The sequence below is a fragment of the Martes martes genome (genome assembly GCF_963455335.1).
Source record: "Martes martes genome assembly, chromosome: X".
Classification (NCBI taxonomy): domain Eukaryota; kingdom Metazoa; phylum Chordata; class Mammalia; order Carnivora; family Mustelidae; genus Martes; species Martes martes.
Genome location: NC_137897.1, coordinates 4,212,908 through 4,284,996, shown reverse-complemented (window position 1 = coordinate 4,284,996; position 72,089 = coordinate 4,212,908).

Genomic DNA, 72,089 nt, shown 5'->3' with positions numbered 1-72,089 from the left:
ATTTATCTGTTGTATTGCTTTTCTCATTTCTATTTCATTTACTTCTGCTCTAATCTTTATTATCTTCTTCCTTCTAATGTTTTGGGGGTTTGTTTATTCTCCTTTTTCGAGGTCCTTTGAGTATAAGGTCAGGTTGTTAGGTTGTTTAGTTGAGTTTTGGGGGGAGTTGGGGTTTTTCGTTTTTGTTTTGTTTCTTGTGGTAGGCTTGTATTGCTATAATCTTTCCTCTTAGAATAGCTTTTGCTGCACCCCAAAGATTTTGGGCCATTTCTTTTTCCTTTTCATTTATATACGTGTATTTTTTATTTCCTCTTTTATTACTTGGATGACTGATTCATTGTTTAGTAACATGTTATTTATCTCCCATGTATTTGCGTTCTTTACAGACTTTTCTTGTGGTTGACTTCTGGTTTCCTAGCTTTGTTTCAAAAAGATACAGGATAAGACTTCAACCTTTTTGATTTTTTTGAGACTTGCTTTATGGCTTATTATGTGATCTGTTTCAAAGAATGTTCCATGTACACTTGAAAAGAATGTGTATTGCACAGTTTTGGGATGGAATGTTCTGAATATATTTGTTAGGTCCATCATATCCAGTATGTCATTCAAAACCGTTGTTTCCTTGTTCATTTTCTGCTTGAATGATCTATTCATTGATGTCAGTGGGGCGGTAAAGTGCCCTCCTGTTATTATATTACTATTGATTTCTTCCTTTATGTTTGTTAATAGCCGCTTTATGTGTTTGGGTGCTCCCATGGTGGGCACATAGATCTTTACAATTGTTATATCTTACTGTTGGATTGTTTCCTTTAGGATTATGTAGTGCTAATAGACTTTATAACATTTTTAGAAGTTTCAGGTTTATAGAAAAATTGCTGAAAGTACTGAAAGCCTCATATATGTCCGCCCTCACAGTTTCCCCTCTTATTAACATCTTGTGTTACTTTGGTGCATATGATGTGGCAGTATTTTCATGTCATTATTAACCAAGCCCATAGTCTTTATTAGGGCTCAATGTTGGTGTTGTACCTTCTATGGATTTTGACAAATGGGTAGTGAATGTGTCTACCATTGTAGTATCAGATAGAATAGTTCTACTGTCCTAAAAACTCAGTGTCCAGTGTCTTGTCTGTTCATCCAGCCCTCCAACTTAACCTCTAGTAAGTGTAGTTCTTTGTTGGTTGTTTAGTTTTGTTTTTTACTGTCTTTATAGTTTTGCCTTTTTCAAAATGTCATAGAGTTGGGATGTACAGCTTGTAGCCTTTTCAGATTGGCTTCTTTCACTTAGCAGTATGCTTTTAAGGTTTTGAGGATTTTAAGAACAAAATAAACATGAGGGTTAAAGACTGAGAACAATCAGGAATTATATGTTACCTTAAATTGGGGTCACTTGATTCTTCCTAATATTTAACACTAAAGCACTTGCTTTGAAGCAATATCGATGAATGTCAATTCATTTACACTTAATGCCAGCCTCATTGGAAACATGCATTATATGTATGTTCAAATGTATTTTTCATGCACTCATGCAGGAGTTATGTGTTCATAAAGCCCTTGCCTGAAAGGAACTTACCACTTTTTTTTTTCAATTTTTATTACAAATAGTAGGTCATGTATTCATAAGTTTTTATTTAAAGAAGAAGGAAACTATATATGCCAAATATTTTTGATGGCAATGAAAACATGATGGTGGTGTATTGAACGGTTTCATACACTATATTTTATGTGCATTAATACTCAGTCTTTTATTTTCAATATATTTAATTGGGACATTTATCTGAATGGCTTCCAATTGTGAGTTTACATTATCTTAAGGAAGTCTGCATCCCTTAATTGAAACTATCAAATGCACAAGGAACAAAAATATTACCTTCCTTGAGTTGAAAATACTTGTGCCCATAAACATCACCTATTCAAATCCATCAAGAAATCATTAAACTTTGATATCTAACAGCTCCCTAATCAGGAAACAAGATTTCATAATGAAATTAAAATACTCTCTCTGATGGCAAGAGAATTAGAGCTGGTATTGGAAAGAAAGGAAGTAAGGAAGGGAGGAGGGAGGAAGAAAGAAAAACCCAGCTGGACATCGCAGGTTTCATGAGCTGCAGAGTGTCAGCATTGGACATGAGCTGTTTCTTTTTGTTTGAGCTGTTCTGGAGCTTTTGAATATCAAAAATAAGGGCATGGAGATCATGGACCAGTGCTATAATTTTTACAGTTTTGCATAGGAGTGTGTATATGTATCTACATCTGTTTATTTGGATAAACAAATGAAACTAGAGGAAATAGCCACCTAACTGTCCAACAGTAATTGGACCCAGATCTCTAAGAAATGTATATCTACATAGTCTGGGCTAGAAATGACATTCTTTTCTCTTTCGAATACATTTTCTAGAAACAGTTGCATGACAATGATCCCTTTAGGGTACTACTGAAAAATCTCCCAAGTAGAAATTCAAACTTCTCATGCAAAAAAATGTGACACAGGTGAATCTGGAAAATGTTTTCATGCTGCTAAGTGGCTTGATAACACCACTCATTATTGGTGGGGTAGGTTCAATTTCACGTAACATGTTACTTGACTCCACGTGGCTAAAACACTGCTCATGTGTACTATGGGAGGAAGACAGAGATCAGAAGTGGGGCTGGCTTCCTGCTTGGTTGTTTAGTTGCTCGGTACTGTCCAAGGGATGCAGGATCTTCCTTTTTCCACTGTGCCCTCACAGACTTGGCTTCCCCTAAAGGTTAGGATGGCTGAGGCAGCAGCAGTACACACTGTGTCCTTATTCCCTACAGGAGGAGAAAAGGGAAACTTCAGCCTGATTGATTCAAGTGAAGACACGTGGCCCTCTGTGTCAGGAGTACAGCTGTGGGTCCGGGGATCTGAACAGATTAGCCTTCAGTCACTAGAATACTGGTCAGGAGTTGAAGATGTGTCCAGTCACTGAGTCTCAAGGGCTACTTGTGGGAACGAGGACGGTTTGAACAACTGGGGTTCTGATCAGAGGCAGGAAGGGGAGATGAGGCAGTGGATATTGACTAGGCCATTTCCATCTCCTGCTCTCCCCTACAAGGATGCACAGCAGACTGATCTGATGTCATGGTCGCTCTAGTCCTTGTCCTCAGTGGGCAGCCCAGGGCCATATTGTCTGTTTAGAGTGGTGTGTGGAACGTGAGATGTGTACGTGATTGCATTGGCTTGACCACCATACCCTTCATGAATGGTGAAAAGTGCAGCTGGCGAGGTTATAGCAGTAGTGGTACATATCAGAACCCAAAGATGGCCAGATGCCTCCCTCCTCTGGTGCTGCTAACCGCGGCTGGTCTGTGCTTCCCTGTAGGGGATTTAGGAGACAATCAGATGTAGGAACTCAACTTACTGTGACCCCAGGAAGCAACAGGGAGACTAATGAGAACAGAGGAGAGAGTTCAGAGGTCACAGGTAAATGAGAGACGTGAATTCCAACATTTGTCCGTGTTCATCTGCAGCCTCCAACTCCACAAGTCAGATCACTTTACAGATGTTGAACAGCACCTCCTGTCTACCCATATGCTATGTTGGAAAGGATCAGTGTGGTTTCCACCCTGCTCACAACTCACAACCCATGGCTTCTTATCCTAGTCCCCCATCTCTTACTCACAGAATGCCAACTTCTCAGCACCCCCAAAAGAGGTATAAAGGTTACATGTAAGTGCACAGCCATCCCAGTTCTGGTATCTGCAAGCCATTGCAGCACACCAGCTTAAATGCATGCAGACTTTGATCCTTTCAAGCTCATTTTATTAAAACCTTTTTTAAAGATTTTATTTCTTTGAGAGACAGAGAGTGAGAGAGAGCACGAGCAGGAGGCAGGGAGAGGGAGAAGGAGACTCTGCTGTGCAGGGAGCCCGATGCAGGGCTCGATCCCAGGACCCTGAGATCATGACCCGAGCCGAAGGCAGATGCTTCACCGACTGAGCCACCCAGGCACCCCAAGCTCATTTAGAACAAGAACAATTACTTCATTTAACGTAGTGTAAGATGTTTTGTTGTTTGCCATTTGGAAGGCTGGTAACTCCCCACCTGACTCAAACATACTCAATTGACAGTAACAACTATATAAAAAGTTCTTGTTCTCTTTCTAACATCGATAGAGAAAAGAACAAATTTCCCTGGGAAATTCCAACATGGTTTGTCTAGATCCAAACTGCAAATAAAAAAGAACTGGAAACATTTTCTGCTGTGTAAAAATTGCATGTGTTCAGCCTCCGCTCAATGCCCGCATGCTTCTCCCTACCACCCCCATAGCCAATGCTCCCATCCAATCTCCCTCTTCTAGTCCCACTCCCACAAACCTGACCTTTGTTTGCTCTTATCCTTACTCACAAGCCTTGCATGGCAGCACCATGTTTCATGCTTGCCGTAGGGTAGGGAATATCTCAGTGGGGTCACATCGCTAATTCTCTAAGAGTGAGGAGAAGACAAGTGGAAGGGTGGTTGACAGCTTCATATATTTTGGGTAACTCCTCTCCTTAGTAATGGGCAAAAGAAGGTTGAGATCTGAGCTCTAGCTGCCATACATTCACAGACATTCACAGGCACTAATAGATTCTGTTCCCCACACCATTATTTTGTGCCTGGGAGGCACCCACTATCCTGGGAGCTTCCCATTACTTTATATCGTGTCTTTTCCATTTGTCATTATTCAGGTGTCCCCTTACCTCAAAACAACATTATGGAACTGCCACTAAAAATATGTTGAAATGGGCCAAATTGTGCCCCCCTACAAAGTTCATATGTTGAAGTTCTATGCCCTAAGACATCAGAATGGGACTGTATTTGGAGACAGGTTCTTTATACTGGTGACTAAGGTTAAGTCAGTTCATTAGTGTGGACTCTAATCCAATCCCTATAGGAAGAGATTAGGATGCAGACGCACATCCAGAGGGATGACCCCTTGAGGACACGGAGAGAGCACAGCATCTACACTCTGAGGAAAGAGGCCTTTGGAGAAGTCAACCCTACCCACACCTGGATCTTGGACTTCCAGCCTCCAGGACTACAGCAAATAAATCTCTGTTGTTGAAGCCCCCCAGCATGTGGTACTTTGTTATGACAGCTTGAGCAGCCTCTTACAGATAGTTACAGAGTTGTTTCAGTCATGGCCAATCTGTAAGTTGAAGGGTCTGTTCTTGCCCATTCCATTTGGTGGCTGGTAGAATCTGAGTGCCATTCGGTCCTGTGACCACAGAGATAAGCACTATTAACTACCTTGCTGCCAGTTGCCTCCAGCAAACTGTATTTCTCTACTACCATTCTTCCTGTCCTCCCGTCCTGACCCATACTTTTCTCCTCGCATCTCTGCATAGACTAGCTATTCCGGTGTCCTCTGTCCTGAATTCATTGTCTTGCTCCTGGGTAGTTTGAAATCTCTCATCGTTGTGACTAGTCCGAGCAATTTGACAAGAGGGTAAAAAAGCCAGCTTAAAAAAAAAAAATTACGTGTAGTACCTTGTCAATAATTTGAATCTTCTTGTGCCCGTCAGGTGTCATTCCTCAGTAACACATGTTTATGGATTTCACCTTGGATAAAGAGTGAGCTATAGATCCTCCTCCTTCAAAAGATGTATATAGTCCCCCCACTTTGCAAATGAGGTGTGAAAAAGTTCTCTTAGGATAGGTAGACTGAGAAATCAGCAAAAATATTAGACGACGACACCTGCATATATGGTTCTTTCTACAGCAGTGGTCTACTCAATCGATGGGAGGCAGCATTTGAGAGAACTTTTGGAACGGGCATTGTTAGATGTTGGCTCATGGCCATAGTTGCGTCCCATTGAAGCAAGGAGACCCGCTGGGAACCGAGGATGCGGGTGCAGGGCTGGCATGGGAAGATGAGCTGAGGCGAGTCTGCTGGGACGGTTCTGGCATGAGAATCTTTGCAAGCTAAACACAGCGTGTCACTCTGAATGCGTGGTTGGGGCAACGTGGATACCTGAGGGAATGCAGGAAGGGGTTTCCAGAAAAACCAATGAAAACACAAAGTCAGTCTCCAGCTGGTAGACACTGGCAAGTTAATCAGGTTTTCTAAGGAAAGGCTGGAAAGGTTTAGGTATCAAAATCCCCATTGTGTAAGTAGAGTCTAGATCACAGCTCAATCCTAGAGGAGAGAGATTCTCAGGTTCCCATGTCAGGCACACAAGGAGTTCCCAAACTGGGCATTAGTGACACTTGGACAAGATCATTCTTTGTTGCATGGTGGCAGTGGGGGGCTGTCTTGTGCATGCTAGGATGTTGGGCAATATCCTTGGCCTCTACCCACTACCCACTACCAACATGCCAGTTGCACTCATCCCTAGGTGTGGAGACCAAAAGTGTCTCCAGACATTCCCCCAAAGTGGGCATGGAGGACTCCATCATCCACAATGAAGAAACACTGAGATATCATGGAAGGAATGGGTGCCATACAGAATCTCAGGACCGTGGGCAAGGCTAAGGAACGTGTATCTGTACTGTGTCCAAGTCCCAAAATGTCATGATGGAGCTGGTTTCTGACGCTCTGTATTACAAGGGTTTGGGGCCAGGCTTTGTGGGAAAGAACTGAATGACCAATTAATGATGTGCCAGTGAAACAAAGGGTAAGAGATGGTAGTATTTCTGCCCTCTGTTTGTCACTCCAGAACCCTGACAGCTCAGGGAAGGCATGCTGTGACTCTCTGGGTCCCGGGTCATGGGTCCACTTTCTGATAGGACTTACCACCTTTTCCTGTAAATAGGAGACACTGAGCCTATGGATGTTTCCCTTTCCTTGTACTGTCATGATCGATGCAGGGGCTAGTATGGCTTGGGCAGGCTGGGGCCATTGGGAGGTCTAGCTGGACAGAAAAAAATACAGACTTATGGTCCAGGGAGGTTATGTAGTATAGATCCCCAATTCAGTACAAAAAAAAACCCAGTCTGTTCTCTAACACCCTTAAGACTTAAGGGGGACACTGACACATACTAGTTTAGAACGTCCCAGAAACTTCTGCTCAGTGAGTTGTGCCTGGTCTACTCTGCCTTTCACATTCGACTAAATGATATGCACCCCCGCATCATGCACACTGACATCTGATGATATAAAACAATTAAGCAAAAGCATCTATTGGCTTACCTAAAAAATCTAAAGTTTTTATGATCAAAAATGCTAAATCAATTCTGGAAGTTGACATAGTATATTTATCACTTGATGCCTAATGGTCTTTCTATGATGAATTGGTGTAAGTGCTATGCACTGGAGAATTAGCACAAATTACCTTTCTAAATAAGGGATAGGGTGAAAAGACAAGCTTGTGTCCCCTGGGGTTTAAAGAAGCAGTTCGCTCTTAGAAGAGCACATTTTAAGGTTGGAAGACCTCTGAAAGCTCGGGGTTTATCCCAACCGCCGGACACCCATTCACCAAGGAGTGAAGGATCAGGACAGTCAGACCCAGATGGATAAAGTGATGTGTCCAGGGAGTTGTCACTCCATCCCTGGAATGGTACCCCTTGGCCACCTCCCACAATCACTTTTCATACCTCTGAATTTCATACATCAAACTCAGAGTCTGGCAGAACCTTGGCATACCTTTACAATCACTGAACAGTGCATGAAAAATGTAGAGAGAAGCCTTGCTTAGAAAAGACTTCAGCTGTAAATGGAATTTTGGAAAAAGGAAGTTCCAGTGAATGGCATTAATGTATAGAGCAGATGAAGGGAAGCCTTACAGCTAGCAGAGTGTATGGACCAGTGTGTAAGTGAGCCCTGAGTACAACCCCAAAGAAGAGGACAAGCTCCCATGGGCTAATCATGGCTGATAAGGAAAAACAAAAACAAAAACAAAACAAAAAAAACCTCCAAGAGGGACAGTTATAATAGTCAGCTGAGCACTGACCAGCCTTCCTCCTTGGAGCAGGATCTGAAGAAGCCATCCTAGTGAATAACACCCCAGCATACAAACTGGGATCACACAGCCATGGAAGGAACCCGTTATACGTGGGCAAATTCACTCCGTTCTATTCAACTGCTTCTGAGGGCTCGGCTTAGATTTCAGGGCTACCCAGTACTGAGGGACTATAATACAATCACGGGAGTCACAGTAGAGCAGAACAGAATGTTGTCATTGTTTAATAATTCACACACAGCTGGAGCACGCTAGTTTATGTTGCAAAAGCAGGCTACAATATAATATTGTTTGGAAACATTGGGAAAGCAATCAGTATAATCCACAATATTATCAAACGACCAAAAAAAAAAAAAGAAAAAAAGACCTTCTCAGTAGATGTAGAAATGAATTTGAATTTTTTAAAACCCTACATCCAGTACAGATTAAAACCCTGCAGCAAACTAGAAATTGAAAGGAACTTTCTTAGTCTGATAAAGGGCATCTTCTAAAAAACCTAAAGTTAACATCACGGTAAATGGCAGAACCGAACACTTCTCCCTTAAGTTTTGGGACAAAATAGGAGTGTCTGCTTTTTTATCTCTTCTATTCAGTGTCGTGCTATAGATTTGAACCAGTGCAATAAAAAATAAAAAGAAATAAAAGGCACCTACTCAGAAAGGAAGACATAAAACTGTCTCTATGCATAGAGACATGAGCAAACACCCAATGGAATATGCAAATAGTTACTAGAACTATTAAATGAGGTTAGCAGAGGTCTCTATGTAAAAAAATCAACTACATATATTAGTAATGAACAATTAAAAATTTAAATAAAAAATCAGTGCATTTTACAGTAGCATCAAAAATATGAAATATTCAGAGAAAAGATGCGTAAAAGCTATACACTGAAACCATAAAACATTCTTGAGAGAAATAAAAGAACTAAATAAATGAAGAGATTACATCGTTCTTAAGTTAGAAGACTCGATATTGTTAGAATGCCAATCCTCCCCAATGGATCTATAGATTCAACACAATCCCAGTCAAAATTATTAAGAACCAAAGAATTTTGGCTTTTTTTTCCGTAAAAACTATCCAGCTGATCCTAAACTCATAGGGAAATTCAAAAGATCCAGAATAGCCAAACCACTTGGAAAAAAAAAAAAAGTTGGAAAAGTGACACTACCAGACTTCAAGATGTATTAAAAAGTTGTAATAATCAAGCGAGGGTCATACTGGCATTAAGAAAGATGAGTAGAACAGAACAAAAAGGACCGACATATGTATATGGACAACTGCTTTTGGCAAAGATACAAAACCAATTCAGAGAAAAAAACAGTCATTTCAACAGATGACACCCTATTTTAAAAATATCCCTATTAAAAAATAGAGAAGGGAGTTGAGGGAAATTGGAAGGGGAGGTGAACCATGAGAGACTATGGACTCTGAAAAACGACCTGAGGGTTTTGAAGGGGCGGGGGGGGGAGGTTGGGGGAGCCAGGTGGTGGGTATTAGGGAGGGCACGGATTGCATGGAGCACTGGGTGTGGTGCAAAAACAATGAATACTGTTACGCTGAAAAGAAATAAAAAAATGAATAAAAAAATACATATCCCTATTAAAATATCCCTATTAAAAATCTCTATTGAAAAATATCCCTATTAAAAAATACATATCCCTATTAAAAAATGGAGGGAAGTGGTGTTAGGGGTGATGGGTGAACCCGGTGATGGGTATTAAAGATGGCATGGATTGCATGGAGCACTGGGTGTTGTACACAAACAGTGAATCATGGAACGCTACATCAGAAGTAATGACGTACTGTATGGTGACTAACATGACATAATTTTTAAAAAATGAGCTTTGATCCATGCCTGCAAACAACACATACAGACAAAATGCTTGCTACTATTAACTCAAAATGGATCGTAGACCTATTTGTGAAACATAATACCAAAGCACTTTGGTCATTGTCAGTTTCAAATTATTATTTTTTAAATCATGTGTCGTTTTTCCTTCATCTTTACATGCCTAGAAATTCATGATTGGATGCTAGACATTATAATTTTAACCTTTTAGATACTAGATATTTTTATAGTCCTGTCCATATTCTTGAGTTCTATTATTTCCCGTTAAGTTCCGTAGAAACAATTTGCAACTTTAGGGTCTTGCTTTTAGGTTTGGTAGGAAGCTCCAGACCGATGCTCAGTCTAGGTTTAATGATTCCCTGTGGCTAAGTAGGACCTTTCTGCACGCAATGCCTTACGAATTATAAGTCTTCTTGTGGCTGGTGCAAACAGGCGGTCTTCCCAGTCGTGAGTGAGCACCAAACTCTTCCTTTAATCATGTCCGATGATTCTTCCCTTGCCTTCACATACTGTTCTACCGTGTATGCACGGATCAGAACTGCTGAATCCTCAAGGGGACCCTCTGAAAATTTCTGGGGTGCTCCCTTTTCATACAGCTCCCTCCTCTCTGCACAGACTGTGACCACCTTGGTCTCCTGGACTTTCAGGTCCCTGTCTTCCACCCAGAGATTTGCTCAAGCCCCTTGCCTCAGTTTCCCTCTCTGCTCTGCATCCTGGAAACTCTCCCAAGATCAAGGCACCGAGCTTCAGCACTCATACCACGCATCTTGTTTGTTTCTGTCCCTTAGGATTCACTATCCGTCCCTATCTGATACCCAGGGTCAGGAAAGTCACTGTTTCATATGCTTTGTTTTTCTGGAGCTTTTAGGTGGGACAGTTAATCCAGTACTTGTTCCTGTTTTTCGGGTGGACGTGGAAGTTCTTGCATTGCTCCTATTTAAGTCCTATTTAATTCCCCAGAAACAGTAGTACCCACTGAACACCCTCACTTAAAAGAGGGAGAAATCAGACAGCAGACATCTCCAGTGTCTCAGGAATGTTTTGTAAAGGAATGACTTGTAAAATAATCATACCCTGTGTCACCTGTGCACTCAGGACTTCCCTGGGTATGGATAAAACATCTGTAGACTTTGAGGTGTCTCAGAGTCTCTACCTTCTAGATAGAATTCAGCTTATATTCATAACACAGTAGGGGGAACGTGTCCTTCATCACAGAACCAACAGAAGGAAGGTAGAAGAACGTACCAGAGTGGATGAGACTGTGCCCCCGGTTTAATTTGTTCATGATGTGGATGACGTGGATTTTGAGTGATGAGGATACAGCCAAGGATGCTGGAAACGCAGGGGAGAATCTGATGTTACGGATGCATGGCAAAACCCTTGGGCAGAGAATCCTGCAATCCTTAATTCTGCAATTACGTTTGCATAAGATGAGCCACATTACAGTGCCCTGAAAATGAGGGCGCAGACTATCGTTCACTGCCTTTCAGGACTTTGCAAGTATCCAAATGCAAGTGTTACAGGCATTTTCGTGCATGTAGCATTGCGGTGAATGTCTCCGAAACCCTACCCAGCTACAGCTGCTTCTGCCCTCAACACTGGTACGCACGTCTTCCTCTCTAGCTGGATTTCTGGCAATCCGAGCGTAAAACCGATGTCCATAGTAATAAATCACAGAGACATTGTTAAACACGTAGCTGAGAGCCGCACCCATGAGAGATTGGGTGTGTCTAAGTTTAAGCAAATTTGCAGCCCACGTTTACCTTAGGCATTCCCGGCACAAAGGGTTCACCTGTGGTTCATGACACAGAATACACCTTTCCTGGCAGTGTTAAGTCAGTGGGATGGGAGTATGATAAGAAATAAGGAAGTACAGGGGCTTAAAGATATTTGGAGGTGGAGGAGGGACACTAAATTTGTCTTTTGTCCTTGAGGATTCCTTTCCTTCCCTTCCCTTGCCTCTTTTCTTTTTTTCCCTTTCCTCTTTTCAGATTTATTTATTAGACACAGACACACACAGAGACCCGGAGACCACAGATGGGGGAAACAGCAGCAGGAGAGGGAGAAGCAGGCTCCCCACTGAGGAGGGAGCCTGACGTGGGGCTCCATCCCAGGACCCTAGGATCATGACCTCAGCCGAACGCAGATGTTTAACCGACGGAGCCCCCCAGGCGCCCCATCCTTGGTGGTTTCTAGTCCATAACACAAACCCTTCTACCTAATTATATTTCTAGTTTTCTAAACAGTGAGATGCCAGTCCAGGTGGCCCGTTGTGCTCACTGTGCTGCCTCATGACTTTGCGCCAGTAACAGCAAACTCGCATTTTCATACAGCTGCCTTTGAATAAAAGGCAGGGCATTACTTTTATAATACAAGAGCACTTATCAGCGCAGAATACCATTGGCACCCAGAAGAGACGTACTCCTGGCAGCGGCAGAAGCAGGAGGCCCTCAGACCGTCGTCGAGCACCCCCGTGTACTCGAGAATTTTCTTGATGTGTAACAGGTCAGGAGAGGAGCCAGGAAGGCTGAGCCTTGGCCACCTCACTGCCACATCATGTAGGATGGTGTGTGCTTTCCCAGAACCCATCAGGCTCCTGCTCCGACTGGCTCTGGGCCACTTTGCGCTGGCCGGTCCTACCTGGTGGTGTGATTGCACGATCAGCCGCTACTCCACAGGGATGTGTGAGCTCTGCAGCTCTGCACGGGGGTTTAGGTACTTGGGGTTACCCACTGGCGTGGGTGCATCGGCTGGTACCTGGGGACCGATGAAGGTGATACGACACGTTCTCATCAGCGGAAGGGCCCAGAGGAGCCACAGCACGTCTCCATTTTACCCTTCCTCAGAGCACGGCCTGAACATCACTGTGGTGAAGCAATGGTTCCTGGTGAACGAAGATGGCACCTTAGGTCTTCCTAAAGGTAGTGATACCTGAGTATGCGTCAGATGGTCGCTGTTAACGTTTGAACGGGCCTTGTGGGCTGCTACCGTGAGGCTGAAGCTGTAGGAGACATTCTTTCCCTCCCAGGATCCATGACAATGGGAGCGTCTCAAGTGGGAGACAAGGGAGAAGGGAGGTCAGAGCGTTAGGACTCACAAGTCAGTGCATCTCCAGGGAGAATACCCAAAGGCTCTCGCTGAAGGCGGACCCTGTGGGCATCAGCTCATGGGCACTTAGTGTGAAAAGGCAGACGCGCCATCAGGCTACTCTCCTGTAAAGCCGGGCAAGCTTCTTTCCCACCTCCGCTAGGCATCCCGTGGCGATGGAGACCATCCGTGATGCCCAGAGAAGTCTCAGAAATTGATTTCTTTTTCTCCAGAGTTTATCGAGCGGGTGCACGTCATAACCGGTGAACCCCGTGTTCCTCCAAAATGTCTCTTGAGTATCTCTCCAGCACATCACACGATCAAATGAGCTCACACCCATCTACCTCTTTCCCAAAGCATAGTGGTTTCTCTCCCTCTGTCCATCTCTCTCTCTCTCTCTCTGGCTTTCTTCTTGCCAACCCACTTTTGGGTATACCTTTTTCCCTCTAAGGGTAATTCCCGTGTCTCTAAATATTTAAACCAACCCCATCATTAAAGAGCCTTTCATATTACGTCTGAAGTCCTCATCCTGGTAAGCGTAACAGCCCTCCCCCAGGAGAGTGACCAGATGGACCCATCATCCTTCTTCTAAAGGGCGGGAGGGATGAGAGATGTGCTGTCTTGTACGTTAGCATTAATTTTCTTTTTTGTCTTTTTAAAAAAAAAACACTTTACTTATTTGTTTATTTCTTTGAGAGGGAGAGCATTTATTTCTTTGAGTAGGGAGCGGTGAAGGAGTGGGAGAGGGACAGGCAGGCTCGAGGCCGAGCGTGGACCCCAAAGCAGGGCTCTGTCTCGCTGCCCTGAGATCATGACCCTAACCCAGAATCGACTTGGACGCTTAACTGACTGGGCCACCCAGGTGCTATGTGTTTGTCTTTTTCCAAAAAATACCATCTCAAGGTGGAAAATGACCACACTCCTGTTGTGCTCTGCCATTAATCGACCCCATCACCAGGGCGGAAACAGAGACACACGGCCTAGTCTGTGAACGATGCGTTTTTGTTTGTTTTCTTCTGTTATTCTGCAGCGTTTGGTGTACTCCGAAGTCCTCAGATACCAAAAGTGCGTCCGTTCCGTGTCCCAACATTATCTTTGATTCATAATACCTGGGAAGAGCTTTAGGCTCAATCCGCCAAACATGAGCTTTTCATGAGACATTTGGGATTATGACCAAAAGATCACGGTAGAGTTCTTATCGATCACGAGCGACATTGGCAAAGTGATGATCAGAAGGTAGAAATGAATGTTGCACATTGACTCCTGGGACTTTTCCTTTGAGGGAAAAACTGGGTGGGTTCATACCCCGAGGGTTCATAGGGCCTCGGTGTGTGCGAGGCAGGGCTGGGATCAAACAGAGCATCCCTTAACATCAAATTTTAGGAAGAACTCCAAGATCTCTCAGCTGCCAAGCTTGGTCTTCATGCATTTGCACTGTCGGTAAAATGCAGCCTGTTTTTACGTCCGAGGGTCCCATCAAAAAAGGCTCTTTTGTGTTTTGAAAGATTTTATTTATGTATTTGAGAGACAGAGAAAGAGAAAGAGAGCATGGAGGGGGCGAGCAGAGGGAGAGGGAGAAGCAGGCTCCCCACTAAGCAGGGAGTCCCATGTGGGGCTCAATCCCAGGACCCCAGGATCATGACCTGAGCCAAAGCCCAGACCCTTACCTGGCTGAGCCCCCCAGGCGCCCCAGCAAAGCTGTTTTAATGGCGGGCAGCACAGACCTGCCAGACAGTCTGACCAGCCCCATTGTCCCCACTGCACTGGGGTGTGCGGGCCTGAGTAGAGGGTTTGGCCAGAATATCCCAGGGAGCCTGAGCAGGGGGTTGTATAATGCACCCATGTTGTACTTGAAATAGCCTTCAGAACAGGCACCTTGGGTTACTGATTGTCCCTTGGCCCTTCCTGAAGCTGAGTGGACACGACTCTTTAATGCACCTCAAGAGCTCGGTGGGTTCTGCTACTCTGCAGCCCAGGTACAGTGCTCTCCTGGATCGTCCAAAAACAACAGTGCATCCCAAATAGTAGAAAATGAAAACGTCTGATACCGCCATCTTCCAGGCGGGAGATGACGGAAGCTTTGGGGCCTGAGAGCAAAGCCACGTGACTTGCATTCAAGAACAGGGGTGTCCGTAGCACCAGCACAGAAACTAGCTTACCAAGGAGAGGATTTTCTAGTTAAGAGAGAGAGGAGCACCGGGAACCAGAGCTGCACATGTCAGGTGTTGGGAAGACCCCAGAGAACCGTTCCATCCGTACTCACGGACACCTTGTACCAGGAGCAGTGGGTTAGCAGACCAGGTGTGGGATCCAGTGCGGGATCAGGGCATGGGGGAGGCTTTGGAACCCGCGTCTGAAATACTGTACTGACTGTGGGCTTTGGGAAGGCTCCTGTGTTAGGATCCATCCCGTATCGATCTGATGACTGAAATGGGGGAGGGACGACGGGAGAGAGCTTGTAAGTTGTGCTGTTCTGTTTATGTTTTATTGAGATATAATCGATGTTCGCTGAAATCTGAGTTGACGGTGCACGAGTTGATGGTTTGCTGTCTATTACCAAACGGGGACCACGTCATCCAGTCCCAATCACTACCTTGTGTGTGTGTGCGATGCGAGTATTTAAGATCTACTCTCCTAGCAACGTTCACGAACACCGTAGTGTTGTTAGCCAGAGTCACCATACTGTACGGGACGTCCCTGGAACCATTCGTCTTATCATTGAAAGTTTGTACCCTTTGCCCAACATCTCCCCCTTTCCCCTCTCCCGCCCGCCCAGCCCCTGGCAACCACCGTGCTATTCTCTTTTTCTGCGAGTTTGGCTTTTTTTAGATTCCAGGTATGAGTGAGTTCTTACAGGATTTGTCTTCTTCTGTCTGACTTATTTCGCTTAGCACAATGCCCTTAGGTCCACCCATGTTGTCCCAAAAGGCGGGATTTCCTTCTTCCTTGTGGTTGAGTAATAGCCACACGTGTTCTTGTGCATATCACGTCTTTATCCATTCATGGGTACGCATTTAGGTCATTTCCCTAGGTTGACGACTGTGAGTAATGCTACAGAGGACATCAGAGGGCACCACTCTGCCCAATAGCCTGTTTTCATTTCCTGTAGAAATATACCCTGCAGGGCAACTTCTGGGTCATACGGTAGTTCTGTCACTTTTGGAGAAATCCCCTCACGGTTTCCCAGAGCGGCCCCATCAGTCTGCCTTCCCACCCACCGTGCAAGAGGGTTCCTTTGTCTCCACATCCTCTCCAACACTTAGGTCTTGGTTTTGATGACGGCTGTCCTGACAGGTGTGACGTGGTATCTCCTTACGGTTTTGATTTGCATTTCCCTGATGGGCAGTGACACGGAGCATCTGCTCGTGGGCCTGCCGTCCGTGTGTGTGTCCTTGGAATCCCGTGTCTTTTCCTGTCCCCACCCTCCAAAGGTCTATGACAGGCTGATGAGTGAGAATGCCTACTGGCGGCAGGCTTGGCAATTACGCGGGCATCTTCATAGGCAGGACGTTCTAGATCCTGAAATGCACGTCCCTTCAGATTCATTACGGTACAGCAATGAGCTTGATGTGGATTCCAGTTCCTAATATGGAACACTTCACTGAATTTTTCCCTTCTGAGTACAAAGGAGGGGAAGATGTGCGTTAGATGTATCCTGTGCTGACCCAGAAGGCAGAAGGGAGAGCAGTTGATAAAGGCCATATGGAGGCAGAGTCTAACTTGATTAGAAAACACATTTAAAAATGGATATCAGTTATCTCTGGAATGTTACAATGTGTTGAATCTTGACTGCCCTTTTCTGGACGTCTTCTCACCCTCCTGGTCCCCCAGATTGGGGTAATTGCCTCCGTGTTGCTTTAAATGCTTCTCCTGTGTGCTCCGTGCCATTTCTAGAGTGTTCTAGATAACATATCTCTATGGGGGCTGTTTTCCATACTAGGTTGTCAGATTTTTAAGGGCAGATGTCTTCATTTTGTATTTCTAGCATCGAACATAAGTTTTGGGTACACCAGAGTTACTGAAAATTAAAAAAAAAAAAATCCCTTAACTTTAAATAGGAGTTGCACCTAGGTAGCATTGGATGAATTTAAAAATCCTTCTAAATTCGAAGACTCTGGGAGTCTGCTCCCCACCAAAGATTGTAATGCAAACCCGTCATTACCAAATGAGACGGTTTGAACTAACAACCAGCAGATTTGAATGGAATCAGTCCAGCTTTCCAATTTCCAAAGGTTCATGTTGTGGCCAGACGTTCATGAAATGGGTAGTTGTGGGTACAGATGAGAGCTTAAATATCCTGGAAAAGACCGCAGCCAGCACGGCGTTCTAAGCCGCTTAGCTTGCTGGCAACGCATCACAAAACTCAGGAAACGAGTCATTCCCATGGAAAAAAAAAAAAAAATCCCCAGATCACTATGACCAAATTACCGCCTTGTGATAAAACCAACACATGCTTGTTACCGTAATTATTTTCCTCTGATTTCGTTTCTGGTTCTTGTCCGAGTCTCTTGAAATTTATATTGGATGGACTGGATCCCACATGCCAAGACTAGAATTTTTATTTTTTCCTTTTTTTTTATTTTAAGATTTTTAATTTTTTATTTATTTGAGAGAGTGCATGAGTGAGCAGAGGGGTAGAGGGAGAAGCAGACAGCACCCCCCAACCACCGAGCGGAGAGCCCGATGCAAGGCTCCATCCCAGGACCCCGGGATCATGACCCGAGTGGAAGACAGACGCCCAACAGACTGAGCCACCCAGGCACGCCTCCAGGAGTAGAATTTTTTTTCTTTTTTAGATTTATTTGTTCATTTATCTGACAGAGAGAGGGAGAGGGCTAGAAAGGGAACACAAGCAGGGGGAGTGGGAGAGGGAGAAGCAGGCTTCCTGCCCAGCAGAGAGCCCGATGCAGGGCTTGATCCCAGGACCCTGAGACCATGACCTGAGCCGAAGGCAGAGGCTTAACAGCCAAGCCACCCAGGTGCCCCAGGAGTAGAATTTTTAAAAAATAATCATTCTACAGTTTGGAGAATCACCCCTAATGTCAGCCGTCGCGCTACAGGACTGCTGAGTGAGTACCCGGGTAACTCGCTACGCCAGTTCCCAGGAAGCGAAGGAAGTGTTTGGTATCACGGGCTCAGATCCCTTATTGTCGCATTTTTCCTTCCCTGTGCCTGCAAACACCTTGAAAACGAATCAAGAATATGTCTTATGAATTCAGCTTTCCTTTTAATCTTTAAGGACTTCCTGGCATGAATCATTTAATTTATGCCTTCTTGAGAATTCAGTCCCGATTTACAAAAATGAGGAGAGAAATCAAGAGTGAACGCTGTTCACACGGCGGCAAGGATGTCTCTCTCTCTCTCTCTCTCTCTCTCTCTGTCTCTCTCTCTCTCCTTCCCCTCCTCCTCCTCCGTCTTCTTTTTTGTCTTTTGCTTTTCTGTGAGGCTTTTCTGTGTTCACACGTGACCTTTCCCCATGTTGCTGAATGGCGACATGCAAGAAATTGCAGGAAAGCTCCCTCGTGTGCTCAGGGCTGAGCGGCTGCCATCTGTCTCCTTCAACGAGGAGCCTTTGCTGCAACAACTTTGTACACTTCCTCTATACCCAGCCCTCGGTCTGCCTCTCCACGTTGATGGTCACCTCCCAAGGAGGATCTCCTTGCTTTCGAACTCCTTCCCACCACCGAGGTCCTCCCGCTGGGCTCAGCAGCCCGTCTGGCTCAGGCTCCACGAGGCGTCGTGGCTGTCCCGGGACGCGCGGAACCCCGTCTGCGCCAAGAGCCCCGGCGGTTCTCGTGGCATAGAGTGGGTCTCTGTACCGACAGAGCTATCAGGAACATGTGTCCAGGGGCTACAGATACGAGGTTTTAGAAGAGAAATGCTTGTCAGTTTCCAAAGATAAAATCTCCAGAGCTCGCTAATAATATTTATGGAGCCGCGAACTGCCAGGAGCTCAAAGCTTTTTTCTCATATAATCACATAACGGCTGGCATCAAAACATTACTCTGAAATGGCCAAGGGGTGTCTATTATCCAGTTTTCCCACAAAGGAAACCAAGATAAAAGGTTTAAGTGGTTTTGCCCAGAGGGACAGAGAAGAATTAGAGGTAGCATCAGAAATAGAGGAGAATCGCTCAATTTATACTCTAGACTGTGTCGTGTCGTATAACGTTGTGAAATAAATAAATGCTTTGATAGGTGATTTTATTGCATAAATCACACACATAGACTTCTCTTCTCCAATTGGTAGAGAGCACGCTTGATATTTCAATCTTCCTTTGTAAACCCCAAATCACCTGAATGAAAACGCCTGCATTGTAGTCCCAGCGTTAACATCCCCATAAGCCGTCGATTCTTATGGGCGACCATAGCAGTCGGGTCTCTCCTGTGGGTATCCTTCCCAGAAGGTAGGTCCCTACGCCCTTTCCTTTAAGACCTTGAGTTTCCGAGCCCTTGGAGGATCAGAAACACCACTCTGGACAGGATTAGAGAGAGCCTGCTCTGTAGGGAAGCCACCGACAGCGAGGGGGGACATCAATGAGCAAATGCAGCAGGACAGTTAGGGGGACTGGCCTGCCCCCTGCCCCGTGACCCCCACAGCTCCCCTCCCGCACGCATTCCCAAGTCTTGATGTGACAGAAAGTCCCGTCGACGGAGGGAGCCTGATGATGTCCACGAGTGAGAGCGTTCGTTCCTGGAGGAGAGAATGGTGAGACACTGTGTTCTCAGTTGTGATAGTTAAAGGAAGGAAGGAAGGAAGAGGAGAGGGAGGGACGGGGGAAAGGAGGGAGGAACAGACGGAGCTTTTGAGGATTCCCCGTGCCAGACGCAACGATCAAAAAGCTCTTTCTCAGAAGGGACCGCCCGCCATCAACATTGTGAATCCCTGAAACAAACTCCAAAAACCAGCCAGTTTACTCCCGAACTGATGCTTTCATCAAGAGAAGATTCTGTCGTTCCACAGCCAGTAAAACTGGAGGGAAGTATAGATTTTGGAAGAAAACCAGGCAGCATGTCTCACTACCGTGAGGCTGTCCCCACCGTCTACCTACACTTGGCGTGGTCTCCAGAGGGCTTCTTGCGAACAAGACGGAGAAATACTCTCGGTGCCTGTACAACCGTGTTCATTAATAACCGTGTTAACTACCAAACCCAAAGGGCTTTTTCTGATGAGGCCGTGATCAACCTCGTGAGAAGTTTCTAATGAAGTCTTCCAAGCCAGGCTTGGAAGAACCGAAAATGGTTCAGTTGCTAAGGTTTGGCACTGCCTTTGTAGAAAACGTGCCGTCAGATTTGATTCTGGATCCTCTGTCATGATAGCACTCACCCTCTTGGAGTAGAGCTTGCTTTATTGAGTGAAACAGAGGGTTGGCCGGCAGTCCGTCATCCTGTGACCATGAGAGGGTGCCCGGGAAGAGTGGGGTCACGTGGCTGGACGATGGCAGGCTTCCTGTTCGGCTGCATACCACTCCGTCATGCAGAAACTCAGAACGCCCCTCATGTCAAGGTCCCAGCACAGAGCATTAGGTCAGAGTCTTGATTTATGGGATCCAGCCTCCGTAGCATTAAGGAAGGAAGGTGGTTTTCAGTGTAGGGTTTCTAGGTTTGAGATACGGATGCAAAGTCTCCGCTTTTAGTTTCTATCAGCTTGTGGATGAAGACCGACGGCCGTTCACATCAAATTGCATGAGATAACAGCGATGTTTTTTTACACAGTCACTTGCTAGAATAATTCATCTTTTTTTTTGTCCCCTGGGGACGGTCCTTCCGTCTGTGTGTCTGGCCACAGAATTAACGGGTCTGTTCTACACACTGAAAATAATCCTGTCCATACTGGACTTCCCTTTAACTGGTGGATGAGGCACGTCTTCTTCAAACTCACTTTGCTTTGTTTTTTTACAGAGACAATAAAAACATTCCTTCCGCCTCCTAAGTACCTTCCCATCCTGGATTACGCTCCCTCCCTGCTTTCCTCAAATTCTCAGAATCATCTCTCGTCCCACGTGACTTAGGATCATGACTCTGTATCCTTCTGAGTCGTAGCAAGAATGTCAGATGCCCTCCCACTAACAAAAGCCCTTCCCCGGCCAACTCCACAGACACCTGATGCCCCACGTTTACAAAATATATTATTTTCATTTCCGCCTGTGTCAGGTATTGGTTGACTAGTCTAAGTGTTATCCTTGGCTTTGAGTTTTTCTGAATTTATTTCACAGGTGATACAGGCTCCTAGTGTTCTTTATTAGCGCAGATATGATTTTATAAAAATCTGTATCCTTGTTTTCAAAAACTCCTTTTTCTTCTTCTACCTCTCAACAACTTCATGGTCCCAAAATTTTTTAAAAATGTAAATAGTTAAATAGTGATTTTCTTTTTCTTGACCTGGCTGGTGTTGGTCTACATTGCAAACCCTCCCCGCCCAACAAATTTCAAATACTTGTATTCCTTCTTAATTATTCATGCTCACTGCCCTACGTGTTACCCTCACGATTTCCTGACTGCAATGCCGCATTTTTTGGCCAAAAGCCTTTGAATGCGGGACTTTCCCTTAGACGTCATTTTAAAAATTCATTTCGAGCATGGGTTTCTTTTATTTCATTTCAAAGCATGGCTTATAGTGAAGACAGAACCACATCTCAATGATGCTTATGTTTATGTCCCTTTTACTTACCTTGAGCACAGAATTTGCAAGAACGGCATGACAAATAAAGCAGTTAAGTAAGCATTTTTCTACCTCCAGTGAAAAATTAGAGCCTGGAAACTGCTTTGCATGCCAGCAGCCTGAGGTGTAGACAAAGGATGTTCTGTGCCTCTCAGGTAGCCACCTGGTAGTGATCAGAGGCGAGTGACCGCCGAATCCTGAGGGTTTCCAGTCTTGCAAGGATGGTGCGAGTGTGTGAGTGGCACCTGCACTGAATGTATCTCATTCCGGCATCAGATAAGACAGGATGTACCTGGTCTAGACGTGGTTACTCCCTCCACGTTATATTCAAAACAGCGTGATTTTATTCTTCCTTCTTTCCTGGGTTAGCATCGAAACTTCATCATATGTCATACAGCTCTTTGTACCTATTACACTTTGGCATTTGGATGGTCTTTTTGGGGCTTCCAAGATCATCATTAATTAATGCGAAAAATCCCCCAAATCCTTGTACGTCGGATAGCTCCATAATGACCTTCACTTGATCCAGGAGGGAGATTAACGGACTAATCCTGAAGCCTGTGTCAAAGTCAGTCGCAGAGCTGGCATCAGACGTGGGACCTCCGTGTCCGCTTCCGTGCCGAGAGATTTCCCTGCGAGGAAAGCGGGAGGTACAACGTCGGCGAAGCCACCGCTTGCCGTGGTCCCGCGGGTGCATCTGTTGCAACTCCTGGCGGTGGGGCAGCACACGGAGGATCTCCAGAGATGCCTCATCGTGGCAAAGATAAGGAAGGAAGGAAATGGTGACCACGTCGGTGTTCACCTTCCCAGCCCTGGGTGTTGGCCCCAGCGCCTGGCTTGAGTCAGAAATGCTGAGCCAGCTTAGTCACGTGCATCTGCTCTGTTGCGTTTCCTAGGCGCTAACTCCTTTAACCCGGAAACCGAGGGAGACTGTGGGGAAACTGTGGCACGCCGTTACGTAACAGAGCTAGGATCTGAGCCTTGGGTTCTGGAGTCTTCTGTCTCGATGCTTTCTCTACTTGTCCGCCGGCCTATTCCTTCAAGGTGACCCGTGGCATGGTTAGCATCACCTTGCCGCAACTGAAGGCTTCCCCTCTCCTCGCAGTGTGCTCCCGTGTCTCACACCCGTAGAGCCTTCTCACGGGCATGAGACGGAAGTTCCCGAGTCAGAGAGCCCTTAGGACGTCCCCTTGCCCTCAGACCCTCCCTGGCTTCGGATGAAACCCACCCTGCCTCTTGGACAAGGCATTCAGACCCCTCCGGCCCATGATCAGAATTCGACTCCCGTTCTCAGATTTAATGCCTGATATGGCTTTGTGAGATCAATGACCCAGCCTTCCAGAAGCATCACTAGTATTCCAAGATTGCCTAACTTAACAGCAAAAAAAGGGAACAATTGAATTAAGAAAAAAACAAAAAACAACAAAAACAGGCAAAGGCCTTGAATAGACGTCTATCTGCAGAAAATGTACAGATGGGCAGGAAACCCATGAAAATGGGCTTCATGTCTTTTAGGAGGCTGCTACGAAAATCCGATGAAACTACAAACAAACAAAACCAGAAAGTAATGAGTTTTTGAGACGATGGGGAGAAATGAATCCTTGTGCACTGTTGGAGGGAATGTCCAGTGCTGCATGGTCCATGAAAAATAATCCGGGCATTCCTCAAATTACGGAGATAGAAGTACCATACGGTGTAGCAATTGTACTCCTGGCTTTGCCCCCCCCCCAAAATTGAAAGCACAGTTTCAAAAAGAACGTCCCTTGGTCCTGTTCATCGCAGAATTATTCACGATAACCCAAAGGGGGAAGCAACCCAAGTGTCCCATCCGTGGCTGAACGGGTCAGCCAAATGAGACGTATACACACCGTAGAATCCTTTCAGCCTCAGAAAGCAGCAGGGTGGTTTCAGCGGCTGGACGGAACGGGGACAGGGAGTTGTTGTTTCGTGGGTACAGAGTTTCAGTTTTGTAGGATGATAAAAGTTCTGGAAATGGATGGTGGTGAGGGTTGCACGACAGCGTGAAATACTTAATACTTCCGCTCTACAATGAAAAAAGAACAGAAAACGGCCTCCCTTCTGTGCCTCCACCCATTCTGACCCACTTTCTTCCTTTGGTGCTTTTCCTTTGAAAATCCTACCAACTCCTAAAGGTCCAGTTCAGATGTTGCCGTCCCTGTGAAATCTCCCTTTTTTGCAACCGGTGGAATTGAACATTGCCTCCTCTCAGTGGCCATCACGCTTTACTTAGCTTTTGATCACGCGATGCGAGAGCTTGTGTATGATGACTTAGCGCTGGTTTCCGTGCGGGTCGCCCCGACTCCCCCCTACCGCCCCAGCAAGACCGTAAGGTTCACGGGGATTACAGTCTCGACGCTCCCCACTTTGCAGCTAGCACAGTGACATCCATAATAAGCACTCACGCTGAATCCTTTGACAGCTCTTCTACCTTTTTTGGTCTTTTTACCAGAACTTCAGGGAAGATACTGGAATTGTCTGCACCGCTTATGCGATTTTGCATTCCTTCGGCGCTTGGCCGCGGACGGTCTTCCGTGGGGCAATTTAAATTTTGCAGAAGGACCTCAGAGTGGCACGAAGCTCTTTGAATGAATCGAGATAAGTTCCTTTCTGCAGGAGGAACTTAATGACCTCTTAATGCTGCTTCCGTGCCCTAATCTTTAAATACCATTTCTAGCAATAATTCCATTTTCCACATACATGGCAGAAGATCTGCATATCACCCAAATATAAAATCACTGCCTTTCAAACACTATTAGGTCTCTGTTTAATGTGCAGTAATGGCTCTGTCAGGGGGACGGATGTCAATGTATGGTCTATTAAAGGAAATAAACGATAAATCTTTACTTAGGATCTTTCTGTGATGCTCAGTCATCCAGGTTTTATAGGCCGTTGTGAAGAACGAGTTAAATGTTAGGGATGGACAAAGAATTTCATATTGGTTATTATTAATAAACAATTAATAATTGTTTGTCAATTGTTCTGATGTCAAAAGCAGTCTTCTCACTCATGCTGCCTAAATCCAACTTGATACGTCGGCTCAGAGTAAATATTTATCGTGCTACTGTTTTGCTATTGGAAAAAGTGGTTTTCGAGATTATTGAACAATCTCCCTTTTTCCTACTTTTTTCCCCCACCGCTCTATGATTTTTTTGAAGCAAACTGGCTCATTTCTTCCGATAGATGAGCATGAATCTCCCGCATCGCCCTCCTGCTGTCTCCTGATGTTTTAAGCCGCACTTCCTCATTTTCAAGTGGATCCGAGGAGGATCCTTGTGCGCACACCCGCCGTACCCAAGCTCATCTCCGAACGCCGTCGTCCGATTCCGTTTCTCTCCATTCATGCCCTAGCGTTGAGTCGTGTCGTCCTGGTTTCCAGGCCAGATGTGAGTGGCCGATTTGGCTCGTGTGCAGACGTGTTCTCTTTGTGAACGCCACGACTGTCTGTCCTCCATGCTTGCCTCTCCTTGCAGCACGTGGTGAATTTGCTTTCAGCTCAGCTCAGGGGGAGTATGAGAAGCTCAGTCCTTCAACACAAAATACCTCAGTGGAAATACCAGTATTTCAGGTTGTCACTTAAAATTGGTGGTAATTTTTTTCTTGTTCATCGATTTCTCTGGAATCGTGGTGCTTGTTCTCAGCTCAAGGTAATACACGTGTGTGAAGGTCATTTCAGATACTCGACTGGATGACATGTGTTGCCTTTGCCCCCCGCCAAAAATGGATGTACTTGATGTTGAAAATATTAATATGTATAGAGTGACTCTAATTTATCATCAAAATCAGGACAAGAGTGAAAGGCGTCCTTCATAATTAGCAGGACAGCAGGGATCAGCCAGGATGCTTCCTGGCAAACCCGTCCAGAGAGTCTCCCTAGCTGTGAATGCCCTAACTCAGCTCCCTGGAAACCAATTTCTAGCTAGTCTGACTGAAGGAGTGGAAAAAGTCGTAACACGTTCTATGGAGAAAAGAAACCATGAATCTTGACTGTAACGACGATATCTCTGTGGGCATGCCAAAAGTCTGCTTGCAAATAAAATGTTTGATTAGCTGTCCCCATCCTAAAAAGTGAGTTGAGTCCCATTTCAACCAGGAGAAAAATGCAAGAATCAACCCAAGAATAAGGAGAGCATCCATGCACTCGTTCATTCCTCCTTGTGCAAACATGGCACCCCATCCTTACCTTCTACGGGTTCCCAGTCCAGACGGCCGGCAAGATCAGGCAGCAGTCACAGCATGCTGTGACGGGATTCACGGTGGGGGTCCGCCCAGTGGACTGCACCTTGCTCTATGCCCGTGTCTGTTGGAATTTGTCACAGCAGCACTAGGACGCTGGTACAGGGTTGGCGGAAACTTCCCAGGAGATCTGTGCTTTGCTGAACACAGATAAAAACAGGCAGGAGCTCCAGGAGGGCCCAGCAGGGGCGTCTTCCCAAACAGAGTGGAGAACACAGAGACTGCGATGGCAAAGCAAGCAGGTGGCCCTCAGACAACCAAAGTCAGAAACCTACAGCCTTTCACGAAGCCTTTCCTAAGCGATGAGGATAGACAGCACAGGATTAAAAAACCACTTGCTGTAACACAACGGCTTCCCTGTGGGCAAACTCCCCCAGGGTGCATAAATAATTGTGACGAGTTATGCTTTCAAGGAGCCTCTAGAAATCTGAGATCTATATATATATATACATACACACACATGCATACATATATAATATTCAGATAGAGTTAAAATAGTGGACAATCTAGTAATAAACCCCATCACGTATTTTGCCGTCTCTTCACATTTTCCTCATCAGGAAAGGGGTACAATCTCCCCCCCTCCATTATATCTGCATCCCAAGCTTTGTTGGGCACATACGCATCTACAAACAAGGCCTGGTTCCTTATTACTCATGCTGAACAAAGACGATAACCATGTACGTAGGGGAAATACAAGAAAGGGTCGTTCAGTCGTCTTCGCTCTTGGAATTGTCGTTAAGAGGCCGTGCCCCACAGCACAGCCACAGAGCGGGATTATGGACCATCATCTGGTTTCCCGCTCTTGAATGGGCGAAAGTGCAGGACAGAACATGGGCTCGTCCCGTGGACCCCAACCACTGTTTTTAGGGCGTCTTCAGTGCACGGCACACCGGCCTGAGACACACATGGGGACCTGAGTTCCTGTAGTCTGCAGAGTCTCGGTCTATGTGAGAAGAGACACATGCAAAGAAAATAATGTCTATTCATTTATTTTCCATTAGTCCAGTCACTCACTGTCATTATGAGAGCGAGGACGTCATGCAAGACAGAAAACCACCCAAACCTGGACCATCTGGACATAATCACTGTTAACAGTGTGGATATTTCTGAAATCTTCCTGAAGATCTTCAGCCTCCCGGTAAATCCTCTCATCCCTGCCTACCTCCCTTCTCCCCCTTTTAAAAAATCCTACAGACCTGTGCCCATTGCCTGGGGCAGAGGAATATAAAAGAATGGCATGTAGAGAAAAAAAAAAATCCTTCCTTTGCTTTTCAGAATCCTGAAAGCATCAGGAACCTGGACCGCTAAAAGCATAAAAAGTATTTCAGATCAGGGGATGTGAAAATAGAAAAAATAAAAATAAGAGAATTTCTTGGGTAAATAAAGAGCCATTTAATGTTGTCTTCTAGGTTTTTTTTTTTAAAACCATTTCCCTTTTTTTTTTTTTTGACAGAGGAAGACAATTATATTTTTCTGACTTTTTGTTTGAAGTATTGTTGGTTTTTTTTTAAATTAAATTTTTTATTTATTTTCAGCGTAACAGTATTCATTGTTTTTTCATCACACCCAGTGCTCCATGCATTCTGTGCCCTCCCTAATACCCACCACCTGGTTCCCCCAACCTCCCACCCCCTGCCCCTTCAAAACCCTCAGGTTGTTTTTCAGAGTCCGTAGTCTCTCATGGTTATTTATTTGACAGCGAGAGATCACAAGTAGGTCTAGAGGCAGGCAGAGAGAGAGGGGGAAGCAGGTTTCCCACTGAGCAGAGAGCCCAATGCAGGGCTCGATCCCAGGACCCTGAGATCATGACCTGAGCTGAAGGCAGAGGCTTTAACCCACGGAGCCACCCAAGTGCCCCTCCCTTTAAATTTTTTTATATTAAATATTGAATCCTTGCAAAAGCACATATAACAGATAATTAGGGAATGGGGAAAAAGAACACATCGGCCAGTTGCACCCACCACCTCAGACTACAGAAGGTTGCCAGCACCTCCATTGCCTTGATGCAACCACTCCTAAATTCCACCCTGCTCTCTCTACTACCTACTATTAACAGTCTACCCAAATTTTGTTTTTTTTATTCATTCCCTGGCCTTTCTTTACAATTTTACCAACTATGAAAAGGATATAGCACCGAAATATTGAACACATATCATACCTATAGTTTGGTCTCCAAATACCCTCTTTAAACACTCGAAGACACTCACGATATTCAAAAAATGAAATAACCTCCCATGACTTTTGTTGAATGGGATTAAAGGTGAGGTTCCACATAAACTCAATTCTAATCTTCACCCGAATCCCACATGTTGCTCAAATATTGGTGGATAGAGTGAAAGGATGTGTGGGAATTGCTTCAACATAACCCAAGAGTGAGGGAGGGAAGGATATGGAGAGGTGGGGTGAAGTGAGATGGGCCAGTCGTTGAGAACGGTTGAGCTCAGGGATCACTAGTACATGGTCATCATAGCTATTATTTCCCTACACTCTATGTAAGGAAAAAAAAAAAACCCTCGTTTTTAAAATTGGCATGTGAGGTGCCTACGGGTCCAACTCTTGCTTTCAGCTCAGGTCATGGTCTCAGGGTCATGAGACCGAGCCCCGTTCAGGCTCAGCCTGGGGTGTGGAGCGTGCTTGAGATTCTCTCTCTCTCTCTCTCAAAATTAATAAAATAAAATAACAAAATGGGCATGTGTGTAATGAAACTTTATACACTTATTATCATGGCTTACCTGCTAGTATCTGCTCATTACTGTGGTTATTCCCATATGCCTACATGACCAGCAGAAATAGCATTTTGAGTGCAATTGTTCCTATAGAAAAATAGACACGCTTTCACCACAGGGTCTTCCCTGAAAATACCTCCTGTTCGGAGAGTGAGAAATCATTATACAGCCTCTCCATTAACTCGTGAATGCTAAATTCTATTCTGTAGAGAGTTCATTGTTCCCTGTATTCTAAGGAAAAACTATCTCAAAAATCCATTCCTTCATGTATGGTATTTCCTTAAGCCGCCTTAGGAAGTGTCTGTTCCAGCCCAACATTTTATAGACGCGAAGACCATGGTCAAGAAACATTTTTGCCTTTTCTCCAATCATAGAGTTAGTAAAAGGGGGAGGAAAAAACCAAGGTTAAGACCCAAGTGTTCAGGCTACATTTTTCCATTCATTTATTCCTTCCCCAAGGATTTGTTGAGTGTGCCAGGAGGAATAAATGATGGAGACTTCATTTACTCATTCCCCAAGGACTTGTTGAGTGTGCCAGGAGGAATAAATGATGTAGACTTCATTTATTCATTCTCCAAGGATTTGTTGAGTGTGCCAGGAGGAACAAATGATGCAAACTGAAGTCCAGGCCCTCATGGGGGACTGTCCACTGTCATGGGGGGGGGGGGACAGACAAGGGGCAGCATGGTGGCCAAGCACACAAGTCAGCAGTCCCACTCCCAATTGTATGCTGAAGAGAAATGAACCACGTATCCAAAAGAAATGTGTGCGTGGTGCTCACGGCAGCACGATTCGCAATGGCGGAAAGGCGGAAACCACCCGGATGTCTGTCAGTCCATGAATAGTTAAGCAGACCGGGATCTTTCCATAGAACGGAACGTTATTCAGCCCTAAAAAGAAAGGAAATACTGACACCTGCTACAACATGGATGAAGTTTGAAAACGTCCTACTGAGGACCTGAACCCAGTCACCAAGGAACACAGACCGCATACCTGTATTTATTTCAAATGTCCATAGGGGACAGGTGCGCAGAGAGAGAAATTACATCCATGACTTTCTAGGGCTGCAGGTGTAGACGTATTGGGGGGTGGGGTGTGATGGCCACCGGATGCACGCTTCCTTTGGGCGATGATGGAAACGTTCTGAAATTGTAGTGATGCTTGCACAACTCTATGAATACACAAAAAGCCATTAAATTGTGTGCTGTGTGAATTACATCTCAACAAAGCTGTTAATTTAAAAAAAAGAAAAGAAGAAGAAAAAATATACGGGCCATGAGTGCGCCATGCAGAAAATTTAATGGGAAGGGTGTTGAAGGAGTGCCAGTGGGGTTAAATTTTAGTACGGGGCCTACCCAACATTCTCTGAATTCCTATAAATAAGTAAATCTTAAAAGATTTTTTGAATCAGAGTCAACTAATGACATGCCCAGAGGTACCCACTGCCCTCCTGCTACATTAATTAAATTGTATCACCATGGGCTTAAAAAACATCCAAATGATTTCTGGCCCCGGGAAACTCAGGGTTGGACCAAGAGAACGCTGCTCTAAACCCACGGGAGGATCCCGCCTCGGGGATCAGAATTCTATCTGAACACTAATTGGGTTTCACAGAATGTGCTCACCCAGGGGCTCTGCTTTGCAGGCATAATCTTGAACAAAAGTTGGGTGCTTTAATAGCAACAGGCCCGCTGAATCTACCGACTCAAGAAATCAGTGCCTTTCTGGCCATTCTGTCATCTCTATGTATCATCACTTCTGGCTATAATAGGGCCAGAGTTCTTAAACATGACTGCACTCGGTATTTTCCGAGTTCTATTGCTAAAGAGTGCCGTTAGGTCTGTCCAAAGCCTTCAGCAAGTGTTCCCCAGGATGGCCGATCCGGAGGCAACCTCTTGCCCCATAAAGACTCTCGGAGTGCCCACCTTCCTTAAGCCATGAGGCAGCCCCCCTGGACAAGCTGGCCTCGGCGTGTCTGCCCATTTGCACCGGGGTCTTGACTCCAGAGTGCACCTGCCGCCTTCCTCCTTGGGCAGCCCGGGTGTCCCACGCCCCCTCTCACCAGGCCCGGATCCATGACAGCAAAAAACCCTAGGGGATTACAACGGCCCTACAGGACAGACAGACTTGGCCCTGTACATCTGTAAGATCTAATAAATTGTACCCTGAAGAAGAGACGCCCTTGAAAGCGTTTTAAAGGCCTAACTTGACCACGAACTCTGAAAGTCAGGGAGTTGCCGAGGGCTGTGGTCTGACCTTTCCTTGCACTATTTGCTATTTCTGTGGTTACACTTGGCTCTGAATTTAGAGTCCTCTCTTGAGCTTCCAAGGAAACGTGCATCCTGGAGAGCCGCCAGCCCTAGTGGGTGATAAAGACTAGGAAATACGAAATATAGATTTAGAGGTGTCAGAAGAAAATAAATTGGGTTCACAGCATACTTTCTTCTGAATCTGAATGTCCCGAAAGCGGAATTTCATTTCCAGTCTCAGACCCGAGGCAGCGATGGCCTGTTGAGCCCCTGTGAATCAGAAAAGTTTGCACACAACCTTCTCCTCCAGCGGCAAAGACGCCCATCTCATCTCTTCTCCAACCAAAATGAAATGAAAGGTTGGGAAGCCTGCTCTGGGGCAGTCAGGATGTATGTGGGAAACTTAGAAAACTGGAAATTACCAACAAAGAGCATAAAACGTGTGACTGTCTTGTGGGTAAGATGTGATGGATTCGGACAAAACAGAATAGAGAGGGCCCAGGAGGCATGCGTTGAAAGAGTCTGCAAAGAAAAATGCAAAATCCGACATGCTTGGAGGCAGCAGAGGAAGGAGAGTAGACTAGAAATATCACAGCCACAAGAAGAATGGACGCCTGTCTTCCTAAAGAACATTGGCATCATCAAGGAGCATTAACCATCAAATTAGGAAGGAGACCGCCATAAGGAAACCAGCTACAGGTGATGGAAATGAAAGATGCCGGGTCTCAATTTCTAACTAGTGTTGATCAAGTGCATTTCTCAACATCCCTGGGCTCTCCTTGCAAAAGGAACGACGGTGAACACCTGCTTCGGGGTATGTGACAGAAACAAAGAGAAAGCACTTAATGACATAAATTGGGTATCACGACCCATGGGAAATGTTCTAGATGGGGCGCGGCACACTATGCCCCTCGCCGGCCAAATGTCGTGCACCGTGTGTATCCGTAAAGAAAGTCCCACTGGCGCACTGTTATGCCCGTTCCGTATGCCCTGGTGTGCTCCTGCTATAGCTACAGAATCGATTAGCTGAAACAGCGACCATGTGGCCCCCCAAGCTGAATATATTTGGTATCTGACCCCTTACAGCAAAAGCCTGCTGACCCCTGGTCTAGAACATCAGTTTATCATTCACTTGGTAATAGAAATAAGCGATAAGGCTAGCCATTCTTCTCTCCAGTCCATGTATGGGAAAAGCGGCGTCCTTGGGTGTCATTTCCCCAACGTCACCTAATGAAAACCAGCAGAGCCAACATTCTGGTCTCCGAGTCAAGTGTACGTTGTTTCTCAGTGGCATTTTTATTTTATGTTATTCTTTTGTTCTTAGAGAGAGCCTGTGCAAGCAGGGTGGGGAGGAAGAAAGGGAGAGGACAGAGAGACCATCTTAAGCAGGCTCTGGGCTCAGCGCAGAGCCCGACACGGCGCTCGATCCCGCAACCGAAGATTGTGACCTGAGCTGAAATCAAGAGTTGGACGCTTAACCGACTGACCCACCCAGGCACCCCAGTGGCATTTTTATTTAAAAATAAACAAATAAAGATACAATGCAGGAGGAGAAAAATAAAAGTCATCAATTAAATAGAGACCGTTCAGGCACTTGAAGGAAGATGACATTCCAAGGAAGACAAGCATCCAGCCTTTGTTGGTGGTTTCATTCAGAGTTGCAGAAATCCCTGTCAAGTCTCCCCATTTCTTCTAGGATTCAGGGCAGGCAGGCAAAGGAGGGCTTTGATGTGTTCGTCTCTGCTCATCTTTTCAACTACACTTCCTACCTTACCCAACCTTGCACCTTAAAATTTGCTAACTCCCAATGAAAGGGAGCTCTCCTCCCAACTCACACCCTAAACTCATAGACATATGTGGTGTGTGCTTTCCTCCTCCTGAGAAATGCAGAGGCACATGTGGTGTGTGCTTTCCTCCTCCTGAGAAATGCAGAGGCAGAGGTCTACCTCCTGAATGCTTCAAGGAGTCACTTCTTCAAGAGCCACTCTCCAGCCCTGGACTGAACCCAACACTCTCCTCCGGGCTCTCAGTGCATTCCATCTGGTATCCCTACATTGAACACATCTGTCTGTTGGCCCATCTATCCCAGAGCTCTGGGGGCACTTTGAGAATGACGACCATGTCTTTTCTGAGCATGCGGTGCCCAGCTCAGTCTCTAGTTAAGCAAAAAATTACTTATTGGGACCAACCTTTGCCAGTGTCACATCAACGAACAGAAAAGAGGAATCAGTAGAAGGTTAAGTTGCAATTGCCAATGTATCTGGCCCATCCAAAGTGCAGTCTTTCTGGTTCAACCCTGCCCCCCAGTCTTCTGTTAAGTGTCACTCACATCTGCATCGGAACAAGAGGACAGCTTTCCAAGTTCCAGAGGGGCGCAGGGGGTCCTCTTAGCGGTTGAGGGGATAGTGAGGAGGAGGCCGAGGGAGAGCCACCTCGTTGGAAATGCCACTGCCTCTGAGGCAAGGGATTGCAGGGAGAGCTCGTCCTACTGAAGTCGTGAGGTGAGAAAAATCAGAATTGGTATCCGTCCAAAAACGGTTGATCAGTCATGTGGTAGAGATGGCGTGTCTCGGGCTGTCTCAGGCTCTTGAGCGCCAACGATATAGAATAGAAGAGTAGGCACAAAAGTAGAAATCTTTGCTCGTTAGTAAATCCTGGTTTAGGGAGACTTCAGAGGGAAAGCCTTGACTTATCATGGCCATGCTGATGGTTCCTTATCCACGTCGGAGCAAGCCTCCACTTCCCGCATTTGGCTTTTCCCTATTCTGCTTTATGGCCATAGTTGTCAGCCTTGGGTTTGTGGCATTGCCTAAAATTTCATGAGTCCCTCACCTTTTTGAGATGATGCTTCCTTAGCTCACAGCTTGGCGGTGTACTCTTCTCCCCAAGGAAAATCTTCTCTCTGACTCCCACACATGGTGCTGGTTACATTTTGGCCCTTAACTATAGTTGACCACACAAAACCCAATCACTTGAACTCAAGTTTTGGTCTGTCTTTAAGAATTTTTTCTTGCCTGTGTTGCAGGCAAGTATCATATCCGTGACTGCCAAAATTGGCTGCTTAGATGAGCTGCCATGACCCATTATTTTCACCATGTATTTGATACATTTAAAAAAATCATTTGAAATGGAAAAAGCGTGTGACAAAAATATTCTGTTGATCCCGTCTTCTGGGAGGAGAGGAATTTGAGACTGTGGTAAATAAACGTAACGGAAGGTCATCGATGTGAAAACAAAAAGATGTTCATCACTGAGGAACATCACTGAGGAACTCTCCGTGCATTGGATTTAACCTAAACGTCACATTTATGCTAATGACATACATTATATTTTATTCTTCCTTGGAGGTAAAAATGGAAGTTTGACTAGCTGCCAAGTTGTTGAGCTTGAGGACGATGCTATATGTTTCTCAGGACATAATTGGTATTGTGTCGTGTGTACTTGTCTGCTCGCCTGGTCTTCAAGTTGAAAATAAAGGCGGTGGAAAGAACATGAGACTTGATCTCGGGAAAACGAGATCTACCTCTGCGAACGTGTGCATATCTCTCAGCATCCTGGTCTCAGTTCCTCAATCTAGAAAGTAAGGGAGTTACAGTTAGAGTCTAAGAGTACTTCCCGTTCTAAAATTCCCTGGCATTATTGGTCCACAAGAAGACATAAAAGAATGCCGAAAATCGGCAGCAAGATACAACCAGGCTAAGTCTATTCATTGCCAAGCAGCTATTTCCAAGTTTCTGAACATATGGAAGAGGACAGTGAAGAAATTGTTCTAGAAGAATTGAAACAAAGGAAATCCAGAGTCCTTCCAAGAACTTGGGAAAGATGCTTCATTATGACATATGCACCCTTATTTTTTTTTACATTCATAGTCACTCTGAAGTAGATTTGATACATGGATTTAACAGCACATTGAATGATGTCAACCATCTGAAAATTCTCAGTCTTATACATGCAAATAAATGTAATCAAATTTGTATTGTTCCCTCTGCCCCCAAGGACAGTAATTATATCTTTGTATGAAATGAGCAGACCATAAGATCATTTCTCTAATTGGGCCAGTTTGACTCAACAGCCAACCAACATGTGCTAGATGAGTCGATACTCCTGGAATTGGCAGTTTTGCACGCAATATGGACCAAAAAGTAAAATATTAAAAACGTATAAGGGACCTATATGTAATTGTATGGCAATTACAGTGGAGATAATTAGCATATTATATCGGTTTTTTATTTCCCAATTTTAGAAATAACAAATTTTCTCACTGATGATGTTAGTCATAGATATCTCTGCTTTGCTGACCAAAGCAATGGAAAACAACAAAGAGAAGGAAAGGGTTAAATTTCATCTTTGGTGATGTGAAGAACCGCGCTTGGAGACAACAAAAACAGGCATAGAGTGTCAAAGGCACATGTCATTGCTCCTCTCATAGACAGAAGGTGAAAATATAACAGGAAAAAATGGAAATACAGAAGGGAAGATGTGACAAGCAACGGCACGGAGGGTCCCATAACCAGGAAGGAATCTAAAACCTTTCCATGGGCTTTTTAAGAGTATTATGGGAAGTTCTCAGAAAGAGATGTGGCTTTCTTTAAAAAAAAAAAATGCTTAATATGATAATCAAAAAGAAGTCATCCATTTCCATGTGGCACAAAGAACAGAGAATGCACAGGCAGTTTTCAGAAACAAAAGCATGACAGTGCAATGGCAAATAATCCTAATGGGTACAAGAAGGCTGACGTTTTAACAGAAATTGGGATGGTCGCAAAGAAGCCCTCTAAATGAACTCAGAAATTACAAGAACAGGGGCCAAATATGAGAGGACGGACACAGAACCAATAAAGCGCTATAAAATCTTTGCAGAAATTTATAAGAAAAATATTAAAAAGTCTTAAGCCTGGGGACAGCTGGCTGGCTTAGTAAAGCATGGGACTCTTGATATTGGGGTCATGATTTCCAGCCTCATGTTGGGTATAGAGTTTACTTTCAAAAAAGGAAGAAGAAGGTGAAGTCTTGTACAGAATGAGGTAAGGCATCGAAAACGGAAATATCACAGGAGCTTTTGAGTTCACACTGTAACTAAAACATAGAGAGAAGATCTCTCTTTGTGTTCTGTAGGGTCAGTGAGCGAGACAAAACATGCGCGGCCTTCACAGGTACTCCTCTGGATTGACTGAAAATTATCCTCTACATCTTTCTCTCACAGGGCCCAGGTAGTTAAAATTTTATCTCTTTTTTTTTTAAGTAGGCTCCATGCCCAGCATGGAGCCCAGTGCAGGGCTCAGACTCATGACCCCGAGATCAAGACCTGAGCTGAGATCAAGAGTCTGACCTCTTAACTGCCTCAGCCACCCAGGTGCCCCTCTCATTAATTCTTGATGGCGGCCACTGTGCATTCCGTGTGCAGATGTGTCTCTCACTGTCTTTTCCACACTATGGTTTAAACAGTCATTTCTGTTGGCCAATTTATGATAGTCCTGGAGAGAAGGATACATATTCTTTTGTTGTTTAAGGGTTTTACTCATCATCGGTAAGGGGAAATATATAGGCTATAGCAAACTTGGGGAATTTAAAAAAAAAAAAAAAGGTCTCTATCCCGCGGCATCTAACTACATCTCCTTTACTTTGGAGCACGTCACATCTGTCCACCTTCTGCAGACCTTTGTCTCTTGAGGCAAAGTTCACACTGTCTTTAATCCTTTTTGACATACCGATGGAAGGGTTTGAGAAACAAATATCAGTTTCTCACTGATTTCTTCCCTCAGCAAGGCCACTAATTCCCAAAAGGAGAACAAGATAGGTGACATTTAGCTCAGCTCAGGTAACTGCTTGTACTCAAGTAATGGACATTTTGGGGGAACCCTCACAGCTTCCTGACAACAAGCTTGGGACTTACCCTGTGCAATACCAAATTTTCCTTGGATCCTTGCTTCTAAAATTATGTAATGGCTGTGGTCTTTCCACAACTCACCACAATTAACTGCAATAACAAAATACTCTTAACTTTAAAGGTTTCCTCCCATAATTCTTTTTCATTTTTCTTTTTTCCTATTTTCCATAATTCTTTTTCGTAATTGCTTCACATCCTCTCTGTTCTCTGATTTTTGACTACTACTCTTCTTAGAGCAAACAAAATCAAGCAAGCAGTTATTAGCAGAAAACCCCAGAATGGGATGATTTTTGGATGGTGAAATTGGCCAGAAGATGAAAAGAACTACCAGTAATTATGGTCTCTCACAATATGAAGGGGTTCCACAGAAATAACTTTAAATTCTAGGTGTTCCATCACCAAAGTAATGATAAAAACCATTGACCAGTTCTTTCATAGCAAGACAGAATTCTCTTAGACTTTTATTTTGCTTCCTCCGTTCTGTCATTGAAGGAATAACTTGCGAATGGGTAATTGTTTAGAAGGACATGAAAATCCCAAGACCATGAAGAGGTTAGAAGGGGAAACCAGTCATGGAAGAAATATTTTCTAGCTCGATAAGCTGCTTTTCAAGTCCGTGAAAGAGCTTACAAGTTGTCTAGACTAAGGATCATTGGCAATGTTGAGAAGTCGTTGATAAGACAGCAGAGGTTTCCGTCCAGAAAACTGAAAGTGAGCCAATGTTCTGATTTTTTTAAAGACCACGAAGATGAATTGCACACACGTGTGAGCAAGAAAGATGGGATGTTTGACCATGTCAGATGCCATGAAGAGGTCAAGCAGGGAGAGCTGAGAAGAGGACCCTAGGTTTGGTGATTAGAACTCACTCGAGATCACCAAGAAAGCAGTTTAGCTCTGAGAGAACATGAGCTTAATGTTATCCCTCAGGGTAATTTAGAAATGGATGATTTTAAAGGCTGGTTGGTGAACACTTAATGAGAAAGTGGAGGTCACTATGAGTCAGGGTGGGCTCATTATGAACAAATCATGCCTGACTAAAATCATTTCACTGGACTGATAAATACGAGAAATGTAGTAGACCTGAAGGATAGTATCTTCATGTGAGGAAAATTTTGACAGTTTTTTAACCATGGCTTTGAGGACTGGGGGAATGATACAATTAAGATTAGGTTAAAATTATTGAAATTAATGATCAAAGGACGGATGTCCACGCGGAGGGTTGTCTCATGGTCTCTCTCTCGCTTGCTCGTTGATTCTCTCCTGTGGACCATTTTAGTTAATGACTTGGATGAAGAAAAGGATAACCTGCTGACCAGGGTTACAACGTAGTGGAAGCTAGGATGATTAGCTAATGGGTTGAGTGACACCCTTGAGACCCCAAATAAACCAGGGCTATTGCTGGGCTGGATCCATGGAATGGATCTAACAAGAAGGAGACTGATACCAGCAAAGTACTTGGTCAAATCCATCAGCCTCTCAAATACCAACTTGGGGAGACAGGGCTCAACAACCCCATAACCAAAATAACGAGAGATTGTAACGGACTGCCAGGGCACTATTAGACTTCAGTTAATCCATCTAACAATAATAAATACTTGTCCACCTTCACACAATTGCAATATAAATGAAATGTGGGGGGTGCCTGAGTGGCTCAGTTGGTTAAGTGTCCATCTGTTGGTTTTGATTCTGGTCCTGATCTCAGGGTCGTGAGTTTGAGCCCCACCCTGGGTTCTGTGTTGGGTGTGGGGTGTGTTTGGGATTCTTTCTCTCCCTCTCCATCTTCCTCCTCTCTTAACCCTCTCTGCCCTACCCTGCCTGTCTCTAAAAGGAAGGGAGGGAGGAAGGAAGGAAGGAAGAGAAAGAAAGAGAGCAAGAAAGTAAGGGAGAAAGAGAGAATGAAAGAAATGTTGAACATGATGAAAGCAAGCCCAGTTTAGGTGATTGCCCTCATTAGTATAATACAGAGCATGGTAACTCCTCCAAAATATTCTCCAACACGTGTATGAGCATATTCCCAACCAACAACAAAATTTGATAAACCATGGAACTTTTGGACCGGAAAAATTCATTTATGAGGTGTGAGTGTCATTAGGAACTCTACTGAACAGATCACACCCACGGAATTGTCCAGTTTTGTCCCAAGCACCCAATAATATGTTTCCAGAGAAACACAGCCATGGTGGTGAGCAGCCAAGAGGTAGACACATGGGTGAGTGGAAGATAGAGGAAAGAAAGAAGGACGTGAGGTCCTGGTGGACACTGGAGGATAAGGATGCAAGAAGAATGGGATAGAGGGACAGACTTGAACCTTGTACTTGAACCTTTTTTGATGATTCATATGCTTGGATGACTTTTTTGTATTCTGTCTCCAGACTTCTGAGTACTACCTTTATGAAGTAAGCTTCATAAGATTATCAGTAAATCTCATCAGGCTGCTGTCATTTAAGTCACATTCTCTCTTTGTAATGTATTAAGTTAGAAATCAAGAACCAAGAGATAAATAGAAAACCTCCATATTTTGAATTTTAAAACACACATTTTTAAAAAAAAATTCATGGGTTATAAAAGAGATCATAATGGGACAGAAGATATTGATAAACAACAATAACACTTAAAAAATGGGAAATACTATAGAACAGGATCTGAAGGGAAATTTAAAATCTTAAGTGTTGGGGCACCTGGGTGGCTCAGTGGATTAAAGCCTCTGCCTTCAACTCAGGTCAGGGTCCCAGGGTCCTGGGATCGAGCCCCGCATCGGGCTCTCTGCTCAGCGGGGAGCCTGCTTCCTCCTCTCTCTCTCTACCTGCCTCTCTGCCTACTTGTGATCTCTGTCTGTCAAATAAATAAATAAAATCTTTAAAATCGTAAGTGTTGACATTAGAAGAGAATGTACGATGAACATCAATGAGCTGAACATCTAGCACACAGCATTAGGGAGAAAACAAATAATTAAACTTCTCCAATGTAGAGAGAATAAAATTAAATAGTAAGACTGAAAAAGCTCCAGGAAGACTGATTAGGGGAGACAGAGACTATGACACAGAGAGAGAAATATACTACCAGAATGAAAAAAGAAAAAAAGTATAGATACTGCCAAGATCAAGAAGATAATAACATGATAGCATTAACAACTTCATACCAATAAATTTAAAAATGTACTTTTTCAAAATCCTAGAAAGATATAAGTGACTTAGAGAAAACAAAAATTTTAAAAATGCAAGGGCTGATGCCCACGTGGTTTTTAATGTGTTGATTCTAACAACCAACAAATCATCCCAAGCCAATACAACTCTTCCAGAGACTAGAATAATAAGAAACTTAACTCATTTTATGAGAATAGCAAACCTTAGTAACCAAGTTATCCAAGGAGAATACATTTTGTTAAATCTAGGAATGAACATCTTAAAATAGCAACCACACCATTTAGCAATATATAAAGAATCATAATCACATTGTATGGAAATTTGGTTTATCTTGGAAATACAAAGCTGGATTGACACCAGAAAGCCCAGTCAATTAATCACCAGAGACAAACCGCTGTGATCATTTTAATAGATTAATAAAAAAGCATTTGATCAAGTCCATATTAACTCCTGACTTTCTTTTTTTCAGAGTTCCTTACCAATTAGGGATAGAGAGCACCTTTTCTATTCTGATGATAAATATCTATTTAAAACAAAACTGAGTTGAGGGGTACCTGAGGGGCTCAGTCAGTTGAGTGTAAGAGACTCGGTTTTGACTCCAGTCGTGATCTTGGGGTACTGGGATCGAACCCTGTGTTCAGCTCCACACTTAGTGGAGAGTCTGCTTGTCTCTTTCCATCTGGTCCTCCCCCTGGTCGCTTTCACTCTCTCTCTCTCTCTCTCTCTCTCTGTCTCTCACATCGATCAATCAATCAATCAAATCTTAAAAAAGTAAAATTGAGTTAAAATACATTTCACGGTGCAAAGGTAAAAGCATTTTAAGATCAGAAATAAAAATGCTTTTTATTGGGGCATCTGGGTAGCTCAGTTGGTGAAACATCTGCCTTCAGGTCAGGTCATGATCCCGGGGTCCTGGGATCAAGTCCCGTATCCGGCTCCCTGCTCAGTGGGAAGCCTTCTTCTCCGTCTCCTCCCTGTGTGTGCTTTCTCTCTCTCTCAAATAAGTAAATAAAATCTTTAAAAAAAATGCTTTTCATTACCACCTCCATTCAGCTTTGTATTGGAGATATTGAAGAATAAAAAGAAATTACAATCTATAAAGATTATAAAGGAAGGAGCTGTTACCCCTTTGAGCTTATTCATTGTCTATGTAGTAAACCTCAGACCTCAAACTATACTTAGATGAACAGTTCAAACCCATGAGGTTTTATCACAGTTTCTGGATACAACATAAATATTCAAAATCACTTGTGTATTGGAATGTTGGCAACAATGAGAACCCACATGTTTAGAAAACACCTTTCACAAAGGCACACAAATATAATGAATTAGTCATGAATAGAATAGAACTGGTGAGAAGACTTTATGAGGAAATTATAAACACATATTGAATGAAAAATAGTAAAGAGGATGAAAATATATGGAGCATTTAACATGGCAGTGATACCTATGTTAGAGTGTGCCTTTTACCTTGAAACCACTGGTCAAGACCAGCCAAAACTTCTGGGCCTTTTACTTGGTCCCGGTCTGTCTGTAACTCCTGGTTTGCAGCAGGGACCAGGAAATGCCCTACTCTGTCTCTGAGAAGGGCTATAAAAGTAGGAGACCTGATACTGTGTTTCATCTTCCAATAAAATGGTTGTTGGAACATACACATTTTGAAACACCTGTTAAGGGCACCTGGGTGGCTCAGTCGGTTGGGCAACTGCCTTTAGTTCAGGTCATGATCCTGGAGTTCCAAGATCAACTCCCACATCGGGCTCCCTGCTCAGTGGGGAGTCTGCTTCTCCTGCTGGTCCTCCCCCATCTCATGTTCTCTCTCCCTCTCAAACAAATAAATAAATAAATAATCTTAAAAAAAAAAAACCACACGTGCTAAACAATTATATGTAGGCACCACATGTAGGATCATAGTTACCCAATCAATTTTTTAAGCAAAAGAGTATCTTATTTATTTCTTTTTTATTACTATTTCCCCCCTGTATTCCATTTCTTACGTATGCCTTCTGTGCCTATAAAGTCACACCCATTACAAGCGTGTGCCTCTTTTTGTCCAAAATGGGAGCAGCTTGCTTTTCCTTTTTATTTTTTATCTCCAGGGATTTGGGGGACCAAACTTACCAAGGATCTAGCACCCTTATAATTTGCAATTGCATTCTATTCCCCTCACTAATATGTCTAGGAAAGGCTGAAGAGAGCATCTTTTTTGCCAAGTGTTATCTAGATGTCTTTTGGGAGGGGTGGTAACCAAATTCGATGAAAGAACGAAGCAAAATAAAAAAAGTTCCTTCCTAAAGATCCTGCATTGTATTTATTCTGAAATATTTTAATCACAGTGTGTTAATTTTTCTGATCAAATGCCTGCTGACTTAGCTGCCAGGAGATATAATTTAGAAGATAACATACACATCGTATGCTGTCAGAGTACATGACATAAATTTATCATAACATTATATTTTGTACCTTATAACATTATAAAATTAAAGGACACTAAATTTTCAATGGTATAATGTGAATCTAGAAGTAAATCACAGCCAGGAGTCTTGAGGCTTTATTTCTTGTCTCTTCATGCTTGTCCCCCGCCTTTTCCTTGATATGTGATCATGGAGGTGTCTGCTTTGAGCTTCTCCAGATCTTTAACAAGCAATTCTATTTAGCAGTTGTTCTGAGGTCCAAGCGTGGACATCTGAAGTTCAGAGGTCATGAGATCGGTGAATGGACTTGGTAAGGGAAAGTGGACGCAGCTTTATCAAGATACAGGAAACCTAGGTTGTGGAATACAGTTCACATTTTCGGCTATATCAGAAGTCCTAGATTTTGGCTCATGGTGACTTCTTACTTCTATCATGACTGATTATTCCAACCTGTAAGAATATTCCTTGGCTAAGATGGCCCAGAACTGAGTCTTGAAAGGTTTTTTGACTTTCTTTTGTTTTATTGTATCTTCTTTGCTTTCCTTTTATTGTTGCTGTCGCTCTTAATCCGAGAAGATCATTGCCATTCATTTTTTGGTTACATAATCTTTGTTTAAACGTCATTACCAACATCTGACCTAAATTGAGCCAATTATTGCTACCTTCTCATTCCTTAGTGGTGACTTAAATCTGAACAGTGGTACAAATTTATTAAAAATTAATGAAGACTAAAATTAAACCACTGGCTCCTTTTTTTATTCCCAACTGGTAATGACACAGAGAAAAACAGATCCATGTTTCCATTGTTGATTCATGATTCTTCTCTCTTTTCTTTTAGAAAGAACCCTACATGGTATTGCCCACCAAAGATGGAATTCAACATAAATACTATCTTGGGCTCCATCAAAGAGATCACTGAAGCACCAAAGACCTCCAGCATGAGCATCTCATGATATACAGGGGGCTACAGCATATTCTATGGAATTGGTTTGAACAATGAAGAAGGGGATGGTGGTTAGAGTAAATATTTATCCTACTGAAAGTTTCTTGAACCCATGGCCATCAGCCCACTCATTGAATGCTGCATGTCCTTGAAGTACCATGGACCTGCCACTTGCTGCATGAGGACTCATCAGGGAAATACCCCTTCGTGACAGCCTGAGACTCTGGCCCCCAAGCTTCAGTGTCCAGACTCGTGGGACTGGACCACATAGACAGTGCATTTTGCTAGAACATGAGGCTACCAGGGCCTGGAATCCAAACAGGTTCCCAGAAGTACTTTGATTTCTCCGTACCAAATCCATGGTCACCATATTGCAAAATGATGGTGCTCACATTCATTTTCTCACTACGGATCCTGCACTTTTCTCATTGTGCTGACTTCCTTTGCCATGGCGGAGCTTTGCATGGTCTGGGACGATAAGGGCCTCGGGATTTCAGCATCAATTAGTAGAGACTCTACCTCCTTGCTTTCAGTTCCTCAAATCAGTCACCAACAAGCAGCATCACATGGAGAACCCCAAGCAAAGGTCTGAGGTGGCAGTCCCTGGGATGTTCTAGCTTTGGTGTTCCTCACAGTTTGCAATTAGGTTTATATCCCTTGCCTTAATAATTAAAGGGCCCAAAATCATAACTTGAAAGTGCAATGTAAGAAAATAATATTTTATCCAACGACTGCAATAAACACAGTCTGATGTCTCAAATTTATTCCATTCATTATTCTTCAAACTGGAAAAGATGTGTCAACATAGAAATGGTCTTTATTGTGGGGAACCAATGCCACGACTGTGTGTACTGTTGATTCTCAGTCACTGACGCCAGTTTCCTATTTGTGGAACAAGGACGTTTTGCACAAAGCTCTCCTGTTAGATAATGGCAAGTAATACCTTAGTATCTACAGCTGGAAGTCTTGACATGAACGTTTCCACCTCTTACATGAGAGGCAGCCTTGGTCCCCGCAGTGGGATCCAGTTCTCTCTGCCCATTTGTGGAGTGACTTGGAGGACAAGAAGCTGGTTTGCTGAAGGACCACGGGGTGGAGAGGTAAGAAACTCCTTATTAGTTTAAATGCAAGCTCAACTATGGCAAATATAGAAAGGCATGGGGGAAGACTTCTTCTACAGAGCACATTTCTGTTGCCTAGGCTATGAGTCCTTACAGTCTTCCTAAGTAGTGACTGGAATTTACACACAGAATCTTCCCTGTTTTGCATGGCTACATGTGAGCTAACGTTTGAAATGCCTTTTGAGTTGCTACTTAATTTTGTTTGTATTCCATGCCCAGACAATCAGAGGGGAGGGTTTCACCTTGATATGTTGGCTCCTAGAATGTTAGGTCCATGAGAAGCTATAATTTCCATCCAAGGGGTGTAAGGTGGGTTGAAATCTCTAAATAAACTGTAGTGAGATGCCCCTTTATTGCTGTATTGTTCTTTTCATGGAACCTTCATTCAGAATTCTCCAAGGAAGTAGCTGAGAGAACGATGTTTAACCTCACTTCAAAAGGGCCCTTCTCCTGTCTCCTTAAGTGTGTGCATGCCCACAATGAGACCAGGAGCTGCTGTACACAGCTGCAGGGGCACCATCGATTGTAGCCCATGTGAATGGATCCACCAACTCATGCCGTTAGCTTGGACCACCATCTAGTCAGTAGTGTGACCTTCATTGACCCTTGCAGGGGCCAAATCTGGGAATTTCTCTGACATGTATTGCCACATCCATCCTACAATTTTTTCTCTCTTTTCCTATAGTCTACAGAATGTTGGCTTGTTAAGTTAGTGTCCAAATTAGATCTTGGAAATCTGAGTTTGGAGCCACATGGAGAGCACTGGTTATTCCCTTCTTTGAAAAGATGAATAATTATTCTCTTGGGCAATTTCATTTTAGAAGATAAATGCCAAGAGGTCTATCATAGATGGCCAAAGAGAAGCCCAGCCTATTCTGCACACCATCATATCCCACCCCAGTTATATTCTTTTTACTCTGAATTTTGCTGGAGCCCAGGGTCCATCCATCTACTGGCCTACTTCTTACCAATAGGAGTGCCCCAAATTATTTTTCCTGACAAAAAGAAATATATATTTCAAGAGGCCTCTTGCACATACCTTCAAGGGTTCTACAATGTTACATAACACAGAGTAATTATTGTGTAAACCTCTAGTTTTAAATAATGGCACACCTTCCAAAACCTGATTTTGTAAAACAGCTACATGATTCATGAAAGGCAGCTCCTTTTTATGTAGTGTTAAGTCAAAAATCTATTGATAAGAGCTACAATGAAGACTCTACTGATAGAAGAAAACTTAAAAAAATTTTTTTATATTAACATATAATGTATTATTAGCCCCAGGGGTACAGGTCTGTGAATCGTCAGGCTTACACACTTCACAGCAATCACCATAGCACATACCCTCCCCAGTGTCCATAACCCCACCCCGTCTCCCTACCCCTCTCCCCCTGGCAACCCTCAGTTTGTTTTGTGAGATTAAGAATCTCTTATGGTTTGTCTCCCTCCCAATCCCATCTTTTTTCATTTTTTCTGTCCCTACTCCTCAGGCCCCCCCATTTTGCCTCTCAGATTCCTCATATCAGGGAGCTCATATGATAATTGTCTTTCTCTGATGGACTTATTTTGCTCAGCATAATACCCTCTAGTGCCATCCATGTTGTGGCAAATGGCAAGATTTCATTTCTTTTGATGGCTGTATAGTATTCCCTTGTGTATATATACACCACATCTTCTTTATCCATTCATCTGTTGATGGACATCTAGGTTATTTCCATACGTTGGCTAAGGTGGACGTTGCTGCTAGGAACATTCAGGTGCACGTGCCCCTTCAGATCATTACATTTGTATCTTTTTTGTTTTTTTGAAAGATTTTATTTATTTATTTGATACAGAGATCACAAGTAGGCAAAGAGGCAGGCAGAGAGAGAGGGGGAAGCAGGCTCCCTGCTGAGCACAGAGCCTGATGCGGGGCTGATCCCAGAACCCTGGGATCATGACCTGAGCCGAAGACAGAGGCTTTAACCCACTGAGTCACTCAGGTGCCCCACTACATTTGTATCTTTAGAGTAAATACCCAGTAGTGCGATCGCTGGGTCATTGGGTAGCTCTATTTTCAACTTTTTGAGGAACCTCCATTCTGTTTTCCAGAGTGGCCTCACCAGCTTGCATTCCCACCAACAGTGTAGGAGGGTTCCCCTTTCTCCGCATCCTCGCCAACATCTGTTGTTTCCTGACTTGTTAATTTTAGCCATTCTGACTGGTGTGAGGTGGTATCTCACTGTGGTTTTGATCTGTATTTCCCTGATGCCGAGTGATGTGGAGCATTTTTTCATGTGTCTGTTGGCCATCTGGATGTCTTCTTTGCAGAAATGTCTGTTCATGTCCTCTGCCCATTTCTTGATGCATTATTTGTTCTTTGGGTGTTGAGTTTGCTAAGCTCTTTATAGATTTTGGATACTAGCCCTTTATCTGATAGGTCGTTTGCAAAAATCTTCTCCCATTCTGTCAGTTGTCTTTTGGTTTTGTGGACTCTTTCCTTTGCTGTGCAAAAGCTTTTGATCTTGATGAAATCCCAATAGTTCATTTTTGCCCTTGTTTCTGTTGCCTTTGGCGATGTTCCTAGGAAGAAGTTGCTGCGGCTGAGGTCAAAGAGGTTGCTGCCTGTGTTCTCCTTAAGGATTTTGATGGATTCCTGTCTCACATTGAGGTCCTTCATCCATTTGGAGTCTATTTTTGTGTGTGGTGTAAAGAAATGGTCCAGTTTCATTTTTTTGCTTGTGGCTGTCCAATTTTCCCAACACCATTTATTGAAGAGGCTGTCTTTTTTCTATTGGACATTCTTTCCTGCTTTGTCAAAGATTAGTTGACCATAGAGTTGAGGGTCTATTTCTGGGCTCTCTATTCTGTTCCATTGATCTATGTGTCTGTTTTTGTGCCAGTACCATACTGTCTTGATGACGACAGCTTTGTAATAGAGCTTGAAGTCTGGAATTGTGATGCCATCAACTTTGGCTTTCTTTTTCAATATTCCTTTGACTATTTGAGGTCTTTTCTGGTTCCATATAAATTTTAGGATTATTTGTTCCATTCCTTTGAAAAAAAATGATGATATTTTGATAGGGATTGCATTAAACTTGTAGATTACTTTAGGTAGCATAGACATTTTCACAATATTTGTTCTTCCAATCCATGAGCATGGAACATTTTCCCATTTCTTTGTGTCTTCCTCAACTTCTTTCATGAGTACTTTATACTTTTCTGAGTACAGATTCTTTGCCTCTTTGGTTAGGTTTATTCCTACGTATCTTATGGTTTTGGGTGCAATTGTAAATGGGATCAACTCTTTAATTTCTCTTTCTTCTCTCTTGTTGGTGTATAGAAATGCAACTGATTTCTGTGCATTTATTTTATATCCTGACACTTTACTGAAGTCCTGTATGAGTTCTAGCAGATTTGGAATAGAGTCTTTTGGGTTTTCCACATAAAGTATCATATCATCCGCAAAGAGTGATAGTTTGACTTCTTTGCCAATTTGGATGCCTTTAATTTCTTTTTGTTGTCTGATTGCTGAGGCTAGGACTTCTAGTACTATGTTGAATAGCAGTGGTGATAATGGACATCCCTGCCATGTTCCTGACCTTAGGGGAAAAGGTCTCAGTTTTTCCCCATTGAGAATGATATTCGCTGTGGGTTTTTCATAGATGGCTTTGATGATATGAGGTATGTACCCTCTATCCCTAGACTTTGAAGAGTTTTGATCAAGAAAGGATGCTGTACTTTGTCAAATGCTTTTTCAGCATCTATTGAGAGTATCATATGGTTCTTGTTCTTTGTTTTATTAATGTATTATATCACATTGATTGATTTGCAGATGTTGAACCAACCTTGCAGCCCTAGAATAATCCCACTGGGTCATGATGAATAATCTTTTTAATGTACTGTTGGATCTTATTGGCTAGTATTTTGGTGAGAATTTTCACATCTGTGTTCATCAAGGATATTGGTCTGTAATTCTCTTTTTTGATGGGATCCTTGTCTGGTTTGGGGATCAAGGTAATGGTGGCCTCATAAGATGAGTTTGGAAGTTTTCCTTCCATTTCTATTTTTGAAACAGTTTCAGGAGAATAGGAATTAATTCTTCTTTAAATGTTTGTTAGAATTCCCCTGGGAAGCCATCTGGCCTTGGGCTTTTGTTTGTTGGGAGATTTTTGATGACTGTTTCAATCTCCTGACTAGTTATGGGTCTGTCCAGTTTTTCTATTTCTTTCTGGTTCAGTTTTGGTAGTTTATACGTCTCTAGGAATGCATCATTTCTTCCAGATTGTCAAATTTGCTGCTGTATAGTTGCTCATAATATGTTCTTATAATTGTTTGTATTTCTTTGGTGTTGGTTGTGATCTGTCCTCTATCATTCATGATTTTATTTATTTGGGTCATTTGTGTTTTCTTTCTGTAAGTCTGGCCAGGGGTTTATCAATCTTACTAATTCTTTCAAAGAACCAGCTCCTAGTTTCATTGATCTGTTCTACTGTTCCTTTGGCTTCTATTTCATTGATTTCTGCTCTGATCTTTATTACTTCTCTTCTCCTGCTGGGTTTAGGCTTTCTTTGCTGTTTTTTTTTCCCCCAGCCGCTTTAGGTGTAGGGTTAGGTTGTGTACTTGAGACCTTTCTTGTTTCTTGAGAAAGGCTTGTATCGCTATGTACTTTCCTCTGAGGACCACCTTTACTGTGTCTCACAGATTTTCAATGGTTGTGTTTTCATTTTCATTTGTTTCCATGAATTTTTTCAATTCTTCTTTAATTTCCTGGTTGACCCATTCATTCTTTAGAAGGATGCTCTTTAGCCTCCATGTATTTGAGTTCTTTCCAACTTTCCTCTTGTGGTTGAGTTCTAGCTTCAGAGCATTGTGGTCTGAAAATATGCAGGGAATGATCCCAATCTTTTGGTACTGGTTGAGACCTGATTTGCGACCCAGTATGTGATCTGTTCTGGAGAATGTTCCATGTGCACTAGAGAAGAATGTGTATTCTGTTGCTTTGGGATGGAATGTTCTAAGTATATCTGTGATGTCCATCTGGTCCAGTGTGTCATTTAAGGCCTTTATTTCCTTGTTGATCTTTTGCTTAGATGATCTGTCCATCTCAGTGAGGGGAGTGTTAAAGTCCCCTGCTATTATTGTATTACTGTCGATGTATTTCTTTGATTTTGTTATTAATTGGTTTATATAGTTGGCTGCTCCCATGTTAGGGGCATAGAGATTTAAATTGTTAGATCTTCTTGTTAAACAGACCCTTTGAGTATGATATAGTGTCCTTCCTCATCTCTTATTGTAGTCTTTGGCTTAAAATCTAATTTATCTGATAAAAGAATTGCCACCCCAGCTTTCTTTTTGTGTCCATTAGCATGGTGAATTGTTTTCCACACCCTCACTTTAAATATGGAGGTGTCTTTGGGTCTAAAATGAGTTTCTTGTAGACAGCATATTGATGGGTTTTGTTTTTTTATACATTTGGATACCCTCTGTCTTTTGATTGGGGCATTTGCCCCATTTACATTCAGGGTAACTACTGAAAGATATGAATTTAATGCCATTTTATTGCCTGTAAGGTGACCGTTACTGTATATTGTCTCTGTTCCTTTCTGGTTTACTAGTTTTAGGCTATCTCTTTGCTTACAGGACCTGTTTCAATATTTCCTGTAGGGCTCTGGTTTGGTGTTTACAAATTCTTTTAGTTTTTGTTTGTCCTGGAAGCTTTTTATCTCTCCTTCTATTTTCAATGATAGCCTAGCTGGATATAGTATTCTTAGCTGCATGTTTTTCTCATTTATTGCTCTGAATATATCATTCCAGTCCTTTCTGGACTGCCAAGTCTCTGTGGATAAGTCTGCTCCCAATCTAATATTTTTACCATTGTATGTTACAGAGTTCTTATCCCAAGCTGCTTTCAGGATTTTCTCTTTGTCACTAAGACTTGTAAATTTTACTATTAGATGACAGGATGTGGACCTATTTTTATTGATTTTTGAGGGGGGAAATCTCTGTGCCTCCTGGATTTTGATGCCTGTTCCCTTTGCCATATTAGAGAAATTCTCTACTATAATTTGCTCCAATATACCTTCTGCTGCCCCCCTTTCTTCTTCTTCTGGAGTCCCAAGTATTCTAATATTGCTTCATCTTATGGTGTCAGTTATCTCTCGAATTCTCCCCTCGTGGTCCCGTAGTTCTCTCTCTCTCTCTCTCTCTCTCTCTCTCTTTTGCTCAGCTTCTTTATTCTCCATCATTTGGTCTTCTGTATCACTAATTCTCTCTTCTGCCTCATTTATCCAGCCGTAAGAGCCTCCATTTTTGATTGCACCTCATTAGTAGCTTTTTTTATTTCAGCTTGTTTAGATTTTAGTTCTTTTATTTCTCCAGAAAGGGCTTTTATTTCTCCAGATAGAGTTTCTCTAATATCTTCCATGTCTTTTTCAAGCCCAGCTAGCACCTTGAGAATTGTCATTCTGAACTCTAGATCTGACATATTACCAATGTCCCTTTTGATTAGGTCCCTAACCTTTGGTACTGCCTCTTGTTCCTTTTTTTGTGATGAGTTTTTCTGCCTTGTCACTCTATCCAGATAAGAATATGTGAACAAGAGAATAAAATACTAAAAGGATGGCAATGACCCCAGAAAAATGCATGCTAACCAAATCAGCAGTGACCCAAATTGGGGGGGAGAAGAAAGGGGGTAAGAAGAAATTTTTAAAAATTAAAAAAATATATATTTGTATTAGATTGGTGAATAGAACAGAGCTACCCACTTCATTTGGGGTATATTTTGGTCTCTTAGAAGAAACTACCTTCCAAAATTTTAAAGAAAGAAAGAAAATTTTAAAGAAAGAAAGAATATACAAAAATGAGGGTAATCATGGTGAAGGGGTGGAATATGACTGTAAAGATGAAAATTTTAAAAAATTCTAAAAAAGGAATTTATAAGATAAGTTGGTTGGAAAAAGAAAGAAAAAGAAAGTGGAGAGGATTTTCTCAGGCTGGAAACTAGAACAAAGCCCTGTGCTAGATATAGGGTACATTTTGATCTATTAGAAGAAATTGTATCCCAAAATTTTTTACGAGGAAAAAACCCTATATGTATACAAAAAATAAAGTTAGATACAATGAAGGATAAAACATGACTATAATAATGAAGGTTTAAAAAGTTTTGTTTTTTTTTTTTAGAAATGTATTGGTAAGATAAACTAGTTTAAAAATGTTCAAAGAGGAAAGAGGAAAAGTTAAGAAAATTAGAATAAGAAAAAAATAAAATTAAAAAAAATTTAACTTTGCAGGACTAAAGGATTATGGGGGAGAAAACCATGAATTCCCTGCTTTGCTTTCCAGTTCTCAGGAATTCCGCTGTTCTCCTTGGTCAATGAGCTTGCTCGTGGCTGGATTTCTTGCTGATCTTCTGCGGGAGGGGCCTGTTGTAGTGATTCTCAAGTGTCTTTGCCGGAGGCAGAATTGTCGCGCCCTTGCCAGGGGCCGGGCTAAGTCACCTGGTCGGGTTCGCGCTCGGGCTTTTGTTCCCTGAGCGCTTTCCGTAGTCCGGAGGACGGGAATGAAGATGGCGGCCGCCCAGTCTCCGCCCGGAGGAGCCGAGAGCTCGGGGCCCCACTCCTCAGTGTGTCCTCGGAGAAAAGCGCTCAGTCCCTCCCGTCTCCCTGGTGTCCGGCCGCGCTCCGAGCTCACCGGGCCTGTGACCGAGTGTCTCTGTCTCTGGCGCGCCGCCCCGCCTGGAGTCTCCAAACCCCGCAGATCCCTGCGTCAGAGAAGGAAGGTGAGTGTCCCCGGGTCTGCCGGCTTCCCCGCTCTGCTACCTGCGAGCTCTGTGACACTCAGACACCCCGATCCTTCTGAGACCCTGAGGGACCTGAGACCACACTGTCCCCGCAAGGGCTGCACCCGCACTTAGCCTCTAGAGCGACGTCCCTCAGTGAGCAGACTTCTAGACGTGCGGATTTTGTGCTCCGCGGCTCGGGGCTTGCCGGGAGCCGGCCCCTCCCCCCGCGGTCTATGTTCCCGTCGCTTGGGACTCACTTCTCGCACGCGCTCCCTTCTGGAATGTGGTCGCTTTTCTGTTCCTAGAACTGCTGCTCTTCTCTTCTATCGCCCGTTTTGTCTGTAGGTGTTCAGGCTGGTTTGGTAACTGTCTCGCTGGACTCCCGGGACAGAATGATATTTGCTCCCCCTTCTGTGTATTTGTTTCTTAGCTTTTGGTGACAATATTGTATGTAAACTTCACCCCTGTTTTTGAGGCCGGTCGTTCTGCTTTATCAGAGGGGGATGAGCTCAAAAAAGCTTGATTTGTAAACCAAAGGGATAGAATCAATGAGACACAAGGCTGGGATTTGAAAAGAGGTCTCTGGGCTTCTAACCTTACCCCCCAAATTCTAGCACCTTCCTCTCTTCTCCTTATTTATATCATTATTAGGTTATAATTGTGTGCTAAGATGTAAGAGAAATGTGTCTTTTCTGTGTCTCTTGAACTGTTTCTGTAAATGAGTATTTATGAGCAATCTTTCTACTCCCAAGTGTGTAAAGAAATTCCAAGGGTCGCATTAAGCCTGTTATAACCCAGAGCCTCTCTCTTGACCCTCAGCTGCCTCTTGTTTTAAAACAATGCTTGGAAGGAAATAAATTGTTAACTCTCATGGCAAAGCCTTTATGCCAGGCTTTAGGGGATCATTACCATAATATTATGCGTCAGGAAGCAATTTTCCAAATGACACTTCAGTGACCCCAAAGAGCCTTAAATCAAAGCAGAGTGTCTTGGATAGTGACTATCTAGTGCAAAAATAGTCCTCGACTTCTGTTTTTGTTTTTTTTTTTTTTTTAAATAATCAAGCAGATATCACACAGAGGACAAAGTTATTTAGCTTTCAATTCTTTGGATTGTTGTCTGGGTCCCAGTGGATATCACAGTGTTGGTGAAGATGCTAAATTTGGATGGTATTGGGGTGGGAGGGGGATGGAAACAAACCCAAACTTAGAAATGTGTCATCCTCTCATATGGTCGTCGGGAATTCTTGACTGGAATATTCATAAAACTAGATTCTAAATGTCTTGAGGAAGGGACCATATCTTATTCAATGTTTTATCCCTGCCCGCTGGATCAGTGCCTCATTCCAAACACAATGGAGCCCAAGACCCACTTCTGGAACTGAGTTATCAAACCTTCCCAATGTAGAGAATCATGTCTTTCAATAACGACTGTTTCCCTCTTTATTCAATAGCTTAGTTCTCCCAAATGCAGAGAATGGGCTTTTCTCCTGCCGTTTCCAGTACGTTTTCCAGAAAGTAAGATGTATGCTAATTCCATTTCAATTGAAAGAGCTTTTGACTAGGAGTATTATGGCCATCTGAGAATAATCACTTGCTATTTGTATTATGCAAAAAACTTCATCTAAAGCACTCTGTTTGTAAATAAAGCCCAGAAACTGCCTATAATATAGATGTAGGTCCACTATTCACTTCCTACAATACGGTTCTTGATAAAGTACCAGAATAAGCCCACTAATGTGAGCCACTTATTTCTGTGTGGTTGGAACAGTTGTGGTTTTAGGAAAACGGGGTAGATGAGGAACCTGGCAAAGAGTTCCCAATCATTCAGTTCCTCTTTCAAAGGAACTGTCAAATTTTCAGGAGACTGAAGTGATGGCTGTCAAACCTGTTTCTTTCCTTAGACCAGCCCCCAGAATATAGAACAGGAAGGGATTAAAACCAACAACTCAAAGACTACCCTAGAGGATCATTTGCACACATAGTACGGAGGACTTACAGTCATCATCCTTGTCCCTGAGTGATGGGAAGACCTGGCTAGAAATGCATGGGTAAACACTCAGCACTTCAAGAAAATGCCAGATAGAAATTAACTCAGTAAAAAAGAAGGGTCCTGGGCACAGATCTGCTGGGGAAGGAGAAGAAAGAACCAAGAGAAAATCCCAGCCACCTCAGATGGGACGTGGTTCCTTCTACACCTTGCTCAAGCATTGCTCAGTGGGCCTGGGAGAACATGAGGCGTATCCTTTGTAACTCACCATGTTGCAGAAAACCCCAGTTACCATTGTAGACCGTTGGTGGCATCATCACCAAAAAAATCCTTTTACTTTCTTCCAAAAGTTCCAAATCAAACAGCTTCTCCAAGGATTGTTGTGTTTTGAGAATCTGATTGTCAGTGGTAATTCAACGTGTTCCAAGAAAACAGAGGATGGAGGGAGCCCCACTGATGAAGCAAGAAGATGTATTGACAAATCAATTCCATCAGCATTGAGGAAAGTAGGCCAAGGTGGGAACTAATGATGGGACTGGGAGGAACCACTTGTCAATTTAATCCTGAGACCCTTGTGTGTGGGTTTGGGTGTCAAAACACAAAACAAGTAAAACAAACAGAAACCAAATGCAGACTTAGGAGAGAGTTTTATTCCAAAAGATTTTTGCAAAGGGAGAAAGCCACGAGGGGCTTGAGGTCTATGGAGTCTGGGACGACACTGTGTCTATAAGGTCAGGAAGAACACTTGGGCAAAAGGGGATTTTCTTTTACAGAGAAGAGCAACCATGACTGTCATGACCTACGAGTCTGGAAGGAACCAGGCATGGAGAAGTGGGATGAAAGGGGGCACAATGAGGTGGTAGACCAGAGCTTCCTTTCCCCTGTTCCAACCTGTCCTCGGGAGGGGCTGACCTTGCTCATGTTGAGGCTGCCAAAGAGAAACTAGCTCAGCAAAAAGTTCAGGACCCTGGGGGAAGGAGAGCAGCTGGAACAAAGTTTGGCTAACAAGCATTTTCTTCCAGTGGATCAGTGGGGACAAGCTGTCCAGTGAATCATTCACAGGGCCAAGAATGGGAATCTGGAGGGTGGGTGTCTGGCCTTCTAGGTAAACTATCAGGCATCCCTGAGCATTATCTAACTTACAGGAGGAAGGGTGGTTCTCTGCAGTCAGTGGCTCTCCAGAACAGAGAGGGTGGGGTAGCTTCTTAACCTTCCCCAGTTTCTAGGATTGCAGGGTTTGGGTAGAGTTCAACATGGTCCTGGGCGAACCCTTTGGATGAATCTTGATGAGAACATCAGTACCAATGCTCAGCCTCCTGGCTGCTGAGGCTCCATGCACTCAGAATATAAAGAAGAATGCTGAGAATGTGCAGAAGGAATGTGTTGTGGATTCCCGTCTCATGGAATGTCACTGGTGCCTTGGCTATGTGGCTACAACGTTTCTCTGCCATGTTGCTCTGGGCATCCTGAGACACCCTGGAGTCTCCAGGAAGAGTCTGGAGGCCCTGGAGGCCTCTTCTTTGACTCTCTGGAGCAGGCTCACTGCATGCCCCTTTGAAAGGACTTCATTTCTTTTCTTTATAACATCTTCATTGAGGTGGAATTCACATGCCATTCAATTCACACACCTACATTCTACAAGTCAATGTTTTTTAGTAGATTTAGTAGGTTTTAGTAGATTTAGTAGACTTAGTAGAGTTGTGCATCCATTCCCACAATTTTAGAATGTCTCATTCCCCCCAAAAGAAACCCCTGACCCATCAGCAGTTGGTCTCCATTCCACCCCCTACCAGCCCCTGGCAACCACCAGTCTGCTTTCTGTCTCTATAGCTTTGGCTTTTCTGAACATTTCCTGTAAATGGAGTCTACAGTATGTGACCTTTTGTGTCTGGTTTCTTTGTGTATAATGTCTTTGAGGTTCATCCACATCGTAGCACGTGTCAGGATTTCATTGTTTTTTATGGCCAAATAATATTCCATTATATGGATAGAGCACATTTTTCTTATCCATTCATCAGTTGGTGGACATTTACGATTTTTCCACCTCTTGGCTGTTATGAAGAATGCTGCTATGAACATTCATATATGAGTTTTTGTGGGGACATGCATTTTTATTTCTCTTGAACAAATGCCTTCATTTCTACAAGATCTCATGACCTACAGAGGTCACCTACTCTTAGAGTGTAGGTCCCAGGAGGTACCTACTTATAAGTGCCTACAGAATCCAGGATCCTGGTGCTGCAAACCCTGGGCAGAGCCACATAAGCAGTACCTATCCCCAAACCTTACACTCTTGACATGGTTCACTCAATCTACATGTCCTATAGCTTAGATTTGCACTGAAATATAGCTTAGAAATATAGCTTAGATTTGCCCTTGGGGATCAGTCATATTCTCAAGAAATAAGAAGCCAGTTTCCTCCTGGAGGAAAGTGTTGGTGAGTAGAGTGTTGGCCTGAACACAGCAATTTCTATATCTATGTCAAAAAATGTTTGCAAATAGGAAGCAATCCATTTCATCCAAGGATACTCTAATTAAGTCCAGGCCTTCAGGCAGTGATGGATAGAGAAAAGATACAGGATTTGGGTTAGAAGACCTTGGTTCAGTCATTCTTGGGCTCTTTCTTCACTGTGGGAAAGACTGCCCATCCCTTCTTCCACTTGCCCAGCTGTGTCCATTCCCAGTCTTCCTCATACACATGCCCAGCTGACCAGGTCCTCCCCGAAGTGAGCAGAAGTGAATGTGCTAGGCATAACAATGGAACTTGGTCACAAGATGTACCCCCACTGTGCTTCCTTCCAGCTGACTGCAGTGCTGATGCCCAGAGGAATGCTGGGAGGTGCGGGTTGAAGACACAGATGCGTGACAGCTTGGATCCCTGAATGACTGTGTGGAGCGGAGGCTTCCACAGCCCCTCGGCACAAGCTCTACACTGTGCACGAGAGTGACCCCGTCTGTCTGTAGCTGCAGCTTCCTCTACCCCTGGTAAGTGATATTTCTCCCTGGTACCTTGTCTGACAGAGATGACAACAATGCCAATATCTTCTGTTCTTCTGAGAATAAATTAAACAACCCATGTAAAAAGCTCCATAGCTGTAAATTGTATCACAAACATCTATTGTTAGAATTACCATTGACGTGAGAAGTCATGGTTTATCGCTCATAGCTGAAGCTCTAGGTTTATTCACACAGAGTGGAGCTAGAGATGTAGTTATTAGAAAATGTGGAAGGAGACCCATGATCACCATATAAAGCTAATTTTCAAAACTCCAAACACTGGCTTGGTACAAAACTGAGAAACATTAAATGTAAAACCAGAACAATTCTTGGCAACAGACATGGGACAGTTGAAAGAAATTTCCCCACTAGTTGAATTTCATGGCATGAAAGTTTCCATTTTTGAGGGGCTGTAATTATTTAGCCATTTGCTCAGGGACAAGTTTAACAAAATAAGAACTTTTCAAAGTGACTGTGTTCTGTTGAAGGGGAGTTCGTGTGGCAGAAGTAATACCCTCTAATCTAAACACAGGCCCTTCTGGAATTGTCTTCTATTTTATAGCAAAGATTTGATTGAAAACTAGACAGAAGTGTGGGACATTAATACCTGCATATTATACGTGCCTGGAATTTATTGTATGTGGATGCTCTGGTCAAGTCATACGTAGGGGTATGGCATTGCCATCAACCATGTTATATGGAATTAGGGAGAGCGTGTGTGTTATTTTATTGGACTTTAAAAAAAAATCTCTCACAGGCACACCCTACCAGATGAAAACAGTGGTCCAATAAAATGTAGGCTGATGTCCCTACCAGTGGTTAAAACTATACCTTCTAGCACGGGGAATGCATTTTGTGAGCCCGACGGTGGGAGTGTTACGGGTCCTCAATATATGCAAAATTATAATAATTGTTTCTACTTGCTCTCTGATTCAGAAGCATTAATTGATTTTCCTTATTGTATTCGAATTAGAGTATATTTGAAAATGTTTTATTAATTGCCAGCATACTCCAGGCTCCTTGACAGTAGCTTTCCACTCTGTAGAAGCTGTTGCTTGTTTTTGTATTATTTATGAAGGGTATGTTTATTCTTTCTTAGGATAAAAAATACTTCTTCCAAACATTGGATTGCTCTCAGGAATAATGATGATGTGTTGATACAGAGAAGTGGAGTGATGTTTAGGCTCCTGGATCTGTCCTTGGGTCTTCCTCGTACTAATGGGGTCAGCTTGGAAACTTGGCTTAAAATCTCTGTGTGTCACTTTTCTTGTTTATAAAATGAGGATGGTAACCACAGTGTCTCCTTCATAGGGGTGCTGTGAGGGTTTAGGAGATTATCAGAACCATTCTTGGCCCTTTGTCAATGTTCAATACTTGTGCGTTATTTTTATTGTTGACCTTTGGTTCTTATCTGGTTTATTTATTCATGAAGTGATGATTGAATGCTTCCCAGGTGCTAGAAACAGTGCTGGTTTCTTGCAAACAGAGAGATAATTATCAGGAAGGTTTGGTGAGCTTCACAGGTGAGGGGGAGACACCATGACCTCCATTCGATGTTGTCGTGCTTATGGCTGAAGTAAATTTGAGACATGCTAGTGTGAAAGTAAGGAGTTCTCAGTTGAGGCTGAGAAAGACAAGGCTTCAATGGAGGAGTTGCTTTCATTTTTTATTTTTGGACGCTTTCTTTTCTAATTGTACCATTTCCTCCCATGTAAGTTTAATACCATGGTTCCATTGTACATCACACGCATATTTGTCCTTTATACATAAAAACACTAAGATTTCATTCACCCCTGAGATTCAGGCTTGGTCTTTTAGGGGGTTCTGTTGTCTCCATTGACAGGGTATGCTATAGAGAGAAATAGCACCATTGAACAGGCAGAGAAGAAATTTGGATAAGACAAATAAGAGTGCATTCCCATGGTCATACTGCCTGAAGCATCTTACACATTCCTGAGTGACACGATCCATGCGTCTCCATGTCGACGTCTGCATAGAGTTGTGTTCACATATACATGTCTGTTGTGTGTGCTAATGCTGTTTAGGTATGTACTGAGGCTACTTCCTTTTAAAACATATCTTGTTCTCATTGGCAAGTAGAGTTGACATTCTTCTTACCATATCCTTTTTAGTGACCCTTAGGGATTTTTTTAGTGATTTTCATGATTCCTCCCATATGTCATGGGAGGAAAAATCGCATACCTCCAAAGATTATTTTATTTCAGTGACTTACTGAGTGGACAAATCTTGTAGTTCAGAGTGAACGAAACTGGATAGGCAATATGTTAAAAAAAAAAAAAAGCCTCATTAAGATCTGTTTTCCCATCCTAATTAACGCAGCAACCATTTTTGTAGGATATCTGAGAAACAAAACACTCAAGCATGATCCTAGCGCTGGGGAAACATCATTGTAAATGTCCAAGTATCTGTGTACACACACATGTTCTGGTTGTGGTAAGAAACATACCCAGAGCTAAGTGTCAGAAAAGAGGACAAAGGTCCCCAAGACAGTAAGAGATACCCAGCAGTGCAGTCTAGAATTTAATCTTGTTCAAAAAGAGGTCTGGCCTTCACCCCTTAGTTTCTAGAAGGGACCTCTAAGCCCTTGGAATGTCCTGCCCGAGAGAGGTATCTTTGTCTGCCCCAGGGGCTTTGGGTCACTGAGTTGTGTGACACTATGATTTAGGGTGGGGTGCTGGCCATGTAGAAAACTGAACAGAATGACGGAGGGGCTTTGGGTCATGCGGTGTCTTCCTGAGTGGCTGGAGACTGACGTCATCCACTGGTCAGTCTGTCATTCTTCCATGATGGAACCCCCATACAGACTCTGGACACCAAGTCTCGGCTGAGTGTTGCTCCGTGGTAGTACTCCCTGTGTACTGTCACACATCAGTGCCGGGAATGGAGTACTGCCCGAGTCTCCATGGGGAGAGGACCCCTGGAAGCTCTGCATTTGCAGGTTTCCCACGTGCATCTCTATATGCCTTTTCCCTTCGCTGATTTCCATGTGCACCCTTTTGCTGTAGTAAACCATAACTGGAAGGAAAACAGCTTTCTGTGAGATCTGTGAGTCCTTCTATAGCATTGTTAAACCTGGGGGTGGTCTGGGAAAAACCGCCAGATCTTGCAATTAGCATCAAAAGGGTAACAGTCTGGAGCACCTGGGTGGCTCATTCAGTTGAGCATCTACCTTCAGCTCAGGTCATGATCTCAGGGTCCTGGGATGGTGCCCACATCAGGCTCCCTGCTCAGCAAATTCCAGAATTTGCTTCTTCCTCTGCCCCTCCCCCTGCTCATGCTTGCTCTCTCTCTCTTTCTCTAAAATCAATAAATAAAGTCTAAAAAAAAAAAAAAGTGATGACAATCTTGAGGATTATTCCCAAGGTAGACTTGGTAGTTGGCTAACTTCTGCATGGGCATGTAGTCATAAGCAAGGTGAAGCCACAGGAGGGGGTCAGATTCAGGAGGTGGGATGTGGTAAGGACATCATGTGTGGCTCCAGCCAAGAAGCCAGAGATCATTCCTGGGAGAATGGCTGGAACCGTGTATGCTCCATGGCATCGTGCATGGATGGACCAACCCTGTTTAACAAGCTGGGTGCAGGGGAGTGAAGACCATCATCTAGTGCTGGTGAATGCTAGAAACAGCACACTCAGTACAAGGGAGAAGATATGGTTGTAGGCATCATAGTCAGGGGGAGCTTCCTGGAGGAGCTAGCCTTCAGCTTGAGGAAGAGTGATATTTGGGGATACCACTTGAAAAATAGGGGCTTTGGGAGTGAATGTTCAAGGCACTGATGTTCAGGGAATGCTTATAGGCCAGGGCATAGACCTTTCCTTTTTAGGGGGTGGGTGGAAGTTGACCCATGTAGTAGAATGACAGAATCAAATTTGAAAAGTTTGTGGGTGATCTTGAACCTCTGGATAAAGAATCTGGGTTTTCTCATACTTGTTTTATTACTCACTGTCTTTAACTACGGCCTTGGGAAAATTAGTTTCTTCATTTGAAAAAAAAAAAACTGTCTGTTAATATTTAATTTAGAGAGCTCTTGTAAAATGTAAGTAAGAAACGTATATAAAATATTTATTACTTTCCCTCACACCTTGGAGATGCTCAAAATATGGGTTTCCTTTTATCCCAACTAAGGATAGCCTGAAGGTTTAAACAGGAGAGTTCTATGAGAAATATGATATTTAAGAATTTTTTTCTGGAAGAAAGCAACAAAGATGAAATCGAATTAGAAATAAATTGAAAACAGAGAGAAGAACTCAATTAAAAAAGAAATACAACTTTAGGTATTTTGAAAATTGATACTTTTTTTTAAGAATCCACTTGTCACACAACACAAGAAATGATTAACAGTGGAGAAACTCAACAGATGGTGCCTTTACCAAGTGACCCTGGATAACATCATTAGTGATGAGTCATATGGAAATCATGGCCTCCTAATAGGACATGATGAGAAGGGCACCTCACCTCTGAGGACTTCTTCCCCAGAACCCATCTCTGCAGTTTAATCATTAGAAAGCATCAGACAAATCCAGGTTGAGGGACATTCTAAAAAATATCTAACTGTCAAGGTCAGAAAAAGCAAAGAAATTCTGAGAAATTGTCATGGTGCTGGGGAGACTAGGAGGCATAACAACTAAATGCAATGTAGTATCCTGGATGGGATCCTGGAAAAGAAAAATCTCATTATTGGAAAAACTGGGGAAATCCTCATAAAACCTATACATACAGTTAATAATAATGTCCCAAAGTTGGTTGCATAGTTTGGACAAGCAGGCCAGGGTCATGTAAGGTGTTAACCTTAAGAGAAACTGGGTAAAGTTTGTATCAGAAATCTCCATACTGGGGCGCCTGGGTGGCTCAGTGGGTTAAAGCCTCTGACTTCAGCTCAGGTCATCCCGGGGTCCTGGGATCGAGCCCCGCATCGGGCTTTCCGCTCAGTGGGGAGCCTGCTTCCTCCTCTCTCTGCCTGCCTCTCTGCCTACTTGTGATCTCTCTCTCTCTCTCTCTGTCAAATAAAAAAATAAAATCTTAAAAAAAAAAAAAAGAAATCTCCATACTATCTTTACTTTTTTGTAAATCTGAAATTATCCCCAAATAAAAAACTTTACTAAGAATGACAAACAAAACAAAAAGTGCTACGTAAAGAAAAATTACTCCTGATGTACTACACAGTCTGTACAAATAAATTTACTGCCAAGTTGACCGCTCTAATCAAGAGTTCCAGTATCTGAGGGCAGGAGAAGACGGACATGCCAGCTCAAAGAGAAAGAAACAGAATTTGCCCTCCTTCTGTCTTTTTTGTTCCATTCAAGCCCCCAATGGATTGAATGAGGCCCACCCACATTGGTGAAGGTGAATGTTTTTTCTTCAGGCTGCTGATTCAGATGTTACTCTCTTGCAGAAACACCCTCACAGACACACCAAAAAGTAACTTTTTACCAGCTATCTGGGCATCCCTTAGACTGGCCAAATTGACACATAGAATTAACCATTATGTCAACATCTAAAAGAAACAACCCATTGTTTCTAAATAGCCACTTTAAGGGAACAGCACCCTTTGGTTTTGTGGAGCATGGAGTTTGACAGGGCATATGGGTTTAATGCCATATGGCCTTGCTTCGTTGAGGGGATGAAGATCTTCAAAGGAGAAAAAAGACAAGGGGGGAGAATAAGAAATGGAAATTTTTATTTTATTTTATTTTAAAGATTTTATTTATTTACCTGACAGATAGAGATCACAAGTAGGCAGAGAGAGAGAGAGAGGAGGAAGCAGGCTCCCTGCTGAGCAGAGAATCTGATGCAGGACTCGATCCCAGGACCCTGGGATCATGACCCAAGCCAAAGGCAGAGGCTTTAACCCACTGAGCCACCCAGGCACCCCAGAAATGGAAATTTTTAGAAGGCATTCAAGGTAACATATATCTGGAGGATTAAAGACTATGAAATGTGTGAAGTCTGTCCCCTTTATCTCACTTATGATATCTTTGATAAAGTCTACAAAACAAATTCACAAAGAATACTTTGGGTGGCTGGATTTCCCATGGAGGTCGGTGAGGGAGACAAATTGTGCATGCCATTCATATTGCGTGTCAGATGACTCAGATAAGGGGGTGTATTCTGGGTTGTTGATATAGTGCGACTGTCTAGAATGAATGCTCCTTTGTTTATACCTACCTGTTATTTCATGGCATCATGGGTTGACTTAAATGTTAGTTTTTTACTTCTGTGCAAGCAAGAGGGTTGACCTAGGAAACACCAATTTTACCTGCTTCCATCACTACCACAAAGTTGGCTAGTGTGCCTCTCTTCTTAAATTGTGTTTTTGTCCTGCCTCCTAGCAGGGCATGATGACATGTAGTTGGTTCAGTTTCTGTGAAAGTAGACAGTGCATTCAGGTTCCAGACCTACTAGATTCTAACACCCCGAAACATCTTTTTCTTTACTATTTGACCCATTTCAGGGACATCTCATTCTATTGTAATTACCCAATCTACATTCTGGGATAAAAAATGAGTCTATACCCAGAACCATTGCACACACTGACCATATGATATGCAAACTATGGAAAATTCTCATAGGCAAGAAAATATTATCCTTTCCTCTCGCAGTGTTGAAACTTTCAAATTCAGGTGTGGTTCAGGCAGCATGGGTTCACCTGAGAGCTTGTAGGAAATGTAGAATCTCGGGTCCCTTCCCCACCAAGATCTATGGAATCAGGATCTCTAATTTTAACAAGACCCCTAGTGGATTTGTGTGCACATGAATGTTTGAGAAGCTCTGCTCCACTGTATGAAATGTGAAAGCTGGGCCATCCCCACAATGAAGGGAAAAGGAAGCACGGGGGACCACAGTTGGTCGTGGAGATTCTGACCCTGGGGTTGAAAAGCAGATTTCTAACTCCTGGCTTCTTTGTTTTCTGAGAGACTCAGAGACGTTTCACCCTAAGACCAAGATGTCAGTTTAACACAAGGACCCTTATTCAAACCCTGAGTGAGAACAGCGCTCCTTTCCTCCCCTTTCCTAAAGCCTGCAAAGAGCTGTCAGAACCAAAGGATCATTTTCTTTTTTTTGCAGTTGAGTTCTCTCCTGAATATAAAAACCCTCCATTTGTATGCTAGGAGAAAGGGCTTTGCTCTATCTGGGACCTCTTCATTTGTTCTATCCGCAGTCTCCAGTCATAGAGGCGTGGAGGGCTACAAATCGTGTTTGGTACTCAATTTTCCTCCTGTTCCTTTTCTTTTTAAAAGGCTGGATGTGAAAGCTAGTATCATTGGAAAACCCAGAGGAGAAGGCTGTGGGAAGAGGCTGGATCTTCATAAAGGACAAATAGAATTGTTCATGTCTCAGCATTTCTCTGTAACTTTCAACCATAGTCATAGTAAGAATGATATATGGCCCACGATCTTCACATTCAATTTAAATGACCTAATATTTTTTAAAAGCCCATTATATGTGGTTTACTGCTTGAATTGATAGCCTCAGTGATGAGATATGCTAACGGGGGCACCTGGGTGGCTCAGTTTGGTTAAGTGTCCACCTTCAGCTCAGGTCATGATCCCAGGGTCCCGGGATTGAGCCTCAAGTTGGTCTCCCTGCTTGGCCGGGGTCTGCTTCTCCCTCTGCTTCCTGCTCCTGCTCTCTCTTGCTATCTCTGTCACAATCTCTGCCTCTGTCTCTCAAATAAATAAATAAACAAATAAATAAATAATCTTAAAAAAAAAAAAAGATAAAGCAATCCATGTACATGTCAGTCCCCATCTGGAGCCACAAACTCTTACAGGAACCATCTGCGTTTGTTGACTTTAGATCAAGACTCTACTTGCAACTCAATATATCTCTTCTTTGTCAAATATCAGATTAATACATATTCACTCTAAACCTAGAAAGTGTCTATAATCATAAAGAATGCAACAACAGTCGACAGTGGTCCTACCACTGGAATGACTGATGTTTACATTTTATAGTACAACCTTCCATAGTGCCTTCATTATAGCAACACCTACAACATATTCTTCCACAATATGGGATCCTCAGCTAAAACATCTTTGTGAATTAAAAAAGTTTATATATTCGTATTTTTCTGTACTAATTCATACTACCCTTTTATATCATTATTACCAGCCAGACATGATTTTATTTGTGAATATTACACATTTTGTCCCATCTGTCTGACATTATTGGACACTTAACTTGTCAAGGAATCTTCATAGATTTTAATTTTTTAATTGTCATCTTTGTTAATATGGTTTTCTTTGTGGGTTTTTTTTTTTTTTGATCATTCGTTACCTCCGTCCATCTTTTTTCCTGCTTTCAAAATTAAAGTTTCATAGTTATTATAGCTTGAAAACAGGTAAAATGCAGGTACATTCCATTTGAAAGCCCATAAAGAAAAACACAAAATATCTGTTTATAAAGGCTAAAAAAAGGGAAAAATACAGAAGTGTAACTGTAAATTGGAAAACCCTGTCTCCTTATTCCCAGCTTGCTTGCAAGCTCTTCCTCCAAATTTCTACTTTGCTGGGGTAATGACGCCTTGGGTCTATGTTCTACCAGACTTTTTAGTAAGCACACACAGTATAGTGCCAACACATAAAGTGTATTTTTCAAATAATATGGAATCACCCCCAAACATTCTGCTGTGTGTACATCTTAGATATCCTTCTTTTCAGTGCACTCAGATGGGGTTACTCTATGGTAATCACACTTACATGCCCCTGGACACACATGCACACCTATATGCATCTCAGTCTTGGATGCACCCAAACAGCTCTTGGGAAGTACTGAATGTCCCCACACAATCCATCACTTTGTGTGCACAGAGGAGAGGACCAGCTGACTACAAGAAGAGATGTGTGTCCCTGGGCCGTATATCTCCTCTGAACAACACAAGGCCTCTTTCTGACCTAGACCAAGAAGGTGAGCACTGTCATCTGCTTTCCTCCAACAGAGCGTGTCTCACATTTGAGTGGGCACTGTGTGAATCATCTCTTCTTAATTCTAGAGGCGGTGACAATTCTATGGCTGAGAGCTACTTTCCCAAGACTCTTCCGATCACCCAATGCCACATACCTGGGATGGCAAGAAGGGAGCACCAGCAGAGGTGGCATGGGGTGGTAGTCAATGGTGGTAAAAAAAAAGAGAAACCCCAAAAACCCAAGGGAGATGTGTTTCAGCACACTTGCAGAAGGGTCACACCTGTTAGAGACTCCAAATCCAGAATTCTCTGTGACCACTCTTTGCCCAAGATGTGGTAGGTTCTACGTCTCTGTTAAATCAAAAAAATCAACCGAGAGAAGTAAAACTTTCTGGATAGCACCGGTCGCTCTGGACGTCTTTCTTTCTTCTTCTTTTTTCTCACCTGTGTGCCTTTTGAATTGTGCAACCATGGCCTTAGGTCATAAAACCTTGAATGGCAGAGAATGGATGTGTTTAACAGTTTTATTGAGGGAGAATAAAATATTCATGTTTGCCTCAAGTGTCAGTGTGTTTGATGCTTTCTGAAGTGTTGAAAATGTGGTACCATTTAAGAGAGTTTAAGACTCTTGTGGAAAGGCACTTTATCTTCACTGGTGAAATGCCAACATCCTACATTGGAGTCTTAGATCTTGTGAGTGGAGATAACAAGTTCCCATTGAATATTTCTGGCACTAATAAAAACATGGTTTTCCAGAATGCCAAGGTTTTATTCCCCACGCATCTTTCTGAATGCGTAATATTTAGGGTGAATGTTGCCTGCTTTCTTAGCCTCTTATGCTAGAAAAAGTCTTCACCTAAAATTTCCATTCAATCCCAAGTCTGTGAACCACAGCCACGAAAACCCAAATAACAGAAATCTGAGATAATAAATGGAACTGTTTCGCCTAAGGCTGAAGTACATCTTTGAGTCACAGCTCCCTGGGTGGAAAGACTTTCTGTTGAGATGAAAGCTACCTTTAAAATATTTTAGATATTCAAGTAATTGCAGAAATGATAATTGGCAAAAGAAAAAAATTGTTCTTTTATTCTATTAAATATTTTAGAAGTGCTGGTGTTTAAGACTCTGGAGGTGTGTAGGTGGTAGTACAGTTTGGAAATATATATATGAAAGCCTTGAAATGTACGTGCAGTAAAAAGACATGCATCGCGCCCAACATACGTTAAGAGTTCAATTATTCAATAAAAGTACATTATAGATAGTAAGTCACCTTGTCGGGACTTTTTGGTACGTGGAGATAAATCTGAGCCTGTAATAACTGAACGATGTTGATGAGGTGTTTGTGTGTATTACAGTCAAACTTTGAACAGTGTGGGGGTTCAGGGAAGCACCCCCCCCGAGTTGAAAATCTATGTCTTTGTTCCCCCCGAACTTAACTACTGATAGCTTACCGTTGACCAGAAGCCTCACTGACCACATACACAGTCAATTAACATATTTTTATATTTATCGTATACTCTATTCCCACAATAAAGTAAACTAGAGAACAAAATGTGACTAAGAAAATCATAAGGAAGGGAAAAAAGTAAAATCATAAGGAAGACAAAATAGATTTACAGGACTGTACCGTATTTTTTTTTTAATTACATATAAGTAGACCCTCGACGTTCAAACATGTGTTGTTCATAGGGCGGCTGTAGTTTTCATTGGCTGGTGGAACAAAGTGCTGCAAACTGGTGGGTTACAATGACAGAAGTGTGTTCTCTTCTAAGTCAGGAAGCCAAAAGTCCAAGCGCCAAGGTGTCAGTAGGGACATGTTCCTTCTGGAAACCCTAACACATCCTTGTTACTTGCCTCTTCTAACGTCTAGTGGCACCGTCCTTGGCTCATTGTCCCATGACAGCATCACTCCCTTCTCTGCCTCCCTCTCCACATGGCCTCCTTCCCTGCATGTCTCTCTGTGTCCTCTCTTACAAGGATTTGGTGCCCACCCTAAATTCGGGATGATTTCATCTCCAGATCTCTACCTAATTACATCTGCAAAGACCTTTCTTCCAAATAAGGTCACATTCTGAGATTCTGGGTGGGCATCGGTTTTTAGGGAGCACTAATCATATGATATCTGGAGGGGTTGGTGATAAGAATACGCCCCTTTGGCATAAGGTTATTTTGAGCTGAAGTTAATTAAGAAGCACCAAATGCAAAAGAACTCTGTGCTCTCCCACTGTCTGCCCCAAAGCAGGGCATAATTTTGCCTTCATGAAAGTATTGCCTTTCCCCTTGCCCGTACCCGGAGAACCACCTTATCACTGGAGACAGAAGATCAACAAACAAACCTTACTAAAATAATCCTCATCTTCCATAAGTTTCCCCCCCTCCATATGTACCTTCCCACAATTTACTATCCCTAGAAGCCCAAACCCCTTTTCCTTTTCCTGTCACTTACATACAATTCATTGTCCTTTGTTAAAATGTCCTATCAGCTCCTTAATATAACTCTTTCTTTAGGCTCTTCTTTGGTATGAAAGACTCCATATGCACAAATAAACCCTTTCTATTGTTCATCTGTTCTTTTACCAGTTTAATTCACAGGCCTCATGACTATTACTTAAGAGTATAGAAAGAAACTTTTTCCTCCCCTGCTTATCCAAGGGTACTGACCTGTCTCCTCAATTTCTCCCCACAAAATGTAAGCGCAGAACACAGTGTCTGGAATGTGAGGGTTTTGTATTACCATTCACCCCAAACCCCAACAGGGAACCCTAGCAGACCACACCAAAGTCATGCATGCCACTCTTTATTTGAGCTCAGTTTACAGAAGACCTTTGAAGAGGGACTAAAGCAACTTACATGGGTTTTCTTCCCTTCAATCCCACCCTTACACTTGGATAGTTCCCCTTCATGGGAAAAGAAAGATCTTCTTCCATGGAGAGGAGAACTGGCCTCAGAGTCTAGGATAGTAAGGCCTAGAGCTTCTTCACTGGGGGGCTGGTACAGACAGTTTACAGTGGAGTGGACACAGGGGACAGGGACAAATAAGCTTTCTTTACCAGGGCAGTCAAGTGAGAGAGAAAGAATCCAAGAGTAAAACCTCTTGCCGCCCTAGCTGTGTAGAAGGAGAAATTAAGGGAGGGATGCATTTGCTGTAAGAAAACTCCCAACAACCAAAGAAAAGATTGTTCCCCTGTGATATAACACTGAATGTCAGACACTAGAGAAAAAAAAATAATAACACAATGATTGATCATTTCAAATAGACTTCTTCAAGTTTGCTCACTGAAAACTAGCAGACCATTTCTTCCAACCCCCACTTACCCACAAAATAATTCTCTGATGGGTGTTAGACTGTGTAAAAGAGAGTTTGCAATTTTAAGGTTTTAGGAAACTAGAGCCTATGGCTGTCCCCAGCTTTTGGCTGATAAAGCAATTTCTTCCTTGTTGCCTATAATTCAGTTATTATAAATGTGGCACTTTGGCCTGACCTAGCTAATTGTCACCAACACGGATAATTGCCATAACAGCTGTGTCCTCATAGCATGAAAACAACCATAGACAATATATGCCAATGGGTGCGGCTGTGTGCCCATAAAACTTTATTTACAAAAGGTAAAGATTTGATAGTTACTTAGTTGTGTTCATGGGACGAGAGGAGTGTAGGGTCTTCCTACTTGTCAGATTTGGCCCATGGGCCATGATGTGTCACCTCCCCCCCCCCCAACTATAAACCATAAGTCAACCCTGAGCCTTTTATCTTAGAGGGAAGGACAGGCTAAAGATTAGAGGTCCAGGATTCCAACTCTGTGTTCTTGTGTTATCCCGGAATGGCTTTTAATCCCTCGATGTCGGTGAACCCAACCATACAGAAGGAAGAACCAATCCAGTGTCAATGATACGGAATATAGAAATAATGGTATACACATCTTTGTGTTTGGAAGCGATCTTCATGTGACTGCTTCTCCAACAGCTATCTAGAACTCTTGAGTTCTTTTCATGGAACGGTGTCTCTAAGTTGGAACAATAAATAAATATTTATCTTCGAGTGTTGGAAATCCAGAGTACAATATAAGGTTATTCTCTGTAATGCTGTGGCTTCCATGACACCTCTACAGTTGCCTCTCACCGTAACACACTTTCCTCCCACACTTTGGTAAGACTCTCCTAAGGATCAAATCCTGCTAAATACCCCATGAGTCGATCTGAGGACTGACAGGACAGACTGCACAATGGAAGAAAGAGAAGAGAGGACATTAAAGAAGCCATGACTCTTGAGGGGAGGAAAAAAAAAAAATCTCCTTTGGGAATTGTCGCCACTTCGAAATTTCATAAGGAAGAAAGGCCACAAAATCATATGCGGCTACATCCATGACAAATCATGTTCAGTCCAGATCAGATAAAGATTAAACACGAATCAGGCACCTTTTGTTCTCACTACCAAACTTTAAAAGGACAGATTCATAAGAACACTTGAGGAAGACCATTTTTTAATAGATTTGAGTCTATGGAGGCTAAAAAAATTAGTTTCTCAAAATAATTGCTCTCTCTGGCTGTTTTCAGTCATTTCCAAGTACTGAAGGATTTTAAAAAATCTGCCCAACTTATGACCCTCAGGTGCAAAGTTCCTTCTACAAAACAGGCTGCTGGAAACCTTTCTCCTCAATTATATTTTGCTATGCACCGGTTAGAGATATGAAAAGACCCCTATTTTATGTATATCTGGACATAGAGAAGCAAGGAGAAGTTGTCTTAAAGTTCAACACTACAATAAATTAATGACGAATTTAAAAAAAAAATCTCTTGTCTTGGGAGAAAAGAAATTGGATTCCCTCCCTTTCCTTAAGTGCAGAAGATTTCTCCAGATCTCTTAAAATGAGGGATGGAACCTACAGATAAAAAGTCACGGTTGTCATAAATCAAAAGAGCCAAAGATCTGAGAACAAGTTTGCAAAAAGGTAATTTTAAGCCTACGTTACAATTGGTCTGCCACAGTACATACCCATTACCTGCTTTTTTTTTTTTTTTTTTTTTAGTTATTAACAATTTTCTGGGACATAATGGATAATTGTGCTTAGGAATTTGAAAGTAAAATACGACATTTGCATAAAGGTTTCCTGTTCACCTTTGCACTTTTTAGTTTGGGCGAGATCGGTATTGCAAAAAAAAGAAAAAAGTGGCTTTTGTGAAGGTGGTTCTTCAGTTGACATAATTCGTGTGAACTTTGACCTGAAACGGTAGCTGTGCTCGGCTTTGTAAGGTTTGATCTGTGCTCTGATCCCTCCCTGGGAACCAATGCTTAATTCTGCAAGGATGAAAGCAGGGGGGTTACCAAGGACAACGGATGAGATACACATCTTCAGGAAGGTGGCAGAAAAGAGAAAAAACGGTGCCTGTCACCCTGCGTGGTTTGGAGCTGCAGGAACACATGCGTCCCGTGTGTCATCACGGGGGAAAGGTCCTCGTAGCAAGTGCCGTCTATCATCCATCGGCCGCCGGATTGCAAGGGATGAGGGGGCCCAGGTGAGCAGGCCTTGACCTGTCCACGATGAAGTCATCTTCCTGCTTGCAAAGCTCCACTCCGTGACTACAAAATTGAGCTAATAACCAGTTTCCAGGCCAAGGAACAAAGACCGGCATGGTTTTGGAAGGTTGTTCTAACCAGTTCTTGTGTATGACGTGCCCAGACACACACACACACACACACACACACACCCCTTCATGGATAAACACATATTTAATTAAAGACGAGGCTGCTCGCATAAGATATTCACAGAGATAAGTGATGAGCTAATTCTGACTAATTTAAAAGCTCCGGGCCATGAACCCGCGTACGGGTTGAGTATCTTGAAGCTAGCATTTTAAACGTGAAAAGCGGCTTTGATAGAGCAAGCGATGGTTTACCTTCTCGCTGCAGCAGATGCTCCAGGAAGGGTAGGACAGCACTGTGGAGGACAATGACTTATCTTGTTTATCTTGGGGTGAGCCCTCGGGGGACAGGCTGGGTCCTGTCCCCTGAGCCAGAGGTCCACGGACGGAATGCAGGGCCTCCTACCGTGTCCATGTCCCTGCACGGATGAGCTTCCTCTGTTAAATTTTCTGATTTACACCGACTCGCCCTGGCGCCATTAGGAACAGAAAGAGACATAGCAAAGCCATCCCTTTATGGCTACCCACGTCCA